The sequence below is a fragment of the Orbicella franksi genome, chromosome 3, assembly GCF_964199315.1.
Source record: "Orbicella franksi chromosome 3, jaOrbFran1.1, whole genome shotgun sequence".
NCBI lineage: Eukaryota > Metazoa > Cnidaria > Anthozoa > Scleractinia > Merulinidae > Orbicella > Orbicella franksi.
This window is the reverse complement of record NC_138147.1, coordinates 17,885,001-17,942,500: the sequence shown is the minus strand read 5'-3', so window position 1 is coordinate 17,942,500 and position 57,500 is coordinate 17,885,001. Positions and strand designations below refer to the sequence as shown.

The 57,500-nt window shown below is 38.6% G+C and overlaps 5 protein-coding genes across 8 annotated transcripts in view; 2 read left to right on the top strand and 3 right to left on the bottom strand.

Moving 5' to 3' along the window:
- Positions 1-1,439: 1,439 nt before the first annotated feature.
- LOC145481633 (katanin p60 ATPase-containing subunit A-like 1) lies at positions 1,440-10,862 on the bottom strand. Of its 2 annotated transcripts, XM_081460148.1 has the most exons (11): positions 10,790-10,862; positions 9,579-9,757; positions 9,214-9,386; positions 8,676-8,916; positions 8,132-8,265; positions 6,983-7,088; positions 5,859-6,017; positions 5,372-5,498; positions 4,442-4,570; positions 3,859-3,985; positions 1,440-3,349 (listed from the first exon to the last, which is right to left on the bottom strand). In XM_081460148.1, the coding sequence occupies exons 2-11, from the start codon at positions 9,741-9,743 to the stop codon at positions 3,151-3,153; spliced, it is 1,560 nt and encodes a 519-aa protein (XP_081316274.1). In that variant the 5' UTR covers positions 9,744-9,757; positions 10,790-10,862; the 3' UTR covers positions 1,440-3,150. The 2 variants fall into 2 exon arrangements, with proteins under 2 accessions (XP_081316274.1, XP_081316275.1); XM_081460149.1 differs by lacking the exon at positions 10,790-10,862 and having other exon boundaries at positions 9,579-9,825.
- Positions 10,863-10,926: 64 nt separating this feature from the next.
- LOC145481631 (uncharacterized) lies at positions 10,927-26,109 on the top strand. 2 transcript variants are annotated; one of them, XM_081460144.1, is made up of 16 exons: positions 10,927-11,346; positions 12,311-12,424; positions 13,783-13,854; positions 14,518-14,563; positions 14,903-15,050; positions 15,987-16,111; positions 16,596-16,629; positions 17,218-17,315; positions 17,696-17,753; positions 18,429-18,501; positions 19,439-20,780; positions 21,285-21,337; positions 22,132-22,191; positions 22,502-22,557; positions 23,616-23,709; positions 24,350-26,109. In XM_081460144.1, exons 1-16 carry the CDS (start codon positions 11,263-11,265, stop codon positions 24,458-24,460), a joined length of 2,568 nt encoding a protein of 855 aa, XP_081316270.1. In that variant the 5' UTR covers positions 10,927-11,262; the 3' UTR covers positions 24,461-26,109. The 2 variants fall into 2 exon arrangements, with proteins under 2 accessions (XP_081316270.1, XP_081316271.1); XM_081460145.1 differs by having other exon boundaries at positions 10,928-11,346; positions 19,439-20,771.
- Positions 26,110-26,193: 84 nt separating this feature from the next.
- Positions 26,194-31,790, bottom strand: LOC145481635 (tryptophan--tRNA ligase, mitochondrial-like). Of its 2 annotated transcripts, none has more exons than XM_081460151.1 (6): positions 31,689-31,790; positions 28,897-29,166; positions 28,027-28,107; positions 27,599-27,684; positions 27,213-27,331; positions 26,194-26,684 (listed from the first exon to the last, which is right to left on the bottom strand). In XM_081460151.1, the coding sequence occupies exons 1-6, from the start codon at positions 31,779-31,781 to the stop codon at positions 26,230-26,232; spliced, it is 1,104 nt and encodes a 367-aa protein (XP_081316277.1). In that variant the 5' UTR covers positions 31,782-31,790; the 3' UTR covers positions 26,194-26,229. The 2 variants fall into 2 exon arrangements, with proteins under 2 accessions (XP_081316277.1, XP_081316278.1); XM_081460152.1 differs by having other exon boundaries at positions 31,695-31,790.
- Positions 31,791-31,969: 179 nt separating this feature from the next.
- LOC145481637 (charged multivesicular body protein 1b-like) lies at positions 31,970-37,849 on the top strand. Its single transcript, XM_081460155.1, has 10 exons — positions 31,970-32,108; positions 32,711-32,730; positions 33,567-33,644; positions 33,778-33,846; positions 34,144-34,221; positions 34,499-34,567; positions 34,799-34,906; positions 35,728-35,771; positions 36,662-36,740; positions 37,344-37,849. Exons 1-10 carry the CDS (start codon positions 32,090-32,092, stop codon positions 37,383-37,385), a joined length of 606 nt encoding a protein of 201 aa, XP_081316281.1. The 5' UTR covers positions 31,970-32,089; the 3' UTR covers positions 37,386-37,849.
- Positions 37,850-53,085: 15,236 nt separating this feature from the next.
- LOC145481636 (ribitol 5-phosphate transferase FKRP-like) overlaps positions 53,086-57,500 on the bottom strand; it is a 15,209-nt gene continuing 10,794 nt past the window's right edge. The window contains exon 2 of the mRNA XM_081460154.1: positions 53,086-54,380. Within this exon, the coding sequence (XP_081316280.1) occupies positions 53,640-54,380 (741 nt within the window). The 3' untranslated portion in view covers positions 53,086-53,639. The remainder of the gene's footprint in view (positions 54,381-57,500) is intronic.

Sequence of the window (57,500 nt, the reverse complement as noted above, 5' to 3'; positions counted from 1 at the left end):
CCCCCCCTTTTCCCCTTATTTTTTTGGGATGGCCCCCCCTCGGAAGCCATTTTTTTCGCATGCCCCCCCCCCCCAAATCCCACCAGCCCCCCCCCCTACCTTATAAAAAATGAACGGTCCCTAACGACGATTTCTCTTCATTTTAAGAATTCCATCAAGGAGGCGAGACTGCTAAGACATGACACGATGTCACAATTAATCGTCCAGATTTACAAACTTTCACATTCTGCGTTAGGAACAAAAGGAAGAGCTATGAAAGTCAAGCACATCTCCTTCACATCGCTTTACAGGTAAATCAGGGCAAACTTTCTCACTGGAATCCACGCGAAAAAGTACGATGGCTCGACGGTGTGACATCCTTGCATTGTTCGTGGCGCAATGCTTTCTGGTAAAAATTGGCGCAGTGCACTCTGGTTAAATGCAACGCATTCTGGTAGAAAGTGATGAATTCGAGAATTCGTACCCCCTTCTACATATTATTCTTAAATCCTGATTTTGTAGCTGCTCGCTCGCCACGCTCGCTCCGCAGGAATTAGTTTTGATATAAGATTTTTACCTTTTAGATCTTTTTACTTTGTAAGTTGTAAGATTTACATACTAGGGTATCTAAAAGATAGTAATGCTGCGGCACATTATGTTGATAGTGACATATTTAACGCCGTGATTCATTTATCTGCGGGTTCCAAGACTTACATTAACTGTTATTTCTCAAAGTAGTGTTAAATCGTGGTGTCACTTAATATCTGTCGTTGTATGCATCAACTTCATGCATGATGACTCATCGATGGCGAGGTGTGACAAAGGATCGAGACAAAAAAGCACATTGTGATCTGAAGTATGTTTGGGCATAAAACAATACACATCAGCCTCCCCTTTACCAGATCGCGAAAATCGAAAGATGTGGAAATTGTAGGAGCAGAAATCTAACTTATAAATTCTGTACTGGCACGCATTAAATATCTCTAGAACTCGACAGAAGAACACAGACTGTGTCGAGAACGTGTCCACCGCGATGTGTGAAAATGCTCAAGCTTAAGCTTAAAGTCCTGTTTCGATGAAAAGGAATAGATTGCAGCATTTATGAAATCAGCGTGTTCCACGGTTTTCGTTTGTTTTAATTATTCTACAGGCTTTAGTAACGACGATTTCTCTTCATTTAAGAATTCGGCGAAGGAGGCGAGACTGTTAAGAAATGACATACTAAGATTAAGATGTCACAATTAATCGTCCAGATTTACAAACTTTCACATACTGCATAGCAAGAGTTGTGAAAGTCAAGCACGATCTCCTTCACATCGCTTTACAGGTAAATCAGAGCAAACTTTCTCAGTGAAATCCACGCGAAAAAGGACGACGGCTCGACGAGTATGACATCCTCGTGTTCGTGGCGCAATGCACTCCAGTAAAAGTGGCGCAGTGCAGTGTGGTTAACTGCAATGCATTCTGGTAAAAAGTGATGAATTCGAGAATTCGTACCCCCTTCTATATATTCTTCTTAAATCCTGATTATGTTGCTGCTCGCTCGCTACGCTCGCTCCGCAGCAATTATGTGGTGATCACGGTCACCTTATGGAAGCAGTTGAGTCCTTACTATCATATATCAAAATGAAAAGCACAATGGGAAATCTCGGGTTAGAAGGACAGGAAAGGCATGAAACAAATCAAAGAAAATTGTCACAGAATAACTTGAATAAAGAGGGCAACAAAACTAGAAGTCATGTCTGAACGAGAGCAAATACCATGGGAAAATTATTAGTCAATTAAACAAGGGCATCTAACTAGCTTGCTATATTTTTGCCCTTTTCCATTTCTCCTCTTACTTGTCTACTTTATTTATCTTTGTAATTTTAGAATGGAATAAATAAATAAAATGAAAAATGAAAAAAATGAAACAAGAGTATGACCGCTAGAAAACGCGACACAGAAGGCACAGGGATCACAAAGCTAACTCACGTGGGAGCCAGAACGCATAGGGAGGATCCACAGGCATTGTGGTAGGCAGCACAGGAACGAAAGGAGAAACGTACTAGAAGACGTATGGCAGGGCACAGGCGAGTAGACATTACTGTATGGCGAAAAGAAGAAAGGAGTCCACAAGAAACGAATGCAGGAGCGCAAGAGAACGTTCGAGGCAAGATCCATAAGTCTACTTTATTCATCAGGGGAAATACTCGAATTAGTCGCACGGAGTTTGTTTACGATAGGTAAAGGTAAAGTCTGCATGCGAGCCAAGTGGCCCATCAGGCCGGAGCTTATCCCGGTTTCTGTAGCAAGAAGCGACTAGGAGTATTTCTACTACCCCCTGGATGGGATGCTAGTCCATCGCAGGAATACCCCCAGCATTAAATTCGCCGGTACCCATTTATACACCTGGGTGGAGAGAGGCACTGTGAGAGTAAAGTGTCTTGCCCAAGAACACAACACAATGTCCCCGGCCAGGGCTCGAACCCGGACCGCTCGATCCGGAGACGAGCGCACTAACCATGAGGCCACCGCGCCTCTCACATCAATTTATACTGCAGTTCAATTTTAAAATTTATGTTAAATTTGTCCGTCAGTCATTTTTTCAGTCAGAACTGCAGAGAATAAACCCATCACCTTATTTAATCGCAAAAAGAAGTGAAAAAGGCAAAAGCGACGTTCTTTCTATTTTAGTGCTTCATCTTTTATCAATGGAGAACCTTCTGTCTCAATAACTCACTGTGTACAACTCGTTTATCACACAAATCGACAAAACCAGGAACAATATTTAACTTATATTTGCAAGAGAAAGTTAATCTTGATTCGTACCTCACTCTCACAATACGACCACCGACCGTTTACATTGGCCGCTCGTAAGAACATTCAGACGGTCAGGGGCGGATTAAGAGAGGGGGAGTGGATTGGGTGGCGAGCCCCCCTCTTTTGAAGAAGCAAAAAATAAAACAAATGAAATAAATTGTGAAAATTGGAGCAGAAATGAAGGGAAACACTCTGGACAGCTACCTCATTGTAGTTTTGCTAGTATTTGCGGTGTATCAGTTTTGAATAAGGTGCGAACTCTCAAATTGAAACATTTGGGGGACATGCCCAATTGATTCTACAACCCCGAGGTACCATCCGCCCCCCTGGCCGTCGGTTAGTTGACACGGAGATGAGTGTCGAGTAGCCTTATGTCGCACCGAACTCCTTCATCCATTCTTCGTATTTCTTGATATCTGCATCAGAAACAGACTTGGAGACTTTGTTTAGAGCAAGACCAAAGTCCTCCATGTTGACTGGCAAATCTAACTCCTCTTTTGGTAAATTCTTGATTTGTTCTGGTGTCAAGCCGCGAATGCGACGCCTCATTGCCATCATGGAAGCGTCCCTAAAAAAAAAAACACATGAAAAATTAGGAGAAAAACCTGATTGGAATAGCTTACGCTTGCTGAAAACCGCAAAATCCCAATTATACAATAGCCCTGAGCTTATATGAATCCATTTATTAGGTCCACATCAGCCGTTGCAGCCTTATATAGTTATAGTTATATTATAACTGTATGTATCATCATTTTTCAGACATAACCTGCGTTAACAAATTAAGGATTAATTGATTGATTGATTGATTGATTGATCGGTCGATTGATCGATGAGTACAAGTTACGCAGTAGATATATGTGCAATGGAAACAATGGGTGATTTTTATTGAGCGTTTCAGGCATATAAGCGGGAGCAGGATTTTTGACTAGCGAGTCAGAGAAATAAGCCTCTAATTCTTCTCCTCGGCCTATGACATTCAAATTGAAGCCTCTCGATAAGTGGATCACACAAGAAATTTCACGCCGCTAGTGTCCAATTAACTGCGGTGAATAGCATTTCTACTTAACACAAACCAACCTGCAAACATTTGTAATATCAGCACCACTGTAGCCATCCATGTTTTTAGCAATCTCCTCCAGAATCACATCTTCAGCCATGTTGACCCCGCGTAGGTTGATCTTCAGTAGTTCCAGGCGCCCGACAGCTAAAACGAAACGAAAATTTGTCACAAGCGATAGTCCAAATGAATGTAACACACAAACATAAAAGACGCAACTTTCTACGAAGCTGATTTAAACCACGCTTACACGATGTTGTAACTATTGCAATTCGTTTCAATCGTCCAGTGTTTTGAAATCCCAACCCTTTATGGTAACTTGCGCATATTCGCTCCCACTCGCTGAAAACAGAAAGAAACATTTTCTAGGACGAGATTTATTTTATGTCGGTAATTTAGGCCTCTCCGAATAGGTCAAATAGTTCTTTACTCTGTGATCAGAAGTTTCGACGGACGAGCTGAAAGTTATCCAAAACTATTGGTCCTACAGCTACACGCTTTCCCCGGGATAAAAGTTAGAGGAAAAAAACACATTAGGCCCCAATTTTTCAATTCCCAGGATTCGGACAGGGTGGGAAAAAAACTTGAATCGCTGCCACATACTTTCAGGTAGCGGTATGTAGACTCTCTTCTCCAGTCTCCTCCTTAGAGCTTCATCCAGATCCCAAGGGAAGTTAGTAGCCGCTAGAACCATGACAAGCTGCGGACCTCCCTCCACCTGGCCGCCCACACCTGGGTAACGAGACATCCACGACAGTTAGTTAGTGCTCGGTGCCTGAACATAATCAGTTAAAGCCTGGTCTTGCACGTACAATGCACTCGTGTCTACGGGAAGCGAACGCTTTCACTGGGGCGACGCAAGCCCAAGAAAAACGCACGCACAAACGAGCCACAGAAAAGGCATCTTTTTTTTACTTTTTGGTATAGTTAATAGAGTGGGATGGTTATGAAACCCGACAAATTTCTTTGTTGTATGTTTTCATTTCTTTTTTGGCCTTGACCGTGCACAAAACACAACAGTTGTTTACTCACTACTGAGGAACTAACCAATAGAAACGTGTCGGTTATGTAATTCATGCATAGTGTTTAAGTGCAAACAAAAAATTGTGCAGGGTCGAGGACCTTCCAACATAAATCTTGGCATCTTTGCTTGCTCCTTTGATGTTTGCTGGGCTTCATAACCATTTCCCTCTATAAACTATGTTTTTGGTGACAAGAAATCGGTTTGACAGAAATGGGTATTTTTTTATCCCATTGTATTTATCTACAATAGTGAAATGAAATAGTGCAATTTGACCTTAGTGGGTAGGAACAGTTCTTCCAGTGATGTTACACCGATTGAGCTAAAATCACGCGCAAATCCAGAAAGAAGCAACCCTTAACTGGTGGAATAGAATGAGGCTTTTTGGCTGCTACGTATCATGATAACACTGACTGATGAGACAAGGAGATCAGTAATTTGGAGCGCTTTTGGACTGGAACTTGATGAGGGAAGCAGAATAACTGCCCTAACTGGCCTGTTAATCAACTCACCATCCATTTGAATAAGCAGCTCAGATTTGACTCGTCTACTGGCTTCATGCTCGCTGTCTGAACCTCGCTTGCTACAGATTGAGTCGATCTCGTCGATAAAAATTGTACTTGGGGCGTAGAATCGTGCCTGTTAAAAATCAACATAGCCAATAATGTCACTTATCACGATTTGATTCATGGAGTTTTATGATTTAACTCTGACAGATTACTAAAATTTGTAAATAGTATTGCACAGGAAACCATAGTTAATAGAGAGAAATGATTATATTCCCAACAAAGTTCTATGTTATATGTATTTCTTCAACTCTTTGGCCTTGACTAAGTACAAGCACAAGAGGTGTTTACTTCTGAGATAGACAACAGATTGTATGCGGTCCTGGTCCTTCCAACATAAATCAGGTAATCTTTGATTTACCTACAGGGCAAAATCTTACATAGACAATAGTTACTAACAAAGTAAGAAAACAGTTAACTTAAAAAAAATTACCATCTCAAAAAGCAGTCTGACAAGTTTCTCTGACTCTCCGCGGTACTTTGAAGTCAAAGTTGATGAAGTAACATTGAAGAATGTAGTGCCACACTCAGTAGCTACAGCTTTGGCCAACATTGTTTTGCCAGTTCCAGGAGGTCCCACCATACAAACACCCTAAGTACAACACACAAAGTAATCATACAACTGGCATAGATGCTATGTACAGAAGACACAGGCTTTAATGGCCCTTTTCGCTGTTGCTTTTTCTCATTTACATTACAGTGTAGTCAGATGTGGATGGGAGGCAATTTTGGGCTGAAACTACAAAATAGCACGAAATTGCTTCACACACATGCTAGATTAAATTTTGATGCCAATGAGAAAGGATAACTGTGAAAAGGGCTATTATCTCTTTCTTTTGATAATGCTTCATGTTCTGACTTGTGAAAGAAAATTATTCTGTGGCTAGCTATTTTTGATTCTACAGCAAGGACAAGTATAAGCCCTGTATCACACCTTATGCCTTACCAGGTAACAGCCATAACGTAATACAGGATTCTTGTAATTGCTGCTACCAACACAGCTCTTTTTCTCACACATATCCCCCATTTGGAAGTAGTTTTCTTCAGCTCTTTTTGGACATTTAGTAGTTTTTATTCTCTTTTATAACAACATTTCAAATACTTACAAAACTAGTAAGCAAAAGAAACTAAATAACATCAAGTTTCCTTCAGCTCCTAAGTCTTCTGGAGGAGGCAGTGTGGCTGAGTGGTTAGGGTGCCAGACTTGAAATCCAGAGGTCACAGGTTCAAGTCCCACTCTGACCACTTAGCTGGAGTTGTTTCTCAGTAGACCCTAGTTCAACTCCTTGGTCATGCTTGTAAACAGCCAACTGGTCTGCCTCTGGCCAGTTGGGATTTTTAAGCCTATTATGTTTAGTAGATATATTTGTTTCCTTCATTTAAAGTGGCATGCCTGTGAACTAGCTAGGTGTAGCTAAGCGCATTGACCACTATAAAACAACAACAACAACAGCATTTTCACAATTTTGAAAATTAGTTAATCAGTCTGACTTTGCAGGTTGTCAGTGCAACAGAGTCATATTTTAGCATTGGTCAGCAACATATGCACAAAATTACCTTCCATGGGCGGCGGATGCCAGTGAAATAGTCTGGCATAAGGAGTGGAAGCACCACAGCCTCCTCCAGGAGTTTCTTAGCTTCACCTAAGCCAGCAATGTCACTCCTACAATACATCAGGGAACAAAATAATTTATTAGAAATTCTTTTTAATAAAATGGTTTTACCTCTTCAGGCTAAGTTGCACTTCCATAACAAATGCACCATAGCAAAACAAAAACAAAACTTGATAATAATTATTTGCAAGGACATTTCATCATCTAGCAAACCTGGTCCCAGAAAGAACATCCACCTTGGTCAATACATAAGAACTTCTATAATTCTCTGTGTAACATAGAATTATAGAGAGATTTGATGGCTATTAAAGTTACTGAAATCAAGCATAACTACATGTATTCACACTACTTCCAGGGCTAAAAATTAACTTCAGTGCTTGGTCGCCACTCGGGCCAGTATCCCTGAACTCTTAGTAGCCCAGGCCAAAATGAAGTGGCCCTCAAATTTTCTCGAACAGTTGGTTACTCTCCAGAACATCGTCCTTGCTTTTGGCTTTTTTCGGCGGCGGCTGTTCACATCCAGAGAGGTATTTCCACATTTTGTATTCCAAACTCGAGCAGTTTGCCGATATTCATGTTTCCAAATGTACCGCACAGACCTCTGGGTAAGTCTGGAGTCACATGTCAATAAAATCAAAATGGCGTCTACATATTGGAGTGATCTAAAAACTCGATCACGAACGGCTTTAAATTTTGCAATTTAGAACTAACTTTTACTACAGATTGATGAACTTAGAGTTCAGGAAAGAACAGAAAGAAAAGAAAGGTCCTCCAAGGAAAGAGCATTTTATTTCATCTTTATTGTTATCCTTTGCGTACTTCTCAAATCGTAGTCGCCCTTCGGGCGATCAAATCTCAATTCTTAGTGGCCCTGGGCTCTTTTTAATCGCCACTGGCGACCGTGCGACTGCCAAGTTTTAACCCTGTACTTCTTGCCTCTGACATTTTCATATTTCATTAGTAGTCCAAAAACAAATAGTCAAAGATTGAAATATCTTGTAAAGACTGACTTCAATCGAGAAAGTTTTAATGACAATTACTTTAGATATCTGGGTCCAAATCCAAATGAATTTTCTTTTGAATATATACTTACCAGTGAACATTTGGATTTTTCTGCAAAATATCTCTTTCCAAAGCTTCAACTAGATCTTTATCATAACCACTTCCATCAAATCTCTTCTCACCGTCACCATCACCGTCACCTTTACTGTCGCCTTTACCATCATCCTGTGGGAAATGGTGAAAAAAGTTGTCCTACAAGTAGATATATGTTTACCCTAGATAGCTGTGAACTTCAAACAAGGCTCTGTTCATACTAAAAGCTGATCGATAAACTGCACAACAATATTTTTGTGTTCAACCAAGTTTGAAAAAAAAAAAAAAACAGATTGACACATTATAGAGTGGTCCAATCACTACGACATTTCCAGATTGCTTAAATTGAGGGAAAAATCTGATGGCTCATTAGTGCTTAAAATTAACCCTGTTTGCTGCAGCATGAAATGACTTGGAGTAATGTTTCTCACCAATAAGAAGATAAGATTCAATCACAACTACCCTCTTGATCAGATTTCCCCAGAAACCAGTTGTAATCACTATCATTCAGCCCCTCAATGCCACACAGACAAATCACTTACTTTTTGTTCTTTTTTGACTCCTCCTTTATCTCTGTCTCCCTTTGGCTGGCCACGTCCTCTGTCCGCCGACCTGGCATCACGAGAAGGCTTGTTGCTGGGACCACCAGCAGGCTTGCGTCCACCCTTATCCCCACCTCGGTCACGATCAGGACGTTTATTAGGTGCTGCTGATGGGCGGCCCACTGATGGGGTATAATCATCGTTCTTTCTGACAACCGGGCGAGGAGCAGGCTTGGAGGGCCTACAGTTTAAAGTCACGAGAGCAGGTATAAAGATGTTAAATGACAGGGTCTAGGGTCTTTGCGACCCATTAGAGAAGTCCTTTACAAACTGTACATAAAAATTACGTCACTATTACTATTTGTAACTGACCTAAATTTGCTACTATTTCGCAATCTCAGTGAATCATTTTTTTCAGGTTTCCTACAATTTTTAAGTAGCTTGGTACATCCCAAAACATGACTTAAGATGCTATAAGTAAAATTAAATAATCATGATTTTATGGCATTTCTATGTTTAACAGTTGTAGAACATATACCTGTTGTCTCTCTCAACTGGAGTGGGTGGTGGCCACACGTCTGGGTCCCTTGTAGGTTCCTCTTCATGTGAACGCCGAGGCCCTCCAAAGTGTACTGTATCCTTCTTGAAATTTGCAAGGGTTTGATTGATTTCTTTGACTTGGTCATACTCTTTGACAATCGACTGACGTACCTGAAGGATAAAACAATAAATGTGAGATAGTTTTTTTTACTTTCTTCTTGTCAACACTTGAGAGAATTTAACTCTGGACATACCACAAACTTGGTATTGTGGTACTGTGGTATTGTACAGTAGTAGTATTTGGAGGAATGAAAGAGACAGCTGAAAATTCCATGTAAATCAAATAAAATTATTGTTACACACCTGGTGCCATTCCTGTTTCATGATGGCATCATCTTTCAACTGCTGGATGTGCTTCTGTATTTGTTGTATAACTCCCTGGTAATACACTAGTGATGTGTCGTAGTTGCCAAGGAGAGCATACTCGCGTGCCATTTTTGCATTTTCACAGATTTCAGCAAGACTCATTTTGTAATCATAACCTGGAAGTAGGTTAGATGTTGAGTGTATAACTTATGCATGTGTCCACAATAAATCCATGCATGCCCAGGGGGGGGGGGGGGGGAGGGTACTTCCATAAATTTCAGATAGGTGTGTGCCATGGAGAGTCTTAAACCCTGACCCTATTTAAGGATGAAGGGCATGAAAAGTGACACCCTATTAAGGCCCAAACCCAAAAAATGACACCCTGTTGAAGGGAAAATAAAAAACAGTTGGTAGATAAAAATAGGCCAATAAAATCTTCCAGCTACCTTGCAGTGGTATGGCTACCAGAACATCAATATTTTCATTGCAACCTGCATAATTTGACACATACATCCACAACCCCGCCCAGCCCACCTCTAAAACTTTGTGTTTTGCTTTGAGTTTTTTTTCCATGAAAAGGGCAATATTTTTTTGTTTCTTCAGTAGGTAACGGTCACCGATGACCTAATACAAAAGAAATAAAAGACAAGATACAATACTGCTCTGAAATACAAAGAATGAGATACAAAGGAAAAACAGTGTGATTTGCATCTAACTCTCACAGGAAGACCCATATTTAACAACGAAAATTTAGTGATCAAAAATGCCAGTCAAAAATACTTTGTACAAAAACAAAAAAGAACAAAATAAATACACATGGCATTATTGGGCCAACCTCAACCAACTGAAAATTGACTTTCAGGGAAGCCAGAGCTTGTAATCAAGTTTTAGCTTACATGTAAGCTAACACAAGTAGAAATCAAAGGAAATTTACGTTTAAACAGACCTCTGTAAGTAACAGAGATGCCATTAGAAAAGCTCTACTAGGGAAAAATACATACGAAACAAAATTAATGTGGTTACCACAAATGATATAATTAACAGGCCTCGACCGATAAAAACAAGATGGAAGCCTCGACGGTTGCCAGATGTGTCAAATATTTAAGACCACGCTTGTAAAACATATCAAGCCCAAAAAACGTTCAGTTCATAAAAATAGACACTCAAGCTCCAATTTTTTTTCCAAAGAAATCTGTTTTAAAACTTACCCAAAATATCCTACAGAAATAGTTTTCCTCGAAGCCGTCAAAATTCGTTTGAAAACTCGTTCAGAGCATGCTCATTTGGCGCGCTTAGCCTCTATTGAACCATGGGATATGTATTGCACTTTCCACAAAACAAACATGGCAGCGGTCACATGAACGATCGAAGGCTTCCTGTTTGGTGAAAAGATAAACTTCACAGTTCATTTATAGCGAGTGTAAAAGGATATTGAAACCCCAGTGCAGCAGATCGTGAAGGGTTACCCAGTATCACAAATTCTGAACTGTTTTCAAGCCGTTTCGAACAATATTCGGTTCAGCCCTTTGTGGCGGAAATCTGCCAAAATGTGAACTTGCAACTTCAACTTTTCATAGCGAAAGCACCGAAAAAAAAACTGGACGATTTAGCCAACGTGGTACAGTGAGGTGAATAGCAAGGCTTTGCTCCAAGGTTGAAAACAGGTTCCAGAACTTTGGAAATGGACGAAGAAGACGATTTGCAGCCGGATTCTCCGCCGGGATTCGTGGAAGAAATCGATAGCACTGAACTTGAGATAACAGAGGTAACGATCTAAGCTTAGTAACGTAACTGTTGTGGAATCAAAGGTGTTACAATCAGGTTTAAGAAGAAGAAGAAGAAGAAGAGTTCACAGTATACCTGTGAATGAGATTTTTCATAAAGAAAACTTGTTTTGATTTGATTTGATTTTGTTTTCTTTATTTTGTTTCCATTCCAAGCTCCCAAAGTCTAAGCTTTAATAAAACTGTAATCTACAATTACTACAATTTTTCTAAAAAAAATAAGCTTATTAATACAATTGTCAAGCTATACCTGTCATACCTTATTCTTTCATTGTCTACTTGTCAGTATTTTCCTCTTGTTAATCGAGGTGAACTGTATGTAAGGTAAAATATGGACCCTTGATTGGAGATGGGAGCAACAAGAATCCATATCTTACAGTAAGAACTTACAGAACAAGGTTAATAACACAGTTATTACATGTATATTTGTCATCATGAGTGTAACAGGCAAGAAAAAGGGCATAAACTGCATATCTTAGATTTCACCCTGAGAAATTAATAAATCATGGTGTACATACACGTACTGTCTGAGAGATATTATAAAAAGTACTTGACTGGCCCCAAGGGAAACAGCAAGTTTTCTTTCAGAGCCAAGTTAACAGGAACACATTGAGGATAAAAAGGACTTCCTTTTTCCTGCAGCATCAATGAGTGTAAATTTACAAGTACACAAATTGATTGATAACTCTCATTTGGCTTTTAATAGCACAGTTGGTGGAGATCTGCATGAATAGCACAGACGTCATGGGTTTAACTCTCATTCACACCTTGTTTGTTTTAGGCTTTGTTTTTGCAACTGCCTAAGTTGATTTTACGAAAATGCAACAGCAGTAATCTTTCATGTAGTATACGATATTATCTTGTTTTACCTTGAAACTGGAAATAATTGATTTGAATGGTTTTTCTATTGTCTGTTGCAAAATTATACGCATATTATCTTTCTAGACGGTTGGAAGGGGCGCATTTGGAGTTGTTTCAAAGGCAGTATGGAGAAGAAAATTTGTTGTTGCTGTCAAGACCATTGAAACTGAGGCAGAAAAGAAAGCTTTCATTGTAGAGGTAATATTTGTCTCTCCTTGTGTAATTAATAAAAATAATGAATACGTAGAGGTATTTAAGGACGGTGCCTACTAAATACAAAGGTTTTTGCGCCAGGTTAGGACCACGCGGAAAAAGTAGATCTTTGCAAGGGCTACTGGAATCCCTGAAGAAAAATTGGGGTAGCCATGCATTTTTTCGAGATAATTAGCCTTAAATCTCAACAAAAATGCTGACATCAGCATTTTTCTGAAAAAAGAAGGAAGGGATATTTCTTCGCAGATTTCCTTAGAATTTGCCTTTACATACAGAAAAGCAAACACATTTATAAAGATCTTAAAACTACATGGTAAATGGTAACAAAAACCATTTTTAATGTTTTTAATAACAAAATCATTGCAACGGCACTTTTAGGTTCTTTGACAGCCTTCTTCTGGTTCAGCTGAAATACAGTCTAAATACCTATTGCTCACAAAACTAATCACGTGGTGAATAGGCTTGCCACTTCCATTTCATAACATAAAATGTAGGGGTAGCCAGGCGTTTTTTAAAGTTATTGATCTTTTTTGAGAACTTTTGCAGTGCCTGTTACATATTTTCCTGTCACCTCCCCAGTAAGTAAAACATTTGTGTATCTCAAACTTGTTTTGCACGAGCACTATGCCATCTGTAGGTACATGTTTACAGTTGGATTTCAGTATAATTTTTGATAGACAACAGCTAGTTTTTCAGCTGGAAGACGTTAACAGTTCGTGGTTAGCAATATGCTGCTATTCTGGTGTTCCTGGTTTAAGTAAACTTGATTTGGTCACAGTGGGAAAACTTTGCTTTCATTTTAGTTGTGTACTTGGTAGTGTAGTTGATTGCATCAGTGTCAACCCCAGCACGTGCGTGGCGCTTAAACCTGCCTTGCATGATGCGCAGAACGTGTGTGCACTAACAAAAGTAGGCACCGTCCTTAATGATAATCCTCTCGCTATCTTCGGAAGACTTTGGACAGCTTCGGAAGTTTTCAGATGTCTTTGGGAATCTTCAGATATGTTTGTGTCGTCACTTCGAAAAACCCAGCACTCCCAGGATAAAAATCTCACAGCTATAACTGTAACAGAAGATGGAAAACTATTAGAACTGACCAATCACTGTTGAAGAACTATACATGAGTCTTGCAGCCATAGTTATAGCAGGTGTTATAGTTTAAATGGACCAGGTTTATAACACTGTTGACTTACACCATCATTTGACTCTGAAGATGACTTTCACTGCAGTGGTTGTCTAAACATCGGTTGCCTACAGATGTTTTTTTTCAGGACTACCCTCACCCAGGCAATCGCATTATACTAACTAAAATATATTTTATTAACTGGAGCTCCTGTCAATAGGTACAACAGTTGTCTCGCATTAGCCATGAGAACATCATCAAACTTTATGGTGCATGTACAACACAAGATCCAGTAAGTTTGACTAAGGGCATGTTGTAATGTAATGTAATTAATAAAGTTAGAAAGAAGAAAAAGAAAAACAGTTTGACTAAGGGTATGTTCCTTTGGGGTGATCTGGATCAGGATCAGTGATAGGGTTATCCACACTATGAACTGGGGGATAGTGGGGACTGAACAACATTTACCCTAATTTTTTTTTTTTTTGTAAATTTATTTAATCTGGTGGTACTATGAACCTAACATGAGTTGAAGTTTAAGTCTATGGGTATGCAAACTTGCTTTACTGGCATTTAAAGTTCCATTTTCACACTTATGCCTTGTGTGCCACAATCTCTTTATCCTGGATTTAGTGTTATTATGATACAGGTGTAGGTAGTAGAATTCTACTAGTATATGATCATCTAGTGCAAATGTTGCAATGTCACTGGCTGAGCCATCATCACACACTATTAGTAATTAGTATGCAGTGGCTTGATGTGGTCAAACAAAATGGGGAAATTTTCTCGTCAGAACTTAGAATTCTACTAATTAAAAACAATCCTAAGGCTATTTGCTCTGGATCTCTATGATGGTGTAGTTGATTTGGCCATTGGTCTCATCAACTATCACCTCATAGATCTAGTATAATATTAGAATAACATTATATAATCATGTCCTTTTGTACTACACGTTCAGGTGTGTCTTGTCATGGAGTATGCAGAAGGAGGCTCTCTCTATAACTGTGAGTACATCAACATGCATCTTAGTATTAAAGGAGCTCTGTTATGGTATTTTGAGTTATTTTGTTGTAGAGTTACCTTTAAATAAACCTGAAAACAGTAGTTTACTAAGACTGAAAAACAGCAAATAAGGAGATAATAAACCATGAAGGAACAAGACAGTATGGTTAATGATGTAGAAGAGTGACACAGATTGCAAATGACGGACTTGAAATATTTACTTGGCTAAATTTTTCCAGATGTGCAAACGGTGACATAGCTCCTTTAAGATAGGCCAAGCTAAAAAAGGTCCCTGTAAGAGATAAATCTTAAAATAATTATCTTGCTCTTTTATGTTAAAGTACTTCACTGGACACACAGAGCACTACCGGCACCAATCTACACAGCTTCCCATGTAATGAGCTGGGCTCTACAGTGTGCAAGAGGTGTGGAATACTTGCATGGTGTCAAACCCAAAGGAATTATTCACAGAGATCTCAAGCCTCCAAAGTAAGTCAAGAAAGATGACAGGTTTGTCTTGAATGTAATGGATTTGAGATCTCACCTAGACACTGTTACAAATAGGCAGTAATCAGAGGCACAATTGTTTCACGCTTCACAATATTGTAAAGGGTTATTAATTGCTGTTGCTTCATGCTGTCAAGACTAGAGAGCCAGAATTATACTAAGTAGAATTCTACTGGCCTACTAAGTAGAATTCTACTGGCGTACTAATTAATGTAGATGCTGTAATCTGATTGGCTGAGCCTTGCACACTATTAGCCATTAGTGTACAGTGGCAAGGTGATCAACAAAATTGCAATGTTTTGCCATTTCTCTGAGGTCTCTAAGGAAGATTTAGAAAAAATTATGGGATAATTCAATTTCCAACAAGACTAATGAAAGGAAACTGTGTTATGCGACTTTCAAACCCAAAAACTGTTCAATTAATCGGTGAGCACATAAACAGACTACAAGTTTCAAATGACAATGATGTGATTTTGCTAAAATGTGAAGTTAGTCGGAATCCTACTAAAAAAGACAATTTGCTTATTTTCTCTTGATTTCTACATGTATGAAGTGACAGTTGATTCAGCCTTTGGCCTCAACAGCTTTTATCTTATAGAAATCCTGAGCCCCTAATCTTGCAGTGTTAAACATGAGGCAGACAACCCTACCTTAGTTCTCCGTTTTTTTTATATGTAGCTAGTTTTTAACTTGTCAAACACATTTATTGTCACTCCCTTTGTATTTGACATTAAATAAATTATCTTTAGTTATATATTTTATCTTGTGGTACATGTACATATGTTTGATTAAACTGGGCAAAAATATTTAATTGCCAGTGATTTGTCAATCAGTCATTCATTCAATTATCATTCAACAGTTATTTGATAATGAATATACTTAAGTGCATAATCCTTGTTAACTGATTTCGTCTTGTAGCTTATTGTTGACAAGATGTGGAACTGTTATAAAGATCTGTGATTTTGGAACAGCTTGTGATATGAAAACATACATGACAAACAACAAAGGAAGTGCAGCATGGATGGCTCCTGAAGTCTTTGAAGGTGACTGAAATATGATGTTCATGGTGCAAAGAAAACCAATTTTTGAGATTGCCCGTCCGACAAGCTGTAACTATAATGTTCTAGCCCATACTGTAAGTCACTCTCACTACCCCCCCCCCCCAAAAAAAAATCACACTCTTACAGAATTTCTTTAATTTGAATTTAATGAAAACTTTTCGCAAGAAACTTCACTTGCCTGTCATGCAAGTGGAAGGTAGAATCCCTCAGCCCTGGACAATCGGACAAGACTCTCTTTTACATGTTACATGTAGGAATGAAAGAGGACTTCAGGCATCTGTCATACAGTAGAACAGAATACATTTAGTATTGAACCTTAGGAACATGCAGGTCCAAAAGGGTGTTACTGAAATTATGTTATATGTTTAAGTTAAAGGTAGTAGTTTCTAAAACATTAGTGGTGCTGTATTGACTAGTACAGGAAACACTACTGACATGAAATGTAATGGTTTTAATTTGTACCTAGGCAACAATTACACAGAGAAGTGTGATGTTTTCAGGTATGTTGAAAAAGCGTAATTATTTAGTAATACATGTACATAATTATATATTATTTAAAAAATATGTTAATTATGGAAGTACTTTTTCTGCACCTTTTAATAACACACAGACTCTGAAGTTCAAAACCTATCTAATCATTGGATTTTTGGTTGCCATCAATCATAATAATTATGATTATATTACATTTTATTATGACAACTCCAAAAACAGAAACAAGCAAAATGGATTGGAATTTTTCTTTCTTTTACGACACATATACCCATGACCTTTTGAACCTGTTGAAGTACATTTCTGTTTCCTGAGAGGTCCCCCAAGGTGATTGACCGCAGCAGAACATGAAACCGGCAATACACCATACAATGTACCACACAACTGACAACTTGGCCCTTTAGAAAACTTACTGTACAATAATATCATAAGATGAGATGATTGTCTGTAGGATTGGATGGCTTGATACATGTACCAAAAATAAATGTACATCTATGATCAAATTTAAGTCAAACAGACGTGGAAATAACCAGCAAACAATACTTCAAGTGTGCAAATGAAGTGATTGAGGAGTATTTTATTACTTTCTATTCCACCAGTTTTGGTATAATTCTTTGGGAGATGATATCTCGCTGCAAGCCGTATGAAGACATGTCAGGGTTCAATGCATTCAGAATCATGTGGGCTGTTCACAATGGTGGGTGAAACATTTCATGTTTGGTTCATTTCTCATTGTTTGGTAGATCCTGATGTGTAACAATTGAGTAGCTATGTGTTAATCTCTGATACATGGTCTTCAATACCTTAGTACTAATCACTGCGAGGAATTCTAAAATCTAATTGACTGTTTAATTTTGCTTTGCCAATAGATAAGTACTTTGCATAAGGTTTTTGAAACATAGTTATGATCCCCTGACATTTCTCACTCGTCTAAATTATATATTTTAAGAAATAGTCACGACGCTTAATAAGACAGCTCTATACACATGCTGGACATGGTGAAATACCTCAATGGCTGCTTTTTGGTACTTGCCACAGTACATCAGAAGTTCAATGACAGATTCCCTTTCTTTCCAGGAACAAGACCTCCTTTAATAAGAGATATTCCAAAACCAATTGAAGATTTGATGACAAGGTGCGAGACTGATATGTGCTTAACTCATATAATCTCAAATTAGAATCTCATTTAATTGAATAATACATTATTAGAGGATACAGATAAATCAGCTATCTCACTGGCAGAGTTACGATGTATGTTTGAGTTTTCTTTAAATTGATGTATTTTTCTGGCCTTAAGGGACAAATGAGAGTGAGAGTCACTGAGAGTACATGTAGGATATTCAGAGTTCCATGAGAGTTTTCTTCAATGATCTCAACAAGCGAGCAGGTTCAAATACAAGGAGAGATGTAAGCCCAGGGAGGGAGGCCTCCCATATAAAAAGGATGGGGTGTTCATTGTAACTTTTAGAGGTTTTGTTACCTGTAAGGCTGTTCTGTCTCAAAAGGTCCTCAGTGGGAGCCTTTGCAGTACCTTTTAGGGTATTGAGCCAAAAAAAAGTCATTGTCAGCTACTGCGTTGTTTCAGAAGTGGCACCTCTTAGAGGTGAAAAAAATTTCAAGCCACGCCCACAAAACAGGATCTTCGTACCCCTTAGGGGTTCGTTTCAAAATTTCTGACAAGCAGCCCTTGCCCTTTTTATATGGGAGTCCCCCTGGGGGGATGAGAGTTGTCAAGAGCACATGACATTGAGAGTTTTAAGTCAAAGGAAATTGGACCCTTGTTAAGTTTAGTTTCTTACTCCATTTGCAGCTGCTGGGCAAAGGAACCCTCCAAGAGGCCTTCATTCACAAGAATTGCTCATATACTTCAGCATTTAGTGCAGGTAAATTGATTTACGTTTCTGACTTCAGTTAATCCCTTATCCCCCAGACTTTATTTCTTTAGCCTATGCAATGTTTCAGCATCATCTTTTGTCAGTTTCCAATCATAGCAATTGCCATAACTCACAGGTATGGCAGTGTCCACACAATCAAGAAAGTAGGGGGGACTGAGTTAGCAGCAATAAGCATGATAAACAACAGCAGCAAACATCAAAATAACAAAGCTTTGTTGACACGTTACACACACACACACACACACACACACACACACACACACACACACACACACACACACACACACACACTAGAAAGTAAATGCTGTGCATGTATTCTTCCTCCACAACAAGCATTGAAGCACTATTTGAGGTATAATAAATACACTAATCAATAATACACAAATAAATACACTTATTTAATTACACTAATATACATGTATTTGCACACTAGTAAACATAACTGAGAAATCAATCTCAATGACAGCTGCACTTATCTCATCATACAAACTACTGAGAAAGACTTCAGAATCGAAAGGTCACAAATTAGTATCACACTCACAAGTAACACTGTTTGGAATTAAATACTGTTAGTGATCCTTAGCAGCCAGAAGATGAGCTTCATATTATTGAGTTTAGTGTGTGAATCCTTTAGTTCATGTACAGGATAAGTTTTTGCTATTCCCCGTTGAGTAATACAATACAATACAAATTTTATTAACACTAGCCATGGGGGCTTTTCAGTACTAATACTGCTAAATAAGTGACATTAAAATTACGGTAAAATGAAATAAATCAAAGTACCAAGGAATTACAAAAATGATATGAAATAAGGTAGAATTTTGTGACAATATTGTATTATGAAAATAAAAATTCACGGAAGAGTTTACCTCATAATCTTCATTGAAAGTCATAAGGAATTAATGTTTTTTTTTTCTACTTCTAGTTCTTTCCAGGTGCTGATACTTGCCTTGTGTTTCCTGTTGGTTCAGCAAGTAACAGTACAGATGAAAGCACTGAAAGCTCTGAGGGCATGTCACTACTGAGTCCAGAACTGGATCCACACAGTCAGGAGATGTCCACGCAGGGAAGTACACTGAGTGACACTGTAATTGGAGTGCAGAGCCAGCCATCCAGTGAGAGTGACAAGGAAGGTTCGTATGAAGTGGATGATGAAGATAAAGAAGAAGATGAAACACCAGTGCCTGAGGAATTTGAAAATGAACCGTCATTGGATGAAGCACACGAGAGTCCCAGAGGTCCAGCCTCTCCAACCATTACATTCTCTGTTGACAATGAAAAGAGTCCAACAGCCCAGTTCTTTCGGCAGCCATCTGACTCAGGAGGGTCTCCATCATCCAATCAAAAGCAAGGAAAAGTTCCTGCTCTCCGACCAATAAGTCCCATACCTGGTCCACCCCCAGGTATAACTTTCCAGCCAATCAAAATTGTGTCTGCCTCACCTTCTCCGACTTCAAATGCCAGTCTGACCACCTCTCCTCCACCAACATCTGAAGTGAGTCAAGTGAAGGTTTCCAGCCCGAGAATGTCCCTTCAACAACCAGTGAACCCTGCACGTTCATCCAGCCCTGCCATGATCAGCTCTGGATACTACCCAAATTATTCTACAGATGTCCAGCCACCTGGAGGGATGCAGCAGAGACCTTATTACCCAGCTGGGGGCTTTATATCAACAGCACCATCTCTGGGACCTGGGCAACCTCCAGTGTACTCTGAGGCGGCAGGTTCTGGTTTTCTAGGGGGTGCAACATCCCCCTACAGATCTCCCAGCCCTATTCCAAATTATGGCCAGCAGGGTGTTTACCAACCAAATACAATGTACCCTCCAGTCTCTGCCTACAACTTCCCTGTGTCCTCCACCTCTAGTCCAATACAAATGCCAACACCAAGCAGTGTTCCTTCAGTACCCAGGAACACCCCAGTGTCTGGATTTCAAAGGCCACCGGCTGATGGCTTAGATCTTGAAGAGTTGCGACAGGCCCTTCAGAATGATCTTGACCCTTCAGACCACAGCAACAGGGTACACGTGAACTCCAGTGGTCATTCTACACCTTCACAAGGTTCGCATACTATGGGTTCTGGTTCTGGATTTTCCAGTCAATCCAGTTCAGGAGCAGCAAGCCCTTATCCTGATAGAAAGACCAGTTGGCCTGTGAGTGGCCCACGTGTGCATCATCCACCTTATCCCATGAACAGATCAGTGTCATCTCCAGAACGAAAGTACAGTGGGGAGAGAGAAAGTCCATTGTCAAGGAGAGGTGAGCTAGGTCCGTTCAAATGATTTGTTTGAGATATTCATTTTTAACAAACCCACTGTTTCAGTCTTCCAGAAGGTCAGTACATAGAGCTTTCATTAATGGTTTCAGCAGGAGGGTAACTGGTCTTGTCCAGCAGGCAGAATTTTTCGAACTGGAATTCTTTTTAAGAAAATTTTCCTCTAGATGGTCAAACCAGTCGGGCCAAATTATCCTCACAGCCAGTCACTTTGCCTGGTGTCTGACCGTTAATGACACTCCTGCAGTGTAGTTTGAGTTCATTTCCTTGACCCAAGGTGATTGAACAAGGCTCACTATATTTAAGTATTAGCAAGCCTTTTCCACTGTTTCCCACCATTAATAATGGATTGATAGATTTCCACAGAAAGGAAGGAATCTATCATACAGTAAATCTAGTTTTCTCTTAGAAGAGTTGTTCACAGTTGTTCAATTCTTGAAACATCCTGTTTTTGACATAAATGTTTTGATGAGATTTATTTTGTCTTAAATCTGTAGTTGATCCCATACTGTTCACTAGCATTTATCAAGCATTAGAAACTCATTTGCAGGTAAGAGATAGAATTACAGACAAAAGTACTGCCAAAAAAACAAACTTAAGGCTGGGTTATGCATGGAAATGTGGTGTTTGTTAACTGTTAAAATGGCTTGTGTTTGTAGCCGATATAACATGCTTTCTGATTGGCTTATTCTATTATTCTATTATTCTATTCCAATTTCAGGCCTGCAAAAACAAAGCAAAAAGCCATATTAATAATACACAACTTATTAACCTCGAGCATTCCATATTTACAGGAAAATCTCAAACCTTGGTCTTGCAGTTTGAGATTTTCCCATAAAGACCTTACTCTCAGTTAATAAGAAGTTAATCTATAAATTTATGTGTATTGCAGGTCAAGTATAATAATATTATGCTAAGACATATTTATATAATAATTTGGTGTACAGTAAGGCCAGGCACCAAGGTGATCCCAGTAGTCTTCAAAGAGTTTTTAACCTGTGTCAAGGATCAAAACATCAAATTGAAGAGAAGGGTTGAACATTTTTTGTCAGTCATACTTCACCACTTCACGGGAATAATACAGAAGTTGAAGTGACCAGTTCCCAGAGGTTTTGATATTGCTCAGTGATAGAGTGTTTGCAATAAGATTGCAAAGGTCATGCTGGATTCTGAGACTGTTCAAACCTGAAATTTTTTCAGGTTTTCTTTCTTGTATGCAAGTTGATATAAACTGAGAATCCTGTTCATTCTTTCCACCTCAGTTGACATAATTTATTATGATTTATGTCATATGTTTATCATGTAAGTCACATATTAATTAAAGTTCATTTCGTTTCTCCACAGCCTATTGCACCAAACCCTTCAATTCCAGAGTCACAGGCAATTTATGATGAACATATCAAGGTATTGAAATAAAATGTACAAAACTTGTGTAATGGCATGTTGCTGTACAATTATTTTAGTTTATTAGGAATTACCTTGGCAAATATTATTATTAACTAAGAATTGAAGTGTTACGAACAAAAAAAAGACTGGGGTAATCAGTGGTTGATAAATCAGCTTCATTTGTGTTATGTAAGAACGGAAAACATTTGGCTGTTTTCTTTAATGATATCTTGAGTTACATGGATCATCTTGTGATAGATGAATAAAGATGGTGAATTTTTTATTATTTAATATTTATTTACTGTTTACTTTTTTTGACTTTCTGCAGCTTGCCAAAGATTACATCCAAGTTCAAACAGAAATGGCAGTGATTCTGCAAAAGAAGTAAGAACGTTTGGGTTCTTTTATTTTATATCAACAAGATTTTTTTATCTCAGAGTCTTACATTATTTGCCATTGTAGTGGTCTCACAAGAGTAGCTACTAAAACTTTCCTTTGTTCACAAATCTTGAAAGTACCAACCCTCTGACAATAATGATTTCCCTCCCCCCTCCCCTCTCCCCCCTCTGGCTGTGTCTGTGGGAAGTGCAATGGCCTAATGTAGGGGTTTCATTGACGTTTCCAGCAGGGGGGGGGGGGGGGAACAACTGGTTTTGACAGGTGGGCAAAACTTTTTGAACTGAAAAACGTTTCCCTAGATGGTCAAACCAGGCGGGCAAAAATCATCCTCACAGCTGGTCAGTTTTCTCGGTGCCTGACCCTTAATGAAACCCCTGCTAATGGTAAGCGTGTTATCATGCAGGGTTCATACAGGTCATGGAAAACCTGGAAAGTCATGGAATTTAAGTGAAGGTCATGGAAAGTCATGGAAAAGCAATATGCTTTCTGATAATAAAAAGGCGAAAAGATAAAAAAAAAAAAAAAGCACGCATCTTAAGCATTTTTTACGCTGGAAAATATGTTAAATGATTGTTTTGAAACTGTGAGAACAACTGCTTAACTTCGCTCATGGAAAACTTGTAAAGGTCATGGAAAGTCATGGAATTTTAAAAGCTTCAAAGAGTACAAACTCTGACATGCTGGACTGTAGACCAAGCAGTCTGGGCTCAAGCCCTAGCTGGTATTATTATGTTGTGTTCTTGTGCAAGACACTTTACTCTCACAGTGCCTCTCTACCCAGATGTTTTAAATGGGTACCAACAATTTAAATTCTGTGGGGAGTCCTGTGATGGAGTACAGCTGTTGTGTGCCATGCAGGAGGGAGTAGAAGTATTCCTAGTCACTTCATGCTATAATGGAAATCAGAGATAAACACCAGCCTAATGGGCAACTGGGCTCAAATACAGACTTAGAAGTGGACTTGATGCACTCAATATGTAACAGAAAAACTAAAATCCAATTCAGAATCCTCAACTGTAGTATATTTCTTTCCTGTATTGCAGGCTTGAACTGGAGAGAGAGTTACAAGAATACGAAACAGAGCAACAAGTTAATGCCCAGTATGTGGAGGAGTTTGCAATGCTGACAAGTGAAAAGGTCAGTTTTGATGATTGTGTTTTTTGCAGTTCTACTTTAAAAGAATTTTGTATGGATTGCTTGTGTATAATTTGTGACACTCACAGCTAAATAGCATGCATAGCTGGTAATTTTGTAGGCACTTCAGTGGCAAAGTACAGTTTAAACCATGGGAAGAATGGTACAGAGTGGCAAACTGCCTGCCTAAGACAATTAGCCATTTCTGAGTAGTCTGTGAGCTAGCATACAGGAAATCTGGATGGGCTGAAAGAGCCATACCTGTCAATCAAATGTTCAGGCAGTCTCTAAAGTGGTAAACTTTATGCCAAAGTCAAAATGGTAGCTACTTACTGTAAGTGTTCATGGCAGAGCTAAAAAACGACATGATTCCAGGCCAGCAGTTTTTCACTCTCTCCACTACATTCATCTAATGGTTTTTGCCAGTCTTACTGATGCAATCTCACACTAAAAAAAAATAAAATTGCTAGCGACACTGACTAATGGACTGACTTATGGACAGACACATTTTAAAACTTTATGGTTTAAAAGTTGTTTATACATGGTCTATGTTAATTCTCTTTTTCATCGGTCAGTCTTTTACCTAACTCACTCACTCTGTTATTTCCCTTGAATTACCTTTTGCTGGCATTCTTTCATTTAGGAAAATCTCCTGTTGCTTCATAAGAATCTGAAGTCAGAACTGGAGAACATGAAACGGCATACAGGTGCACTGCAATCACAGCCCAGTCGACCTATGAGCCAATTTCGATGATCATAAAAACCCATGGAAAGTCCAAGAAATAAATAACTATGTACCAAGCCACATTTTAACTCTTACTGTGGTAACTTATTAACTAAAGTTAATTTACCACAGTTTGAGGGACAATGATGTGGAAAAGGTTTTTCATGTCTGCCATTACTGCTTTCCTACCTGTGCAAGCAGCAACCCAGAAAATTGAAAGTTAAATATGTTATACAATGGAACCCCACCTTAAAGCCACCCCATTAGTGCAGCCACCTCATTATTATGGCCACTTTATTCTGGTCAGAAAAATGCTCCATCAGTCATTTTCTTAATATTTAAAGAACCATTTAATACGGCCACCTTGTTAATACGGCAAGATTTTTGAGGCCCGTTGGTGTCCAGATTAATGGGGTTCCATTGTTTTAAATACATGTCTGGATATTTGAAAAGGATGTGAATGAAATTTTACCCTGGTGTAGATGATTTTCTTGTCAGAGATATCTCCAAATAAGAAGAGATAGAAATTCAAAGGAATGTCAGTATGTTTTTTTTTTGGTCCACTCTCTTATCTTCCTCTTGTGCTCTTCTCTACTCCTTGTTTTCCATAGCTTGGAGTGATTTTTAGGCCATTAGGAGTTACGAAATCAAAGTGTGTAGCTCCTTTGGTGCAAAAGAAAGTATCATTTCATATTTTAAAGATGATCTCCAGTCTGCACTGCACAGTCTCAGCACCCTAAATTTTTTTTATCTTGGAGGCCTTTCAAGTTCTTTTTCCAACAGTTTCATTGATTTTTACCGCTGCGAAGTTGTTTCGTCAAGTGATATGAGAAAGAATGAAACGTAAAGCTTCGTGTCTAAATGGCAGTTATAATGAAACATTGAATTTACTTCCTCTAAGTAGTTGCGAAATGTTCACATTTTGTGATGTCTTACATGGAACAAAACAAAATGTAAACAAACTCTCGAGAGTGCACAGTACTGACTGGAAATCATCTTCAACACCCTTTTGATAAATCCAGTCATACATGTATACTTTATTAATGTACAATTTACAAATTACAGATTATTATGCGAGTGAAATCACTAGTTCTTTTGTCATGACTGTTAACATTTTCCACTATTTATCATGTGTGTACCAGTACAACTTGGACAACAGGAGTGAACATTTTGGAAAAAATAGCCGATAGAACATAAACTATACATCATCTCTTAAAACAGAGGTATAACATGAAATGTTAGACATTTATTTCAAATGGGCCTAAATCAAAGGTGAATTTGTTGACATTCAAACTACAAAAGCCTGAAGAATTTTACGTCTGGAAAGGGGAACATTTTCTCTGGTCTCAAAGTTAAACTTGTGCAACTTTAGGGCACAAATTTAATGTGGGAACTTATAAATACAAACTATTGATCTTTTATTTAGAATCAAATCTAGTTACTTTATACACAACCAGGTAGCACAGTTCGAAGATAAATAATTATATGGAAGAAAAATGCACAAGATAATTTAGTGGGTGCTTTGTATATTTCACTTGAGGTTGCAACCAAGGTGTTAAAAAATAACATTTACTGTGTTTTGTGAAGGAATGCCTGGCATAAAGACGACAGTAATTGTACAGAGTAAATTTGAAGTCTTTGACAAATAAAGTAAGGTATTTCATGGATTGATTATTCTTTATTGTTGTGTGGTGCTTTTCTGTTTGTGATTAGAAAAACTCTAACACAAAGTCTTGCAACTCCAATTTTCAGTATAAAATGATTCCACTGTTGCTGAGGTCTGTTTAAATGTAATTTACTCATCTTAGCCCTATCATTGTCTTAATTTCCATTAAGTTTGTTTCCGCTATGTCTCGTGCCTTATCTGCACCTGTTCTTAGAACACTATCAACATAGCCAACATCCTTTTGAATCTTGAGCACATTGTCTCGTACTGGGCTTAACTTGGTTGCAATAAGCTCAGTGAGGTCTGTTTTGAAAGTACTCTTGCACCTTTCCATGTTGCAATATTTTTCACAAATGTCTTCTGGCCATGAACCACTGAATTCAGCATAAATATTTATAAGATTTGTCATTTCTGGTCTGCTTTGTGGATCATAACTTATATGTTTTTCTGAATCTGTCACAGCCTTTTGTATCTTGCTCTTGATAATGTCTGGAGGATCAGACAGTTCAATTCTTGACATTTCTTGTGGATCTGATTTACTCATTTTTTTGGACGCATCACGTAGGCTCATCACACGAGTGAAATTGCCTGGTGGAAAAAATGGAAAATAATTAACCATCATTGCATGGGATTGAGCAAAACATTATGATTTGTCAGTGGTGAACAGATCAATTATTTGCTGAAATGAAGGCCCAAGGCAAATAATTGATCTGGAAGACACTGACAAATCACTTACAATATTTTGCCATAACCGAATTCAGTAATAATTATCGTTTTATGATCATGTGATCAATACATTTGTATTCATACTTAGAACACACTCTGACATCTCAGGGAAGTGATCTGCTGTTTTCACACAACAGCATGCATACGGCTACAATTACACATGAGCAGAAAGTTATTTGCAGCAAAACACATTATATAATAGTTGGTATTACACAGGAGCTGACCATTATTTGTAGGAAGTTATTTGCAGGTCCTGTGGTGGGCTCTTGGCCCAATGAAAAGGAAGGAAAAATGCATTGAATGATAATACACTACGTTAGTTTAGATCAAGAGTCTCTTAGGGATGTGATAAAGTGCAGAAGTAAATTTAAATTCCAACATCAACTGTACCTAGAATAGATTTTGGAAAAGGAAAGAAGTTTCCATATGTATTGTTGAACAGCCGACAAAGTTCTCTGGCAAGTTCCAAATGCTGCAACTGATCTTCTCCAATTGGAACATGAGTGGCTCTAAAAAGAAGATCGTTAACAACAAATTAATTTACAAATGAATATATGAAAGATCATATATTTGAACTGCGGAGAAAGATATGAAGACATTACAAATGAATATATGAAAGATTATATATTTGAAATGTGGAGAAAGATATGAAGACATGTCTTCAACAAATTATTTTAAAACAACTTTTAAATGCATTGTACATTTTCTAAACTAATGTGCCATCAAAAAAAGATTGATACTGAAGTGCTTTGCTAATTTACAAACATAAGGCTTACTTGTACAGGAGAATATCAGCTGCCATAAGCACAGGGTATGAATACAGTCCCAAACAGTTTTTCTCTTTATTTTCACCTCCTTTAGTCTGAAACAACAAAAATAAACATACACAAGGTAAACAATGTATACCCCCTGTCTAAATTAGAAAGGTCTAGTCTCTTCTTAGCCTGATTCTCAGATTGTCCAGGTCGCTCACAACCATGCGCTTCCTCTCCTGTCTGAGAATCAGGCTAGTCCTTACTTTGTCCCAGCCATCCCTGTTCACCTCTCATTTTGACCCCATCTGGATCTGCCGCTAAAGATAGTTTAATTTCTTTTTTTGCTTTTCCCCATACTCAAGGGAAGCGATGTTTGACACAATGAACTGCTGTAAGAGAGCGACAGTCATCACACATCACACCTGTTAATAAGCTGTTACCATGGTTACCTTCCACTGGTGCATGCGATTCAAGAACCCTGTGGGAGCCAGACATCCTAGGATCCAGGCCAGCTCTGCATGTTGGGATACCTTAAAATAACACCAATGCAAAATTGTATATTACAAAATAAATAGAGACCAGAGATACCACTACAGAGATACTGGGACTGAGTCATGAATTTTCAAATGACAGCGACAACTCAGGACAATAGACCGTTTTTGATACAGTCAAACCTCTATTAAGTGGCCCCTTATTAAGCAGCCAACCTTTATTTGGCGGCCAGCAGCCAAAGTCCTGGAATAACTGTCAGCTATACACTGTAAAAAAAGACCTCTATTCAATGGTCACCTCTATTAAGGGGCCATGGCAAGCTTCTTACTGTCCCAAGGGTGATTTTGTTTTATTTTACACCTCTGTTAAACAGCCAGGAAGATTTGAAATTGGACATTAAAAGAATGACAATGTGGAAATGTAATTGTTTCTTTGGCTTTTGTTAACGTTATGGACTGTATTATAGCCATCATTGTTCTACTTGTTCTCCACTTCTGTTTGTTTGTACTTGATAAAGTGAAAACTGGACCACGCCACACATTGTTTTCGGGTGAACCTCTATTAAAAGGCCACCTCTATTAAGCAGCCAGTTGTTTCGTACCTGAGAGTGGCCACTTAATAGAGGTTTCCTCAAATTTGACTGTATATTAAATTCAGCTTGGCAGTGAGGCTTAGAGGACACAAACAAAGGAAATTGAATCCCCATGTTTATTCATTTCTTTTGTTTGTGTCCTCTAGGCCTCACCATCAAGCTGAATTTTAATATATTGAAAGTGGCCTGTTGAAATTGTGATAACACTAACACATGTATAGCAGAGAAACCTCACCTGAGATTGTTGAAAAAGAATACTTTTCTCTGGGTTCACTCCACAAGCCAATAAGTAGACTGCCATGTTTCTAATGCTCTGCCGTAATGTGGCAGGGTCTTGTGGAAGGGTTATGGAATGTAAATCCACAATGCTGTAGAGCACTGCATCTTTGCTTCCTTGTTGAAGTGAAACCCAGTTTTTGATTGCTCCCAAGTAGTTGCCAATATGCATGGTTCCTGTTGGTTGGATTCCAGAAAAAATCCTTTTGTACCGACTTGGTTGAGGGCTCTATACAGGGAGAGAGAAGGACACAGTGGTGGTCTTGGTTAGTGAGTCACACTTAAAACCCTGGTGTCATGTATACCATAATTACAAACAAATTATACTTGGTAGGATACTGAACTTTTATGGTACCTTTACAAAGGCAGAAGGATGCAAACTGGAAAGGCAACATAAATAGAGACAAATCTGTCATCTCAATCAGATGGGCAGTGTCCCCTCTAACCTGTGCTTGATTACTCCCATGACTGCTAGCTATGCAGGCTAGGTATACCCAGGTCAGTATAAGCAAATGTGGCTGTATGCGAATACAAAATCAAGACAATACTGGCCAGCAGTATATTCACATTTGTATTTTTATTTTGATAGATAAGCTTATAAAAATTATAATCCTTAAAAATTTAATTTGTACATAGCCCAGCCTATCTCCGTTGAATTTCCCTTACTCAGTGTGACAGTGCTGCATGGTGATTTTGCTCACAGGGTTGCTGTGGACACCTAGGCATTTGGTTCTAAATATGCACATTGTAGTAACATGAAGTCCTAACTGACCGCTGACCAGTGGTAGCGGGAGAGAATTGTGTTAGCTGTAGGAATCGATCATATTAAAGCATGTTGAGTTTATGTCTGCTGTCTTGGTACCTTTCCGGACACAACATGGTGTCAGAAGTGGGATTACCAAAACATGTACGAATGCAGCCTCCTCCGTGTGGTGGCCTGGATTCTCGCAAGACATCTCAAAGGTTGTGCAAAACTGTGCTACGCATGAGGAATATCGCAGAGAACGCATTGAGCCAATGAAAAGTACTAAATTTCCAGATCGACCATGGAGCAGAGTCAGTGTAGACTTCTTTCAGCACAAGGATAAACATTACCTCCTGGCTGTAAATTATTTTTCAGGAGATGTAGAGATATGCCTAGTGTTCAAGGATGTGAACTCTTCCCAGACTATCCTGCAGCTTAAAAGGATCTTCAGTCGACATGGGATTCCGGATATCTTATTTACCAACAACAGCCCCCAGTTTGATTCACACGAGTTTGCCAACTTTTCCAGCAACTTTTTCAGCACATTACCTCATCTCCAAGATATCCCCAGTTCAACGGTGAAGTGGAAAGGGCGATCCAAACAATGAAGATGGTCTAATATAAGAGTAGTGACGAATACTTGGCTCTCCTGAATTACAGAGATACTCCATTGCATCATGGTTACTCTCCAGCACAATTAAGCATGGGTCAGAAACTATGTGCTAGAGTCCCCTGTCACCCGGATGAGCTGAGGCCAGAGACCCCTGACTATGATCACATCAGAAGGAAAGAGAGGGAGTACCAAGCAAAATTGAAATTCAATTATGACCAGAGACACAGAGTAGTAGAGGGAGAGGAGCTGTCACATGGTGACCGCGTTTGGATTCATGTCCTGAGAGCAGAAGGGACAGTAATTAAACAACATGAATCTCCTAGGTCTGTAGTCATACAGACCTCAAATGGCCAAGTCAGAAGGAACCGGAGGATGACATGAAGAGTTCTTGAAGGAAGACCTCCAGTCTCACCCCAGAATGAGGGCTATGAGAGCCGCAAATCAACACCAACAAGAGAGAGGAGCCCAGATGTTCCCTTAGCACTTGGAGCCAGCCAAGAAGACTACTGAGAACTGCCCGTTCCTGAGGACCAACCAGCAATAAATGAGCCCTTACAGCCTGAACCATTGCTTACCCGCCTTAGACCTAGAGGAGCTCTTAGAAGACTGGAAAGACTTATTGAACAATGCTAAGATTAGTATTTATTTAGGACACTGGAGAACAGTGATGTGCTTATTGACATTTAGTTAAGTTAAAAGAAAAAGGAAGATGTAGTGACATGAAGTCCTAACTGACCGCTGACCAGCGGTAGCAGGAGAGAATTGTGCTAGCTGTAGGAATCAATCGTATTAAAGCATGTTGCATTTATGTCTGCTGTCTTGGTACTTTTCTGGGCACAACACACATGGTCCTACTATCCTTAAAGCCAAAGGTGTAACTTCCCAAAATTTGCAAATTATGTTACTGAGGGAGGGAAGGAGAGTGAAACTCACAAGCAAATGAGGTGGAACTCTATGTAAGATGGCAGAAGAGGGGCAGGAAGGGGGATTCTAACAGTGTTGTGAACAAAGAGAAATAAAGAAAAATTTGGCCACATTGCATAATATATAATTTGCAAATAGTAAAAGCACCAAGAGGTAGGAGCCAAAGGAAAGGGGTAGAGACTAAGGGTAAAAGGAAACAGAAGTGGAAATTTCAAACCACCGACCTCTCCCCTCTCTTGCTTTCCCCACCCTGCACCCAGCCACCCCATTCCCCCTCCCCTCCCCTACACAGAAATTTAACACCTGTATGGGCATGGTAAATGTTATATTATCCACTTCAAAACATGTCATAGGATAATTGAAATGCTTCTCAGATAGTGGGGATAACTATGGGTTTTTGGGTTAATACTTAAGCACTCTGGCCCTGGTAGCCTCCCCCAACTTACAAGATAATTCAATGTGACTTTACCTGTACCTGTGAGCTGATCTGCCTTCTAAACCAATCTTTTGACTGCTCCAACACGAGTGGAAAGAGAGGAGTATTTCTAAAACGAATTCCCATGACTGAGGAGAACGAGTTATTCAGTTATTCTTTTTCCAAGGAAGAGAACAAAACTTTTGACCGCCATTTGTATTTTGCGGCTAAACTAAGGACTGGGACGTAATTTTCTCCTTGGACATGACGTCATAGCGTGGGAAGCTGCTGGTCATCTGACGCCGGCTCACAGATGACATCACTCGTTCCGTTTTGGGAGATGAAAACATTGTGCTGGAAATAGTTAGATCGCCGAAATAAGCGACTTGCAAAGGTTTTCCAAGCAGAGTTGTACTTCAGAAGCATTCATTCGTTTCGTAAGAAAGCCTGTGGCCATGTCGAGTCAGATGGAAAGTATCCTTTGATCTTAACTTTGTCTCGAAAGACTCAGTGTGCTGAAGTTCAAGTCGAGTGAAACGAAAATTTTTTGTATGTTACATGGCTTAGTTTTAGTTAACTTTATGATACTCAGGCTTACCTATCGTATCCTGATCGTGTGCTTGTATGTCTTTGCTAACAATGTATGCTGCAAATAACTCTTTGTAACCATTCGGTTTTTTTTTTATCTCTATGCATTCAGTTTCCTTATTTATAAGCTTAAATCTGATCTGTACAGCCTTTAGATGTAAAAGAGTTCTAAACAGACCTAAGAATTTCTTTGCAAATGTAGCCATGGGGTAACACAAGCCAAAACTCACTAAACTACGGTTATTTTTAGAACTTTTCTAACGTACCTTCTTGTTATAGAAACCCTCTTCCAGAATTTTGTATTATACACATATAAAGAAGTGAATCATGATAGTTGTATTCAATTCGTCATGTTTGTTTTGATGAGTACAACTAACATGATTCCCAGTGGGCACGTTTCTTAGAGGGAATTAGCCATTGGCAATTTTCTCCTAATTTACTCAGTATGCCCTGTTTATCCTTAACTTTCAATTTTTGCTTTACTTAAGAACATCTCTTTAATTTAAAGGTAAGTGACTGGCATCTCAAATAAATGTAATAAAACCATAGAGTCAGAGAAAAATAGAGAACTAGGACCCCAGTCATAGAGCATTGTATTCAGCAAGATCTCTCATTTACAAGCAGAAAGCACCTGCATAAACTGTACAAGGAATGTGGTGCATCAAAGAGGGACAAGAGAGGGGGGGGGGGGGCAGATTTGGATAAATCAAACAGCTGGACCTGAAATAATGAAATGAACCTGCTTTTCAAAATGTTACCTTCCATGCTCTGGGTCAGAGAAAAATATGGACCCCACCTTCCTTCCCCCCTTCTGGCGTGGATCCCTGTCTTGACACAAACCCTAGCCCTAAACTCCAGTTCCAAACCCTAATTCTAGTAATGAACCCTGGTAGCCTAAATCTCAGCAGTTTGCTCAAGTCTCACACGCAAGAAACTTGTTCTCAGGAGTAAGTTTAGTGATCAGAGAAGATAGCTAAAATTCAGTCAACTCCTAAAACATTACCTCAATGCCTAACCTCAACCTCCTGAGAGATCAGAAAGAGCTCCAAAAAGAGAATACAGGATGGAGAGACAGAGAGATGGACATTCTGTGCTGTCTTATGTCCTCCTGGCTGTAGGGATTGTGATCATGCAATCTAACCAGAATGTTAGCCTTCCATGCAGAATATTTAATATGATACATTTTTCTTGACTTTTTTTCCACTATTATATGTGACAATATTGACACTATATTGAGATTCTAATGAAGTAAATTAGAGCTATTTTTTTAGTAACCTGTAATCAGTATTTATCTATGTTTATACTAACGTTTTATTCTTGCTATTCATGTTTATTCCAAATCAGTTTGCCGCCAAGGATTTAGAAAGAAAATCCAAGAAATGTGAAAAAGAAGAAAAAGCAGAGAAATTGAAGTTAAAGAAGGTATCAAAGTTGTAAACAAAATAGTTGTTATTCTTGTTTACCTATTAGTAGCATATACTTATAACTTGAGGTAACTGACATCACTCAGGACATTTTAAAATATATCTGTTTGTAACTTATTTTATTTCCACAGGCCATTCAAAAAGGAAATTTAGAAGGAGCAAAAATACATGCTGAAAATTCCATTAGACAAAAGAATCAGGTGAACAAATCAATATCTTCAAAAGTGTTCTTACTAATAAACATTATCAGTTCACTGCATTACCGATGGGTGGCAAGAATTAATAACAAAATCAAGTCAGGAATATTGGATTGTTTTACACAATATTCTCAAAACAAGTATTAAAGGAGATGTATGAACCTTAGTAAAGAGAATTTAGAGATTAAAATATATTACATTTTATGTTCATGCCTGAAAGATCTTACAGTAAACTGTACTTCCTCGTGTTCAGTCTTGAAGAGGAATTTAACTCAAATTGAACTTTCATTTAAATCACAGGCATTGAATTTTATGCGACTAAGTGCAAGAATTGATGCCACAGCTTCACGAGTTCAGACTGCTGTTACCATGAAACAGGTAATGCACACATTATAAATAAATGTTACTAACATTATTTTAGAAATAAATGGTTCTTATTTACATTTGGAAGGCTGTCAAGTGCTTAAACGTCATCTCTGAATTTTTGAAACACAAGTCAATTATATCTGTTGTAATAGCTTCTTCTTCATATTATTATTAATACAATAACTGAAGAATAACCCAGTATTTTTTCCCACACTACCAGCTTGTTATGTTTCGAAATGTTATACTGCATAATGTTGATTTAATTATCACTTTTTCTACATCTTAACAGGTGACAGGATCAATGTCCGGTGTAGTGAAATCAATGGATTCAGCCATGAGATCTATGAACCTAGAAAAGGTGGGTCATTTGCTAAGTTACTCACTCACTACTTTTGATGAGATGCTGATAGAGGGGGAGACTGCTTTCTTTTCTCTTGGCTTTTGGGCAAAAATAATGAAGAATATCCGTCAATACTTTCAAATACATGAAATGTTTATTTCTGGAACCAGGACAACACAAAAAAAATTTACTTATATTAATTTTTTCAGAGATATTTGAATAGTTACTTCTACATGTTTATCTCATCAGGTATCTGCTCTGATGGATAAGTTTGAACAACAGTTTGAGCATCTTGATGTACAATCCAGCTATATGGAAAATGCAATGAGTGATACCACAACACTCACAGTACCACAGGTGAGAATAATTTGTATCATTAGTCCATTGTAATTTATAATAATATTATTTTATAGTAATCCATGCTTAGTTTGTTACAGCCATCCCAAGGTTAGGTTAGGCTGTCTCAAATTTCCCCCATTGGCTCTCTTGAAGTACATGTATGACCATCAAAATGTTATAACTTATGTACAGCACATTACACGGGATTGTAAACTTTCCAGGTCTCAGTCATAGGTCTAAGAAAAATTAAACATTAGAGCAAGTAGGCTCAATTACCAGCAACTGTTTCGGGAAATGAGTCCCCGCTCACCTCTCTCTTCTCAGGGAGAAACTTGACTGGACCTTATAGAGCAGTGGAGATCAAGCCTATAGACATTTAACAAATTCCCATTACAATGATAAGCATTCATGTACCACAATTAACAATATACCTGCCTCATTATTGTTATCTTGCATTTGACTGCCAAATGGACTTTTTCATAGAGTCACCACTAGCTTAGGAGGCATACCAGTCCCTAGATCTTATCCCAGTTATTTAAGCATGAAACAACTAGCCATAATACTTTGATTCCTCCTGGATGGGATGGGATGCTATGCTTGCACATTGCAGGTTACCCTCTGAAATATTTCAGGTTACCTTTGCTACTAGTTACTGTTTATACTCCTGGTGAAAAGTGCACTGTGAGCATTTTGTCAAAGAACAAAACAACATGTACCCAAACAAACAACATTAGCTTAAACATGGACCCAGATCCAGAGTCCTGCTCGGTAGCCATTACGCCAATGCACACCCATGTACTTTACATCAAATAAGTTTTATTGTTTGATTTTCTTGTTAGGGACAAGTAGATAGCCTCATGCAACAAGTTGCTGATGAAGCAGGGTAGGCAAGATGTTTTTATATCATGATTTAATATGTAGGTCATGAATATTACAGAAGTCAAAATGTTCTTACTACAGATCAGCTATAGAGAGACTTTTAGGTTATTTATTTTATACCAACAGTTATCAACTTCCACTCTAGTTGATATCAATTTGCATACTGTTCAATGAACATAGCATTAGAGTTTGCTTTAACAAAAAATGACATTTATTTGTAACACAATCATGAAGAAAAGAAAATTTCAATATCAGTCAACACTTCTATTTATGGTTACCAGCTGTTTTGCCACTCAAGGGGAGAACCCATTGGTTATAAATAGTGAACCCCCTGGATACCAATCTCATTTCATAGCAGTTTGGTAGGGGATGGCAATATATTACCTTCATCTCCAGTATGTCTTGTGGCTCAAATAGCACTTCTGTTACTAGTAAGAGTGGTCATCACACTGTAAACCTCATCCTCATTTGGCCCTCCATACTTGAAAATATGTACATGTACATGTAGTAATAATGTTGCATGAGAAACACTACATGTAAAAGTGAAGAACTGAAAGAAAAGCCAGGAGTTGTTTGTATCCTTGTGTGTTAACGTTAAGGACTGTTTTTCACTAGTCAGAGTCTGAGTGGTAGTCAGATTCGTAACAGCACTCACAACCGAGAGAAAATCAGAAATCAGAGTTGTAAGGAGAGTCTTAAGCTCGATGGAATCCAAGTTGAAAGAATCAGAATGTTTCAATTTGTTCCAGTTCCACTTATGACTCTGTGGCTTATGAGCCAGTGAAAAATAGATAGTCAGAGTTCGAAGCTGAAGCAGAAGAAGCCACCAATCTGTCGCTAGTGAAAACCAGTGTAAGAGCACATTTCTTACCCAAAAATAAATTCATCATGTAGGTTGGAATTAAACATGGAGCTACCAGCTGGACAACAAAGTCAGCCAATTGGTACAGCTTCTGCCGCTTCTGCCGAACAGGTACAGTTTAGTTGTTTCTTATTTTGGTGAGCAAATGATGCACTGAATATTATCAAGTAAGTTGCAATTTTAACCTCAGGAATGCTCATGTAAACAGCCAATCAGTCAAATTCAGTTTCACTAGTTCAAGGATTCTTAACAGGTTTATGTAACGTATCAGACATAGATGACTTTGTTTTACCACGGTCATTTCCAAACACAATGCACAGCAGAGTATTTTTGCCAAACCTTAAGGTGTTTGGACACTTGAACAACACTGTCTTGAGTGTTTGAGATATCTTTGCAATCAAATTTCAACTTACTAATGAAGAAAGCTGAGAAATATAATTGTGAATTAGTATGCTTGTCAAGGCAGCATATCTACACACCATTGCAGGCTGGTTTGATATCTGTTGTTTAAACTGCTGAATTATAAATTTTGCTTGAGAAGTTAAGTTTGCAGTCAATGAATGGTGTGCATCCGTTTGCATAGTCTGATCCAAACATAAAAGAAAGTTTGGGAGAATTTTTAGAGAAATTATAAAGCTAGCGAAAATGTGGAAAATTTATGTCACAAAATTTATTTGCTATATTAAATAATTGTTTTTCTGTACCGTTTTACAGGATGAGTTGTCACAGAGGCTGGCAAAACTTCGACAGTCTTAAAGAGTGTCACAAGTTTGCAATAACATTTGCAGAATTTATGCTAGTTATTAATCTCTTCTCTGGAATACTGGTCGTAAAATCGATCATGTTTAACTCGTTGTAGAAAGGACTTGATGCTACTGCTTTTAATATCTGATTTTGTTGCATGAATCTATATCACATTGAATTGGCTGAAAATGGAAATCATTGATAAGTCAACGATTAAAATATTTCATCGCACAACCAATACAATAGACTAGATGGGCAATATCATGTCAAGTTCTTCATTGTCCTTACTGTTTTCAAATTTGGTCAGGTAAATCAATATTGCTTTGGATCCCTTTTGACGTTTCTGTGGGGGATTTTCATTTTTAGATCATGTATTGCTGTAAAATAACAACTTGAGACAATTATGTTAAGTAGTTTAAATTAGTCTCTCTCTTTAGGAAACTGAAATAAAGGAAAGTGAACATTTTACATCAAAACACAGTTGACAGTTCTCTGAGTATACAGCTGATACATTTTAGTTAAGACTCAAGTGGCTCAGAGTAAATTAAATACTACAAACCACAGGCCGTTTAGGTATACCGGTAGATGCCGGTTTCGCCGCATGGCGAGTTCGTGCCCACCGAGTTCACCCCCACATCGACTCAACTAGCGATTAAGTGCTCAAAAGTTATCTTTCTCTTACTGAGAAAAAAAGACAACATTGTGCGCATGATGAAACAAAATCACACGAAACTTGTTTATTTCTCGTTCTTTAAGGTTACAGTATACCTTCAGGGGTGTCTCGCGCGCAAGCGATGTAGCGCGTGCAGTTTAAGCTGTAGATACCTAAACCCCCATATCAAATTAAAGCTTATAGAGCTGGCTATCAAACTATACCAACAATTTTGAAAGAAAATGAATTGTCGAATTTTTCATGACCACTGAATGCGAGCGCCCGAATCACCTTTCGAAAGTTACAAGTCAAAGCGAATTTTGTTTTTCGCCAATTTAATTTTTTCCTCGGTTTCAGGGTCCTAAGCGCTTAAAAAACGTGTCTGCGTTTTGGCATATTCAATTGCAGTAAAAAGTTACAGAACATTTTCGAAATAGGATTTAAAAAATGTGGAGTGATCGTACAAAAATCGCTCTCGAAGAAAAAGTATTTCGAAATTAACAATTCCCAGACACGCTTTTGTAGTTTATATGTTAAACTAGCCACTGTCCAAATTTAAGAGCAATTGAACAAATTCCCTTTGATATGGCAAGCCGTTTGTAGCAAAATTCAATCCTTGGAATATATGTTTAATCCTTTAAATAATGGTTTTATTTAAACATATAAAAAGGCATTCAATCCAATGGCAAATAAAATTTTTGGTTCAATTCAATCTCTTAATTGTCATGATTCAATCCAATACCTGGAATATTGATTCAATCCAATACCTAAAATATTGATTCAATCCAATACCTGGAATATTGATTCAATCCAATACCTCGAATATTGATGCAATCCAATACCTGGAATATTGATTCAATCCAATACCTCGAATATTGATGCAATCCAATACCTGGAATATTGATTCAATCCAATACCTCAAATATTGATTCAATCCAATACCTCAAATATTGATGCAATCTTCCTGGGCCGAGCGCGGCCAACAAGAACGAGAGTAACTGAGCACTAGAGGGCACTGAAAACATGGCGGGCGAAGGAGAACTAGATTTAGAAGTTGAGTTTCCTAAGTTTCTTGCAGACATCTTGGATAAAACGGAAATAATTTTTGAGAATTTGACTCAGAAGTTGCAGAAGTGCACGCCGACGTTCTTGATCAAACCATTAGTCTGCTTAGGTAAATGAGGCAGTGCTACAACCGAGACATAAGGGACACGGAAAATTTAGATTCCATTACTGCCGCTTTTGTAGATGTAAGTTAACTAATTTTTATGTCACAAACATATTTGTTTATTAAAAGCTGTGTGTGCTAGCTTTTTCTGGCAAATAACATAAACTGTGGGAAATTTTGCTACCACATTGGTCTTTGTTATTGTGCATATTTCTGCTGTCCAATCATTACTGGCGCACTAAACTTTGAACTGTAAACAAAATTTTTGCTGTGCCGTGTGCACAGTCAAACACGTTTCTCACAAAAACTGTTTGTGTAAACCTGGCTTTAAGTTATTTTTGAAATAAGAACCTTTACATTTTACAAGACAGCAATCATTGAACATTGGGATGTGTTTTACGTTTTTCAATGTTGTTGCCTCATGTTTTGCATTATTTAACCCACATGTGGTACTTCTTTCCTAAAAACGATGTTTTTCTTGATATTCTATGATAAACATGGCACCAATTTGTTGTGAATATTATCGGGTACCCAGGGCTCAAGGCTAACACTACTGCCAACTAGCCACACATTTCAGTCTTGAATAGTAGATTTTTGCACTTTCAATAGCCATTGTGACAATCATGATGGAATGGAGTACTGGTCTACTGGATGAAAACAAAATTGAGAATTATCCTGACAAAGTAAAACTGATTGAAGAGAATAGAAACTAATGAAAACAGGGAAACCATGAGTGGATTTCATGGAAATAATTGCCTTAATAAGCATATGATAAATATTTAACTATTAAAGGGAGATAAAAGAAAATGGCAACACTGATAAAAGTACATCAAAGATTGAACATAAGCATATTCAAGAAAAGCAGGATTCGTGTTTGTGGGAATGAAATTTTCTTAGTGATTATTATTAACATTTTAGGTGCAACAAGAAATGTCCAAGATTGACCACCACTCTTGTAAAAAAGTCAGTGAAGCTGTGTATGAAAAAGGCTGGCTGGTGCAAAGTTAGTTTTGGCTAGTGAGATGAGTCCTGTTAGTAGCCATTACACCAGTGCACCAAGAAGTTAGTCTTGTGTCCTGGGTACTTTTGAAAATAAGATAACAAATTAACCTTGCAACATTTTAACATCTGTTTTGATAAGCACCTGAAAAATCTACAAGGCAGAGTAGTGCACATGGCAGTTATCAAATGCCCTGATTTCTCTTCAGTTTAGTTGTGTTGCTAGAAGTTAGGCATTCTGTAATTCAAGCAGTTTCTGAGTTTTGTATATCAATGAAAAGGAAGATGAGAAAATAATTTACTTGACACAGGGTGAGGTTTTCTGTTGTGAATTGAGTTGCAAAAATACTTTAAGGGCCATAATCTCCTTTACCCAGCCCACACACATGTAGTATTATGCAATTGTCAATTGCCCAAGTTTAACTGTCACTAGTTCTAGAGCCTCTTGGAAGATGTCTACTTCCATTTGACTTGATTATCTTAAGGGATCTAGCCTTTCCAATACAAATGACTGCACCGAATCAAGTTGTCCCAGGTCAATTTCTTCAACTACAACATTGTTATCACTGTCCAATGGAGTTGGACCATCCGGATCATCACCATAGTATTCAAAATCATATGACTTTCCATTTGAAAGGGGGTTTTCAGGCTGCATCATATGATTAAGCCACATTTGGTATGGCAACCAGTTTTTTTTTTTTTTTCTCTTCTTACATTTTGGTGGTTGAAAGCTTCAGTGAACTGGCAAAGAGCAAGGTTTACCCTTGGTTGAAAAATAAATGTAAGGTGGAAAGATGCACTGAATTATCAGTGTCCAGGATGCCTGACAATTCCATACTACAAAAAGTGTAAAAGTACAAGTGGGAAGCACAACGGAAACATCCCTCCATAATCTTTCAATTCGTTGGTTGTGTTCATGGCCCTGCAGTGAAGCTGCCCCTCTCCTCTCTTCTAACCTGCTCCATTGTATATCACACACCAACGTTTTCAACACCATGATCTACTCGTACTCGAAGGCCAAAATTCTCCGTCTCTCTTAACGGCACCCAGAAACAATTCAAGAACTGTTTCTGCTTTATTGTTGGCACTACATTTCAAAAACGTTATTCTCCGAGAAAATCCGTCTATACAGCCGTGAATTAGTATTTTTCATCGGATCAGAGAGTGATGTCCATCCAGATGCCAAAGTGAATTTACGCACCCCATCTCAAGACAGTATTTTGGGGATCAAATTTTGCTAACCTTTCTCTTATTCTTCTCCGTTGAACCCGTAACCCAATGGTGTTGTAATCGGTTGACGGTAACAATCGTAAAATAACGACACAAACAACGAAGTAACTTAAACGGTTCCAAGTTGTACGTTTATTCTCCTCGCGATGACGGTATGCGAATATATGCTTACAACACGATCTCGATAATACGACAGAACAAAACAAAAGGCTAAAAATACAAAATCTCGTATTACATGTCAATTGTTAACTCTGGTAACACAACATGTCAGGGTCATGCAACTATTAGTCTCTTAACAAATGGACTTAAAGAAACCTGCAATGAAATTATATCCATACTCTTGAATGATTTCGGTTCCTTATCAGGTAAGCTGTCGAAACCCCTCATATCTTCTAAGCCATATTCTGTCAATCTTCTGTGAATTGTCCATCTCCACACTCCAATCATCATTGTTATCGTTGTCCAGATGAATCCTAGTCCTCAAAGTTCCTCGAGCACCTCAACAGGAATTTTAAGAAATGGTCTTCCATGATTTCGTCCTTTTTCGCTTTCTATCGTAATGGAATCCGCAGTAGAACTTCGGCGTGCGCTTCTGCAACTTCTGAGTCAAAATTCTCAAAAATTATTTCCGTTTTATCCAAGATGTCTGCAAGAAACTTAGGAAACTCAACTTCTAACTCTAGTTCTCCTTCGCCCGCCATGTTTTCAGTGCTCTCTAGTGCTCAGTTACTCTCGTTCTTGTTGGCCGCGCTCGGCCCAGGAAGATTGCATCAATATTTGAGGTATTGGATTGAATCAATATTCCAGGTATTGGATTGCATCAATATTCGAGGTATTGGATTGAATCAATATTCCAGGTATTGGATTGCATCAATATTCGAGGTATTGGATTGAATCAATATTCCAGGTATTGGATTGAATCAATATTTTAGGTATTGGATTGAATCAATATTCCAGGTGTTGGATTGAATCATGATAATTAAAGGATTGAATTTTGCTACAAACGGCTTGCCATACTTTGAGTTATAACTCTTTAAAGTGTCTGCTTCAAGCGAAAAAATTTATTCGAGAAAACAGCGCTAAGAAAAATTTTCTGCTTCGCAAACAAACTCCGCCCACAAACGCCTTCAACTGGGTTCTCAGATAACTGAACCAATCAGTGCAGGGAAAGTTTACTACCGTTAACCTCCTGGTGGAATTTACGCGCGAATCTCTAAAAATCTCTTGTGTTTCGCAATGCGCTCAAGGAATCGAAAGCAGAGAGATAATTTTTCTGTAGTTCGGTTTTTCTTGAAGCTGGTCTGGCAAAATGGGGAAGACTAAAAAGGATACGAACGCTAGAGTTGCTGAGCGAAGGAAACAAACAAAAGAAAGCGCGGAGAGCAACTGTGTGTGGGCAACTGCATGGATAATATTTCAAATGGTCTCAATGAGTCCGACGATTCGTCGATATCGGACTCATCAGAAGAGTCTCTGTCAGGATCCCTGTTATTGCTGTCAAGTTCCGAAATTTTTACAGAACCTTTCTTTTCTCTTACCACGAATATTTGCCCGCCTTATACGATAACTATAGCTTCATCCGCGTGGCGAACTTTCGCTTCTTCACTCATTGATGTATTTTCATTCATTCCTCGCTGTTTTCGCTTTTTCGAACTAGCCCATGGTTTAAACGTGGTCTATGTTTACTTATAACTTAATAGAGACACACCTAATACCAAAAATGCTGGGTAGTCAGAACAACAATGCTGATCAACTGAGTAGTCAATTCGTGACATCCATATAGGTAATTCCCGCAAAAATCGTCTCGGTTGATTGCATACGCGCCGTAGGGCTGTCAATCAAGAGGTAAACTTTTACTTCCGGTGAAAACGTAAAACCGCCATTTCTCCGCCAATATTTAGCCTTTTTCAAATTTTTTTTTCAGAAATTAGAGATTATTCTTTGACCACTATTTTGACCCAAAAATACAAATTTGAAGAAAATTGCCGACCCGAAGGTATACTGTAACCTTAATCCATTGAAGGTGAAGGCAAACTCGAAAATAAAAAGTTTAGAATAAGTTCAGGGATGCGAACTCGGTGGGGCGAACTCGCCATGGGGCGAAACCGGCATCATTCGGAATAATCACTTAGCTTTAAAACAACATCACTGAGCAATGTTAAAGGAGTTTCCTCTAGAACTTTAGAAGTAAAAAGCTCTTGAAGTGTCCAGTTACTGCAGGTTTTGTATAACAAAATGGCTTAATGTCCACGTCCACTTAACAGAGATGTCACTGAATTCAGGTTTATTTTACAGTAAATGTGGGAAGAAAATTTTGAGACGTCAGCTGGTGTCCAATTAATAGAGAGTGTCCGCTTAATACGGGGTCCGCTTAATACAGGTTTCACTGTATTTATTTTATACCAACATTTGTTAACTTCTACTCTAGTTGATATCAATTAACTTACTGGGGGAATGTACATAGCACAAGAGTTTGTTGTAACAAAACTGTGCCCCCCCCCCCCCCCAGACATGAAGAGGGGAACATTTCATTACCAGTCAACACTATTAAAATGGTTACCAGCTCTTGTGCCATTCAAGGGGAGAACCCATTGATTATTAATAACTAACCACCAGGGTACCAGTGATGGCTGGAAAAACTACGAGTTTCACAAGTTTAGCAGAATTTATGCTATAAATCACTTATCTGGAATACTGATCATAAAATCGTATAATTTTCAATAATTATACGTCTTTCTGATTTTGTCGTATGTCATCTATACCACAAAGGATTGGCTGAAGATGGAAAATTTTTATAAGTCAGTAAAATTATTTAACGCACAGCCAATGCAAAAGACTAGATGGCCAATATCTTTCTTCCAATCAGAAAACTTCTACAGCACCTAATCAATCGTATAAAGGGCATGTAATAAATCTCGTATTAACCAAAATTGCTCCGTACGAGAAGGAAGTCTCCTTGAGATCTCCTTGAGTCAGTCATACAAAATGTAAAAGAGACAATGAGACAGCTGAAATTCATGATAGCGTTGTCTTTATTAAGGCCTTCACCGTTAATTCTTGGTTTCATGTGACATCAGCGCTGCGATCTTGATTGCTGTTTCTACCACAAGTATGGCTGCCACGCCTTTTATCCTTTCATTTTCATTTTCAATTTCATTTTTTTTTTCTTTTTTTTCTTTTTTTCTTTTTTTCTTTATTTTTTTGTTTACTTTATTGACTGATTTGACGAAATTTGAAATTTTAGAAATTTTGTCAATAGCACGAATCTAACAAAATTTCGCCAAACCTGTTGACATAATTATACGAGTGAATAGACATCCCCTGGCTAGAAGGGGCCCCTCTGACGAAACTTCGCCAAGGTTGTTGACAAAATTATAGAGTGTGATTACGTGGCGTCATCAAATTCTCAAATCCAAAACTAAAGAGCCACTAAATGTTTTATCCTTATCAGGCATAAGAGGTACTAAATTTATATCTTTTTGTAACTTTCCAGCTCGATAGCGTTCTTCGTTTGGAAACCAGCGCATTTTGAATTTCGGAGTTATGGCGGTGCGTGACATATAAAGCTAAGATCGCGTTTCTCGAAAAATATACACTGATCTCCTGATTTTTAGTCATTTTAGGAGTTAAAGTATTAGGAAAAGTGCTTGTGTAAATGTTTTTTGGTTCGGTTCAGATAATCAGTCGACTAGATAGCCAAAGTAAGTTCCAGATGTTTACATTATTTTGCGACCGCCATATTGGAGGACTATAACCCTGCGCGGAACATTTCAACGAATATCTCAACTTTGGGATAACGCACACACTTTAAACTTGGAGAACTGTCGTCTTTATCGTCTATAAAATTATAATTTCTTGACTTTATCCACTGAATTGGTTTTTGATTCTACTTTTTTATTGCGTGACAATGAACACACTCTATACGGGTGAATAGAGATGACTTACATAGAAGGGCCCCAAATAGTTGGCGAATTTGGCGAAAGTGACAAATCTGACGAAATTTCGCCAAGCTTGTTGACAAAATTATACTAGTGAATAAAGATGACTTATATAGAAAGGCCCAAAAAGTTGGCGAATTTGGCGAAAAATTCGAGTTTGGCGTTAGGACCGTCTCTGATAATATAATGTGCATAATATTCGCCAAAATAGGGCCGTTAGGACCGTTTCTGATGAGATAATTTGCACAGTTATGGCTGGCAAAAAGTCACCAAAACCGTCCACTCCACTCTGATTTGGCCTTGACAAATTTAACTTTAATTCGCCAAAATCATCAAATCCATGAACATCCTCTCACTTTGACGAAATTTCGTCAAATCTGCCCATTTCGTTACTGGGTTCATTTCTGGACATGAACGCGCATCCAAGACCAACGGACCCGCAAGCGAACCACATGACCCAAAACAGATATACTAGATAGACCAAAAAAAAAAAAACAGGGAATTTGCCGTCCAAAACTTCCGTTTTTCCCCGATTTAACGCCAGTTCATATTTTGATGTTTGTGTGTTCATGGAGTCCTTTAGGTGAGTTAATCTGTATTTGGGTTTACCTCCAGTACATGTTATACCAACTCTTTAGAAGTTTTAAATCCAGATGATACTGTGTAACAACGGCAGTCTGTTAGATTTTGTAAAGGAATGTATTTAGCAGCTACAAATGTAATGAAAACGACTTACCTCAAAAAAGTAAAAAGACGTTTGGTTCGAAATCTCGATCGGGGAAGAGGGGGTGGGGTGGAACGAGGAGAAAGAAACGAGCGAGATCTGGGAGAGAAGAAGGGGTCCACTTTTTTGCGCGATCATCGTGGCCCCACTGACCGACAGCCTGGAATTTTGAAAGGCCAGGGTTCCACTGCATTGCCTCTGTTTTCGTGCATGTTTTGGGTAAGTTAACTAGTGACGCGATTTCACTTCGAAAAAAACTTTGACGACTTGCGTTTCTGTTTGCTGATGTCTGCTAAAAGGTAATTGCTCTGCATGCAAGACAAGTAAAACAAAGTCACCAGTTTAGCGAAAACAAGGGTGAAAACTATGCCCCGTCGATTCCACAGCTCTTCTGAGGCGCTTGCTTTTCGCCCTGAACGGACAAGGTCTGAACTATACGAATTCCGTGGAGCGGATGATGTTGATTACTAGTATTCTTTTTTATGACGCAAGCCCCTCATTACAGTGATCCAGCTCTTAAGACATATGAGAATTTTGTCACATGGCTAGCTCCGCGAGCTGGCAAGATGGGGCTATCTTAGACGCTCAGGATTACTCGCTTTTGCCGCTGCACGAGTGGCTTTTATTGTCTTAAAATAACTTCTTTACAGACCAGGCTTGTTTGGTAAGGATCGCTCGGTATTCGCTTACCCTGTTCAGTTTTGCGCGCTAACGAAAATAAACTGTGTCCGATCCAAAATCACAAAAAGAACTCGGCCAGTATCCAGCCGTCTCTTGACCTCACGGTTGGTTAACAACCGATATATAGATTTTGCGATGTTACGAAGACGGTAAAAATAGGATTTGCAAACTTCCTTGTTCAGTGTTAGAATGCTTACCCACGCATCATTCAATGTTAATGTTCTGATTTTTCATGTCACCAAGAGTAGCAGCTGAAAAACAAATACAGCTGCGAAAGATAACACCAATTGATTTTTTTTTTGTAATAACGAAAAACCGTTTTCAAGGCCCCGAATTATTTAATTCTCTCAGAATTGAAATTCAGAATGCCTCAAGTATTGCTGTGTTAGTTGTGTTCGCCTCTAAACTTCCTGGCCCGTCCGTACTACGCCGGAGGAATTTGAAAACGCAGGTTTCACTCTGAAAACGCGTCAAATGTTTTGCGTCCACACTACGCCGTAGGAATTTATAAACGCAACAATCACAGGTCATTTTGGATCCGTGTTCGAAGAAAAACTCTGTCAGGGAAATCACCTGATTATTGTGACGCCATCGTTGTCAAAAAGCTCCATTTTCAAAATGTTTTCCGTCCACACGAAAACGGAAAGCCGGAGTTTTCAAATTTCTCCAGTTTGTAGAGCGTTTTCGACTTAGCGTGGACGGAAGACCTAACCGTTGAAATAAAGCTACGTCTCCAAAGTATATCTGTAACTTTTCTTTCTTTTTGTCTTCCTTTGTTTTTGCCCATGTATGCGTTTAGCTTTGCTTGACTATTTTTATCCTACATTATGATCATTTTGTGTACCGATGCATAACCAGGAACAGTTTCAAGATCACATGCCTTGGACGATAATTACATAACACATTTTCTGACCTTCATCAAAGTAACCAATGTCAACCCTTTGAATACCAAACTTTCGCCAAAAAATACCGTTTTTAACCGTTTAGTCAGGTTTTTTAGCTGCCATGACGCTAAATAAGCCTAAGTTTTGCTAAGAAAGCTTTTTTTACTAAAAGGAGAGATTTTTCGAGGATTAGGTGCAAAATTAAACAATATTTCAATTCCGGGCATGCGCATAAGTCAAAATTTGGACTTCGATGTTAATTATGGGCGAAGCCCAGAAATTGACCTTGATCAATCATAGGCGTAGTGGACCATTTTACCACCACTTTTGCACCAAAACTGATAACGTTGTTTTTCGATTTGCAACCTGACCATTGTGCGGAAAGGGCTAGCCTAGCACTACTATCTGCTTAACAAGAATATCTGATGACATTTAAATTGATGACGTCACAAGTGGTACAAAGAGCACGACCATTAATTACGCATATGTGCATAATTGGGGCTCAAAGGGTCAATGAAACTTCTCAAACGGAAGATTGAAGATCCCTAGCAAAAGGCGGTGGGTTTAGGTTAAGCTGAGAAAATAGACGAAAGTTTGTTTGCTTTTTGCCCGCTCCTCGGTCGCTAACGCGCTCCGCGTTCTAGCGTTTTCTCACCTTGCAACGCTCTCTCATAAGCCCCGTCCACACTACACCGGAGGAATTTGAAAACGGAGGTTTCACTCTGAAAACGCATCAAATGTTTTTCGTCCACACTGCCAAGGATTTGAAACCGCAACAATCACCGGTCATTTTGGATTTGTGGTTGAGCAAAACTCGGGCAGGGAAATCATATTATGATGGTGATGTCATCGTTTCCATAACTTCCGTTTTCAAAATGTTTCCCGTCGACACGAAAAACACAAAGGCGGCGTTTTTAAATTCCTCCGCTTTGAAGAGTGTTTTCGAAAAGCCCAGCCCGTTTTCGTGACGGACTAGTAACCGGAGAAATAAAGCTGCATTTTCAAATTTAAAATGCGTAAATAGTGTCCAAATTAGTTTTCTTTTTTGAGCAAAATACCATTGACACTTAAATAAAGTCTTTCATTCATTCATTCATTCTCCGGCGTAGTTTGGACAGTTCCTATGGAAACAAAAGAAGCGGTTATTATATGGGCCAGCCCTCTACTCAGCGTTCTTTGGGATCGTCACAATCTTTTCTTTAGGAAAGCCAAAAGAGTGCCGGGTCATAAGAACAGGACACAGATAAATAGGAACTAAGAACTTTAATATATTACTTATCAAGTCTTCGTCATTATAACATTTCAAGTAAATTTACGGACCAAAATAACTTCAGAAATGCCGCTGACGGCTGTCTTCTTGACTTTCAGAAATTTATTCCGCGTTGACCTGCGTTGCCGGCGTAACGGGGAAGAGTTAGAGCCCGGGGGGTACTTTGGGGATTTCTGGGTGGGGATGTGCCGCTGGGACCCTGCAACCCTTAGCCTATACCAGAGCTAATTCAGCTGAATTTTGCTATCCTATACTAGGGTAAACTCCCCAAATCCCCCGATCTATCGACACTGTTGAGGCTGATTTGCGTAAATTTAAACTTGCCGATTCGATTTTTTTTTACATTTTTGAGTGGCAATTCCGGGTTTCCTTAGTCTAGATAAAATCTTCAACCAACTAGTCAATTTTGTGAAAAATGATACCCTATTCTAGACCCAAACGCTCTGATTTATATACCCTATCCTAGAGTAAACTGCTTGAAAACCATACCCTTCACAGAGGCACATACCTATATAGCCCATATATGGCAGTACCCCCCCCCCCCGGGGGGGAGTTAGGGGAGGCAAAAAACGGGAGGAAGTAATTATTATTGACCAGGGATGCAACCACGTAGTTGAAATCGAAAATTAACTAAGATCAAATATTAACTACAAAAATACATCTCGTCATCAGAGTGTATCGTTATTTATGATTATTTCAGAGCAAATCATCCACAAATTAGCCCTATTACTTTAACCTGAGAGCTGTAGTCAGCAGTGGTAGTGCTAAGCGGAGTACTATTTAGGCGAAGCAGTAAACGTGCAAATGGACTAGATGGAGAAGCGACAAGCAACGGCCTGTTTTGTCTCTTTTATTCGACTCAAGAAGACTTCAAGTAGTACCACATTGGTCAAACCTGTTCTCCTCTATGGATGCGAAACACGGAAAGCGGAAAGGACATCAAGAAACTTAAGTCTTTCCAGTACCAAGGCCTCAAAACGGCTCATGGACACCCGAAGGAAAGAGGAAGGTGGGCAGACTTAAACAACGGAAGAAAGAACAATAAAAGAGATGTAAATGCAGCTGGCTGGAGATCTTAGAGAGTGGAATCACGCATGATTCTGAGGGCCATGGCGTAAATTGTGTTCAATAGGGAACAATGAGTGGAGGTGAGGTGAGTGTCCTATTCAGGCTAACTGCTTCAGTAATGCTATTTTGTTTAACCAGTGCTATTTCGTTCATAGTAACGGTACTTAGGTAGACTGTTCACAGCCCTCTATCTTCTCGTATTTTTATTCGATCGTTGAACACGCGGATAGAATCGGGAGAGAAATGGACGCCAGCGCAAAACGGAAGACTTGACTCGCTTTTTCTTTCGCGTGCGTGAATATGGAGAGGCTGTGAACAGTCTAGTATTTAGGCTAAGTTCTCCCGTCCACCGTATCCACCGTATCCACCGTGGAGGCGCGGTGGCTTCATGGTTACTGAGCTCGCCTCCGGATCGAGCGGTCCGGGTTCGAGCCCTGCCTGGGGACATTGTGTTGGGTGATGGACAAAACCAGGGCGTATCTAATCGATATTTTCGATACTCGATAGAAATCGAACGTAATCGATCGTAATCGATACTAATCAATCGATTAATATCGGAAATCGATAGAAATCGATCACTCGCGTCCTTGTGACTATCGATTTTGATCGATTTCTGTAATTAGGTATCGATTTATCGATTTGTTCGACTATGATCGAAAAAAATAAATGGACGAAGATTCTCTTTCATAAAGTTCTCAGTTTTACGCTAGAATGAGTCAGAACTCACCCGCACAAATACACAGTAGTCCAAAACTGAACTGACAAGCATTCCCTTTACACGGCTTTATTTAAGATTGACTATAGAATTTTTAGTAAATTTTGAAACTGAAAAGGATTAAAACATGAACAACGCAACTGTTACGAAACTATCGTTTCCGCCTTCACAATTAGAGTCATACTTGTTGTTACGATATCTCGAGTTCTCTTCTCGTTCTCTTCAATTCGGTTAGTAAGCCGTTCCACAATTGTGATCCTCTAAACGTTTTCGAGAATTAACCATAATTCGTTCTTTTATAGTGTATTTATTGGCAGATATTAAAGATATTGTTTGAATACGGTTATCGCTTTTGTGGTCAGTGGCTTACAAATCTAAATAAGCCCTCCGCGCTCCGTAAGCCACCATGCGCGCCTCCCCATAAGCGTTCGAAAATTACCCTTCTAAATTCTCGGAGAACGGACGACAGTTTGCCAATTTCTACAGTAGTGACTCCGGATATTAACCACGATCCTGATGATTCTAGAGTACAAGTTTTCCTCTGATTTGTTTGTTAGTTATCGTTATTCAATACCCGTAAGTACAGCAAAGATCGATCCGAGTACACAGTACACAGCACCATAGGATTGCTGGGCTGAAATCTGCTGAAATATTGCTTTAAACAGCTTTACAGCAGTGATCCTGGTGAAAAAAAATAAGAAAAGTAGCTACCATCGGAGAAGGAAGTAACGTCATCTTTATCAACAAAGCGGATTCGAAGGTAAGCTTGAAAGTAAATGTTACGCAGTGTTATGATAAGATCAGATCACGTTTTTGATTTTCGATTTCCATCGATGTGACAAAAATTTGTGATTATCGATTTCAATCGATTAAATTGACTAATCAATCGACAAATATCGAGTACTATCGAGTATTATCGATTAATCGATTACATTTTCGATGATCGATTTCTATCGACTAGATACGCCCTGACAAAACACTGACCCCTAGTCCATGGACTACCCTAATGGACTTACCCAAATGGACTACCCAAATGGACTTCCCTAAAATGGACTACCCCTAAAAAATACTATTTCAGATGAGTGGTATGTTAAGAAGCTGTGATTATATACTTACACTGCACGGAGGATGCTTTTTTTTCGTTCCGCATCGCCTTCAGCCGCCATTTTGAATAACTATACTGAATAAAATAACCACTGTACACAAAAAGCGTAGACTCAAATTAAATCAAATATTCTGTGGACAACTCAATCTTGCTCCCATGTGATTCAGTAGCTCAGTCTTTCTCGAACAGATGAAATGATCTTCAGGATGTTACTCATAATTTGTTTTGCTTGTTTTGTGCCGAAAATTATGGCACAGAAGCAGCTAGTCTTCTGGGTTTTTTTCCTGAGTGCATCATAATGAAATAGAAATGGGAATGAGGATAAAGCTATGGGACAGCAAGAAATTCCAACAACTATGCTACAAAAATTCAGAGTGGAGTGGAAGCAGTAGTATTCTTGGCTAGCCTGGACTATAATTATGTGGAAATTTTTGTGGTTTTGCGAGACTCAGTATATGATAGTCTATCGAAGCTTCCTTCTCCTTTGTTACTGGAGTATGGACCAATTTTGAAACAGAACACTCGGGCAAATCATCAACAAAGTCGGTATTAAGCCCACTATGCCACAACATCCCAGAGACTGTCCTTTTAGCAACAGCAACAACAACAATAACAACAACAACAACAACATCTTTATTTTCTAAATAATTCAGTACAGTTATTTAAAATGGCGGCTGAAGGCAATGCGGAACGAAAAGAAAAGCATCCTCCATGCAGTGTAAGTATATAATTGCAGCCTCTTAACATACCACTCATCCGAAATAGTATTTTTTAGGGGTAGTCCATTTTAGGGTAGTCCATTTGGGTAGTCCATTTGGATAGTCCCATTAGGGTAGTCCATGGACTAGGGGTCAGTGTTTTGTCCATCACCCACTGTGCTGTGTTATTGGCAAGACACTTAAAGAACTCTCACAGTGCCTCTCCCCACCCCGTCTGAGGGCAGGGGTATAAATGGGTGCCGGCAAACCCAGCGATGGACTAGGACGACTAGCATCCCATCCAGGGGGGAGTAGAAATACTCCTAATCAATGCATGCCACTGAAACCGGAGATAAGTGCCGGCCTGCTAGGCCACTTGGCTCGTATGCAGACTTTTCTGTCCACCATTTGCCATGTTCGAAACAACAAGGAGTTGGGACATAGTTATACTGTAGCTGGGCTCAACTTTGGCTCATAAAATGGGTTTTGCCATCTATACTATCGGGAAGTATCCTCTCAGGTTAATAATTACTGTTCCAAATACATGTAAAAAGGCAGAAGCCTGACCACTAAAAAATTGTGTGTGCAAATATCACCAATAGCTTTCTTTGTTATTAAGATCATCATCTAATTTCTCCTATTAATAAAATATTGATTCACAATCTGCAAGTCTTGAGAACTAAAGTATTGATCACCAACTGCAGTTTGTTTCTGTAAACTGCAACACAATAATACAAAATGAGAAATATTCAGAAAAACAGCTGAAACATTTCACATGAAATATGGCTAGGCAGTTTTAGCAGTTATCAATTCTAAGAAGGTCGCAAAACAAATGGCACTCGACAAAAAACACATTTAACAAAATTCTTAAAAAAGAAATGGGCCTATCTTAAGAACTCCTTGCAAGATATCAACTAAGTAATCCTATAATCAGTTTCATGTAAAAGACACATAGAAATCCCTCCTAGTAAATGTAAGCTGTAAACGTTGTAACATCTTGAGTAATTTTTTTTTTTGCAAATTTATATGCAGTGTAATAAAATTACATCTTTAAACATCTATTTAAAATTCCATAATTTAACCTTAACAATAACTTATTACTGGAAACTATTTCTTTTTTAAATTATATCAAGCTCAGCACCCACCAGGGCGTACTTCTTTCCACCAGTTATAAGGGTACAAGTGCTTCAAAATCTCATTACCTCCTTTAGGGATGGAGATATTGAAGAATCCAAATTTCACTTGAGGTAGTTCTGGTTCCACCAGCCACGCAGGAAATGAGTGATATGTCCTGTAATTGAGAGCAAAAAACCATGCCTCGAGCCCTCTCCTCCTCATAGTGCCTCCACGATTGTAGAATGCGAACAGATCCACAGACAACCACAAATCCTCTTTGTGAATTACTATGGTTCCACTCTGCATCCACTTGTTTTTTACTTTAAGACCTGTTGCCGTAAAAGGAGCAAGAAATTCAGTCAAGGTCATATCTACAAATCTTCCTTCACCATCAAATCCAATGTCGACATCATTGTCCCATGGTAGCGGTTTGCCGATACGACGTGCTCCCCAGATGGAACCATACATCAACCAATGCCGGATTTTCATGTCGTCTAATATTTTGTGAACTTTGTATGTAATTTCCAGCAGCTGATCCATTTCTAGTTTGCTGTTCTGACAAGAAACTACTGGAGCCCACATCCTGTTGGTATAGTAGGCAAAGCTCTGTAAATTAATGTACACATACATTCCTACAAGGCTCAAGCCTATTACAAGGCGGATAAGCAGTCTCCGCTTCTTCAGCCTCATCAGTTCCCCTTGTCTGTTTCGGTCATTATGCTTGTCTGTAGTTGGTGTTGGACAGGAGCATACTGGTACCTGGAAATTGGATGAAACTGTTTCAAAATTTTATAACAATACCTTAATAAATGCTCTTTTGAATGAAATGATCATCGCAATAAATTATTGCACCTGAACCTTTAAAAATGATGCAACAATTTTGTATGGGATTTCTCATTTAAGAACATAAATTAGAGAACTTCCAGCTGCCCTCCACACCAGGACAAGGACAAGGTCAGAAATGTATCATGGGGAAATATTACATTTTTTTTTAAGCAAACTCCCATGGTGTTCAGATCTCTGAACGGACAACCAAAGGTATTTAAGTAGCTAAATCAACAAACACATCATTCATGCTGAGAAAACACACATAGAAAACCTCTTCTTCCCTCGAGTGGCGATTTCTTCCAAAGCGACTTGTGAGAAAATACATGCTCCTGATTAGTTAATTACCGCTACCATAATGCAATTCAGTGCATGTCCAACCTCCTCTACCTCCAAACAATAATGTCACAAATCTGTCTCATGCAGAGTCTGTACCCACATTTTCTTTCCAAAGAACCATGAGAACCGGATCATGTGTACTAAGGGCATCCGCAGGCGAGTGTCAATCAATACTCTTGATTGATACCCTCGATCGACATTTTGATCAACATCCTGATCGATACTCAGTCGACATCTGTTGACACTTGATCAACAGTCAGTCAATAGTCGCCTGAGTGTCGACTGACTCATATGAATCAATCAAAAATTAGTCAACTCTCAACGGATTGTGGACTGAGATGTCAATGGAGTGTCAATCAAGTGTCAACCATAGCATCGATGGAGTATGGATCAAGGGTATCAATCCACACTCCATCGTGGATCCCTTTAGTACACATGATCCAGAACCACTACTGACTGTAAATTAAATAGAGATCAGAATCTCTGATAAATGATGCAAGCAAGTAGCTCTAACCACAGAACTTTTTAAAGGTTGTTCAATTCCATTGAACAACTTAGGTCCAGCTTTTATGAGTTGATGAGTTCAAAGATTTTCATCCACAATGTCTGTCCACCACAAGGCTATCTCGAACAGTAGTGGTTTCCCTTGAGCACACTGTGGGAAATGTTTACCGTGTTATCTTGAACTGTGATGACTAATGAACAAATTAATAAGATCTTGTCATTGAATTCACTGTTTCAAATCCCAGTGATCTCAAGCAATTGTTTAGTTCCCTTGGGAGTTCAAGATAGCAGTGAACTCATATGGGCTATTAGATTTGATGATTTAGTAATAAAAAGTAGCGACCAAGAACCTTCCCTTGATATAATTTGGTTCTCATCAATATTATCAACAGTCAGAAGTGTTATGGGTTGCCAAATTTATATTTCAGTGAGACAGACATCATTCAATGGATTTAGGGATGCAATTTCTCTTCCCTGCAAAAAAGAGAATTCTGTCTTCAGAGAATTTACCTTGGATACCAAAGCACACTTTGTATTTAATTCTTTGGTAAACCATCCTCCCTACTGAGTTGATTTTTTAGTCTAGAAGGTTTTCAAGGCCATTTCAAGTTCTTGTAAAGTCATTTCAGTTTCCAGAGGAGTGTGTTTTAAAAATTAGCCATGCAGCTTTCAAGCTGTTGACAAAGCCACTGAATCAGAGCTAAAATGTTTTTCGAGTTGACAACTTAGAATTAAGAGTTATTAGGGGCACACTAATGACACTGATGCAATGATTTTTTGTTATTAAAAACATATCAGCAGTAGCTTCTAAGCTACCATTTGCAATGTATGTTTAAGGTCTAGATAAATATTTCAGCTTTGGTGCATGTAAAGGGAAATTCTGAGGAACTCTTGGGAAGAAATTTGTTTATTTGTATGCCTGTTTTCAAACAATGCTAACAACGGCAATTTTGATTAAGACATTGAGGCTAATTATCTCTGAAAATAACGTTGCTGCCACTGCTTTTATTTGAATTCCAATAGTCCTTGAGGAGATCTTCTTTTTCCACGAAGTCCAGATTCGGGCAAAAGATTTTTGTATTTACAGGTATTTCGAAGGCACCTTCCTTAATTATTTATTTATATGTATTTTTAAGGTCATCAAACGAAATTCTGTGCAAATACTCGGGAAATACTGTACTGAAGAGATTTCTGGTTAACTGTTCGCTAGTTCCAGGGTGTTTCTGTATTAAACCACATTTTATTTTCTTCGGTTTCAATCTTAGCATATCTCGAGCCATAACCTCCGGCACAATCATGTACATGAAGTACAAGCTGTGCACTTTGAGAAAAGTGAGCTGCTGATGAAAACAAGACCGAAAGATGAAAGAAATTTAAGAAATTTATCTCCGTATATCCGCGCAACTACACACTGCCTGGCCACATCGAAGGAGTGTGTAAGTTTATAAGTATTTTGTTCGGTTTGCTCGGCATGTGAAGAACGTGGGTATATTTTGTAGCAAGTAAATATTATATGACTTCAACCTGTAGTTTAGCCTCGCGATTCATCCGAAATAAGCTTATTTACTTACCATTTCCTGTAAATGATATGACGGACGAATATCACTTCACGTCGGAAGAAAAATCCAAACTTACTGCTTCGATAATTATACATCCCAAGCCTCACATTCATGTAAAAATTCCTTTGTTTGGAAAGATAAACACGAGGCTTTGGCGGTGTATTCAAGTGAATATATGAAAGATCATTGAGAAAGGTACGAAAACATCGATGATCATCGCAGTTATACACACAACTTAAGCAGCTGTGAAATTAAAGCCTGAAAAAAAAAAGTCAAGCTTGAACACGAAATAAGCCCGTTCAAGCCTCAATTTTTTTCAGGCTTTAATTTCACAGCTGAGTTTTAAAGTTGTGTATATAACTGGTTTTAAGTATCGCTGTTCAAGTTTAGGCGCGATTTATGCAAAATGTGTCTACATATGACATAAAAATCTGTAAAGCAGACTTTTCGCAAACAAAGGAAATGCGAAATTTTGCCTATTTCAAAAATAGCTCGACATCTGTCTTACAGAGTTTTTAACATTTTGGCTCTGAACGCGAAGCACTCTAAAAAATCAACTGTGAAAATTTCATCATAGATTGTACGGTAGGTTTTGGACAGGGCGCAGAAAAATTGCGTTCTGGTTTTGGAAAAATCTTGGAGTAAATAAAGA

Bases quoted from the DNA above. Each gene is read 5' to 3' on its own strand.
- LOC145481631 (XM_081460144.1), top strand. From the start codon at position 11,263: ATGGACGAAGAAGACGATTTGCAGCCGGATTCTCCGCCGGGATTCGTG. The intron at 16,112-16,595 runs GTGACTGAAATA...ATTTGTACCTAG, and splicing joins GGCTCCTGAAGTCTTTGAAG to GCAACAATTACACAGAGAAG. The intron at 17,316-17,695 runs GTGGGTGAAACA...CTTTCTTTCCAG, and splicing joins CATGTGGGCTGTTCACAATG to GAACAAGACCTCCTTTAATA.
- LOC145481633 (XM_081460148.1), bottom strand. From the start codon at position 9,743: ATGAGTCTTGCTGAAATCTGTGAAAATGCAAAAATGGCACGCGAGTAT. The intron at 9,387-9,578 runs GTGTGTAACAAT...TTTATCCTTCAG, and splicing joins TGAAACAGGAATGGCACCAG to GTACGTCAGTCGATTGTCAA. The intron at 3,986-4,441 runs GTATGTGGCAGC...GTTTCGTTTTAG, and splicing joins CTACATACCGCTACCTGAAA to CTGTCGGGCGCCTGGAACTA.
- LOC145481637 (XM_081460155.1), top strand. The intron at 32,731-33,566 runs GTAAGTGACTGG...ATTCCAAATCAG, and splicing joins AACATCTCTTTAATTTAAAG to TTTGCCGCCAAGGATTTAGA. The intron at 35,772-36,661 runs GTAGGCAAGATG...TTCATCATGTAG, and splicing joins CAAGTTGCTGATGAAGCAGG to GTTGGAATTAAACATGGAGC.
- LOC145481635 (XM_081460151.1), bottom strand. From the start codon at position 31,781: ATGGGAATTCGTTTTAGAAATACTCCTCTCTTTCCACTCGTGTTGGAG. The intron at 27,685-28,026 runs GTAACCATGGTA...TTGTTGTTTCAG, and splicing joins ATCGCATGCACCAGTGGAAG to ACTAAAGGAGGTGAAAATAA. The intron at 27,332-27,598 runs GTAAGCCTTATG...TCTTCTTTTTAG, and splicing joins GCTGATATTCTCCTGTACAA to AGCCACTCATGTTCCAATTG.